Source organism: Hibiscus syriacus, unplaced genomic scaffold (assembly GCF_006381635.1).
Source record: "Hibiscus syriacus cultivar Baekdansim isolate YM2019G1 unplaced genomic scaffold, ASM638163v2 tig00111132_pilon, whole genome shotgun sequence".
Lineage (NCBI taxonomy): Eukaryota > Viridiplantae > Streptophyta > Magnoliopsida > Malvales > Malvaceae > Hibiscus > Hibiscus syriacus.
In genome coordinates, this window is record NW_024062992.1 from 543603 (window position 1) to 615691 (window position 72089).

General features: G+C 34.9%; 1 protein-coding gene and 1 long non-coding RNA gene across 2 annotated transcripts; both read right to left on the reverse strand.

The window, feature by feature from the left end:
• Positions 1 to 21129: 21129 nt before the first annotated feature.
• Positions 21130 to 27171, reverse strand: LOC120154585 (pleiotropic drug resistance protein 2-like). Its single transcript, XM_039166285.1, has 17 exons — positions 26650 to 27171; positions 26482 to 26570; positions 26022 to 26397; positions 25782 to 25872; positions 24799 to 25699; positions 24542 to 24702; positions 24279 to 24382; positions 24034 to 24184; positions 23696 to 23949; positions 23275 to 23607; positions 22880 to 23170; positions 22719 to 22802; positions 22505 to 22638; positions 22197 to 22424; positions 21931 to 22102; positions 21596 to 21850; positions 21130 to 21509 (listed from the first exon to the last, which is right to left on the reverse strand). The coding sequence occupies exons 1-17, from the start codon at positions 27169 to 27171 to the stop codon at positions 21240 to 21242; spliced, it is 4416 nt and encodes a 1471-aa protein (XP_039022216.1). The 3' UTR covers positions 21130 to 21239.
• Positions 27172 to 34184: 7013 nt separating this feature from the next.
• Positions 34185 to 58484, reverse strand: LOC120154566. Its single transcript, XR_005518888.1, has 4 exons — positions 58474 to 58484; positions 56990 to 56994; positions 52316 to 52619; positions 34185 to 34196 (listed from the first exon to the last, which is right to left on the reverse strand). It is a non-coding gene; the product is annotated as an uncharacterized LOC120154566 (long non-coding RNA).
• Between the last annotated feature and the right edge of the window lie 13605 nt (positions 58485 to 72089).

Sequence of the window (72089 nt, forward strand, 5' to 3'; positions counted from 1 at the left end):
AATAATATTGGTACATCTTTCAAGAAAATCATTTTGCGATCAAATTTAAGTTTTATGGAGTTTGAATTATTATTGAAAACTTTGAATAAATTCAATTTAGTCAAAAAAAAATTTACCCTTAAAATTGTTATATCAAAATAGGTTCAACAATGATGTTCTTGCACAATTAGATCTCGAAAATGCAATAGAAGGATTTAATAAAAAGTCATTAACACAATAGATTAATAAAGAAAAGTGTAAGAATCATATAGCTTTTTCATAGATTCATTTACACATATCAAATCAAATTTCGCAAGATGTCTTGAAGGAGTAGACAACCGCTTCCTTATGGATGAAGTTAAAACAACTATGCATGTAGAAATCGTTGACCAAAAAGTTACACTTAAAGCAATATATTTATTTGCTTAAGTTGGCAGAATGTTCATTTCTTAAAGAGCACCTAACCGTATTCAAGGAAACTATATCTGATCTAGAGACTTTAAAAGTGAAGTATGATCAAGAAGACTTAGGACTGATCTTCTAATGTTAACTGTCGCCTTTTGACTTATTTTATAGAGACACAATTTTGTATAGTCATAAAACACTAACTCTAAAAAAGGTGTACAATGCCCTGCACCCATTCGACAAGATGAAGTATTTTGTTTCTGGTTTTGGGCCCCAAGAAGAGGGTCTTGTGGTGCATGGATGGACTAGCCTAGACCATGAAAGAAAATGTGATTCTTCTTCTGGTAGTAAAGGAATAAGCAGGTCAAAATCTTCTAATAAAGGTAAAACTTTTCACTTTTGTCAAAAGAAATGCCATATTAAGTAGAGCGTTACAATTTGTAGATAAGATAAAGAGAGATACTGAAGAATAATTTACAGAGAGATCTGGTGTTACGGACATTGCAGAAGATGTTGAGTGCGAACTCCTAATGGCTTATGACGGTAATACAAAGGTGAGTGATGAGGAGTGGATCCTTGAATTTAGGTGCACCTATCACATGTGTCCCAACTACGAATGGTTTGCGACCTATAAAGTTGTGTCAGCATGTTTTTTACTAATGGGTAATACTACATCTTGTAAGATTATATGTATTGGCAGTGTCAAAGTCAAGATGCATGATGACATTGACAAAACCCTGAGTGATGTTTGCCACAGTCTAGATTTGAAGCATAACCTAATCTTTCTAAGTACTCTCAACACAAAAGGGCTGTTGAAGGTGGAGTTTTGAAGGTTAACAAAGGTTCACTTGTTGTGATGATCAAGGTGAAAAGAAATAACAAAATATTTAATGTTCTCTAAGAGTCTACGGTTACCGGTGATACTATTGTTGCATCATTTGTACTGTTAGAAGAAGATGTAACCAGACTTTGACATATGCATCTGGGGCATATTAACAAACTTGGCATGATATAGTTAAGCAGAAGAGGTCTCCTTGATGGTCAAGGAATTTGTAAACTAACATTATGCGAACATTGTGTGTTTGGAAAATAGATGAGTGTTTGCTCTCTCAAAAGAATCCACAATACGAAGGGTACGCTAGACTACATTCATTTTTATCTATGAGGTCCGTCTAGAGTATCATCTCATGGAAATACAAACTATATGCTAACAATCATTGATGACTATTCCAGAAAAGTTTGGTTGTTCTTCTTAAAGAAAAAAAGTGATGTGATAACCATATTCAAGAATGGGAAAACAATGATTGTTAAATAGATTGGAATAAAAGTTAAACACCTTTACATTGATAATGGTTTAAAGTTGTATTTTGATGAATTTAATAAGTTGTGCATGAAAGAAGGGATTGCGAGACACTTGACAGTTCGTCACACACCATAAAAAATGGTGTTACTGAGCAGATGAATAGAATGATAATGAAGAGGGTTTATTGCATGCATTCTAATTCTGTTCTACCGAAATCATTTTGGACTGAAGCTGCTTCGTTAGATTGTTTTCTGATTAATGTCTCAATCCATGGCTATTGACAAAAAGACTCTGTTGAAAACATTTTGATATTTTGATATAACAAATTAAGTTAAATGAATTTTAAGATTTTCCAAAAAGATTTTCTAAGTATATTCGATATAATTATTCTAATATCAAAATATTACTCCAAATCTTTCAAATGTCATTTTTAATCCTTACTCAAAGTGTAAAATTAAGTTTTAATATTAAAATAATTTCAAAACGATTTTACAAAATATTTCGAACCATCTCAAAGCCAAATATTCCAGATTGCTCAGAGGGAACCGATTCCCCCCCAAGGGGGAACCGATTCCCCCCCAAGGGGGAACCGATTCCCCCCCAAGGGGGTACCGATTCCCCCCTGAATGGTTTGGCTCGGAGAATTCCAGTATGCTCGGAGGGAATCGATTCCCCCCAGGGGGTACCGATTCCCCCCACTGTTCAATGGTCGAAATATTTGAATTTTACACTTAGGGAACCGATTCCCCTTATAGGGTACCGATTCCCCCCACGCTCCAAGCTGTTTTATTAATTGATTTCACACTAAAACGACTATATTATCTTCACCAATCATCCCCAAAGTTCAGAAGTGATTCAAGGTGTATTTAAGCAAGCTTAGAAGCCATTGATAAAAAACAAGAAACATCAAGCAACTAGAATCAAAGAGAAAACATCAAACCTCAAGTTTGAGCATTTTAAGCCTATTTTTCATTCAATATTCATTTTGCTTTCAAGAACACTTATTGTGCTCAATTGTATTCATTCTTGAGTGTTCTTTTCTTTGTTCTAAAATTGTGCAAACAATCTACCTTGTGAGGATTTCCTTGTAAGTTTGCATATTTGTATTGTTCTCTTTAGGAGAGAGTGTTCTCAAGAATTTGGGGTATAATTCTTGAGGGTTTGTAAGGTTACTCTTTGTCCTCAAAAGAAAGACAAATTAGTGAATTTGTGGAAAATCCTTAGTGTGGATAGCTAAGGTAGTGGACGTAGACTTTGGTTGAGAAAGTCGAACCACTTTAAATCACTGTGTAAATTTCTTTCAATTTTCTGCAAAAGCTTCTACCAAAATTTTAATTGCCAATTCACCCCCCTCTTGGTCATATTCGTCAATCGATTAACTTAACAATTGGTATCAGAGCCTAACTCATTTGAAGGTTTAATCGCCTCTTGAGTCGATTCGGGAAGAGTTACATCGATAATCAAAGTCATCAATGGCCTCTACTTAAAACTTCGACTCCGGTCTCGATTCGATGCCCGTCAACAAGCCTCCTTTCTTCAATAGGGCTAACTATGCCTATTGAAAAAATAGGATGATGTACTTCATCCAAGCAAGTGATATGTGAGCATGGAAAGTCGTAGAAGAAGGATACATCAAGCCTCTCACTCATCCAAGATTATGGAGTGAAGGAGAGACAAAAATGTTCCAGCTCAACTCTAAATCCATCCATATCATATTTTGTGCTCTTGGACCAGATGAATACATAAGAGTTTCATCTTGTACAATCGCCAAAGAAATATGGGACAAACTTCAAGTCACTCATGAAGGTACCGATAAGGTAAAGAAATCTAAAATTAGTATTCTAACGCATAGCTATGAAAATTTCATGATGAAACCAAATGAAGATATCAAAGCTATGCCGGATAGATTTTCAACGATTATCAATGGTCTCAAATCATATGGAGAGATCATTTCAAATGAAAAGCTTGTGAGGAAGTTAGTCTACTCCCTTCCAAAATCGTGGCAATCAAAGAAGATGGCAATCATCGAGTCTAAGGATCTAACGTTCTTAACTCTTGAAGAGCTAATCGGTTTACTCCTCACTCATGAAATGATGCTTGAAGATGAGGTGGACCTTGATAAGATTGAAGAGACACCAAAGGAGAAAGAGAAGAAAAAAAACATTGGAGTTGCTCTCAAATCCACAAAAGATGAGAGTGATTCAGATGAATATGACGATGAAGAGGAAATGACATTGTTTGCCAAACGATTCAGAAAAATGATGAGACCTTACCGAGGAAGAAAATTCAAACGAAATGAAGACCTCAAAAATGAACCAAAAGAGAAGGACCCGATCATTTCCTATGAATGCAAAAAGCCGGGGCATGTCAAATATGATTTCCCACAATTGAAGAGAAATGGTCAATCAAAGAATAAGCACAAGGCTCATGTGGCTACATGGAGTGATGAAGAAGGTTCCGATGAAAAGGAACAAGAAGTAGCAAACTTGTGCTTGATGGCATTCGGGGAAGATTCTAAGGTAACCTCTAACTCATCTGATTTTGATGATATATCCTATGATGAGCTATTAGAGGAATATAATGGGTTGGCTTCGGATTATGAGAAATTGTTTTTAAAATATAAAAATGATGTTTCAAAATTGAAAAATGAAAATAAAGTCATATCCAAAACCAACAACGATCTTGAAAGTAAAATCAAAGATTTGCAAATCAAACTAAAAGAGTTTGAAAAGGAAAATTTGGATTTGCAAAATTTACTTTCAAAGGTCAATGATGATCATCAAAAGAAAATTGATGATCTTAAAGCTTCTTTTAATAAAGTTGGAACAAAACGTTTTGAAAATGGAGAAAATTCAAAATCCAACTTTGTTAGAAAAAGTTTTAACTACAATCATAGAGGTCCCCAAAGAACCTCTAATGAAAAAATCGTTAGAAGTATATGGGTTCCTAAAGAGCTCATTACTACTAAAGATAAGGATATCCTACACAAATGGATACCTAAGGGGACTAGGATTTTGGAAACTAATGAATATGGACCCAAAAGAATTTGGGTACCAAAAATTAGAAATTAATCTATGTTTGTAGGAAAAGGAGCATTGCTACAAGGCACGGGAAACAAATCCAAATTCATGGTACCTTGATAGTGGATGCTCAAGACACATGACCGGAAACAAAAACCGGTTCATTGAGCTTAATGCCAAAAATGGAGGAGAAGTGACTTTTGATGATGATTCAAAAGGTCACATTGAAGGTATTGGTACTATTGGTAATACCTCTTCCATACAAATTAAGAATGTTTTATATGTGAATGGATTAAAGCATAATATATTGAGTATTAGTCAATTTTGTGATAAGGGATTCAATGTTATGTTTGATATTAATGGTTGTAAAGTCATTGACATTGCATCTAATCAGATTATGCTTGTTGGTCATAGAATAGGAAACATATACATGGTGCATTTAGATTATATTGATATGACTAATTTGTGCCTAGTTGCTAAGGATGAACATGATAGTTGGTTATGACATAGGAGACTAGGACATGCTAGTATGAGTGTTTTGCAACGGCTAATTCAAGGTGATTTAGTTCGAGGGTTGCCTAAGCTTAAATTTGATAATGATAAAATCTGTGATGCTTGTGCTAAAGGAAAACAAAAGCAAGTTTCTTTTAAATCCATTAATGACGTATCAACTAGTAGAGTATTACAATTGATCCATATGGATCTTTTTGGACCAACTAGGACTACTAGCTTGGGTGGAAAACAATATGCATTTGTCTTGGTAGATGACTATTCTAGATATACTTGGGTTCTATTCTTAAGTACTAAAGATGAAGCATTAGAAAATTCATCACATTTTCAAAAGTAATCCAAAACGAAAAAGGTTACTCTATCACTAGTGTTAGAAGTGATCATGGCACTGAATTTGAAAATCTTGGATTTAATGAGTTTTGTAATTCTAATGGTATTAGCCATAATTTTTCAGCACCTATAACCCCTCAATAAAATGGAGTTGTTGAGAGGAAAAATCGAACTTTAGAAGAAATGGCTAGAACCATGCTTTGTGAAAATAATTTGCCAAAATATTTTTGGGCGAAAGCCACAAATACCGCTTGTTATATTTTAAATCGAGTAATGATTAGGCCAATTTTAAAGAAAGCTCCATATGAAATTTTCAAAAATAAAAAGCCTAACATTAGTTATTTTCATCCTTTTGGATGTAAATGTTTTGTTTTAAATAACAGTAAAGAAAACCTTGGCAAATTTGATGCTAAAAGTGATGAAGGAATTTTTCTGGGTTATTCCTTAAATTATAAAGCTTATCGAGTATTTAATAAAAGAACTTTAGTTGTAGAAGAGTCTATACATGTTGTTTTCGATGATAATCCCCTTCCGAGGAAGGATTCTTGTGTGAATGATGATGTAGGTATTATAAATACAAATGAAGTTAGACATGACGTTGAAGAACCATCATCAAAGGAAGAAACAAAAGATTAGGTAACTCATGATCCTCTTGAGAATCCAACCATTGAAGAAAGGGAAGTATCTTATCCAAGAGAGTACAACTATGTCAAGGATGGTGAGATTATAGGTGATCCATCCAAAGGGGTAACAACTCGATCTTCTCTTAGAAATATTTGTAATTATGTTGCATTTATTTCATGCATAGAGCCTAAGAATATTAAAGAAGCATTAAATGATGAACATTGGATTATGGCTATGCAAGAAGAATTAAATCAATTTGAGAGAAGTAAAGTATGGACATTAGTTGAAAGGCCTAGTAATAAATCTACTGTAGGTACTAGATGGGTATTTAGGAATAAGCTTGATGAGGGTGATAATATAGTGACAAACAAGGCTAGACTTGTTTCTCAAGGGTATACTCAAGAAGAGGGCATAGACTATGATGAAACATACGCTCCCGTAGCTAGGATGGAAGCAATTAGAATGTTATTAGCATTTGTATGTTTTCATGAATTTAAATTATATCAAATGGATGTTAAAAGTGCATTTTTAAATGGTTTTATAAAGGAAGAAGTGTATGTGGAACAACCTCCAGGTTTTGAAGATTCAAAATTTCCGGATCATGTTCTTAAATTGACAAAAGCGCTTTATGGTTTAAAACAAGCTGCTAGAGCTTGGTATGAAAGATTGTCAAATTTTTTAATTGAAAAAGGTTTTTCAAAAGGGAAGGTTGACACTACATTGTTTTTAAAGCATAAAGGTAAAGATTTATTAGTAGTTCAAATTTATGTTGATGATATAATATTTGGTTCTACTAATAATGTTCTTTGCCAAGAATTTTCTAAGCTAATGCAAAGTAAGTTTGAGATGAGCATGATGGGGGAGCTCTCATTTTTCTTGGGACTCCAAATCAAGCAAAGAAAAGATGGCATCTTCATCAATCAAGCTAAGTATGTCAAAGATATGCTCAAGAAGTTTGGACTGGAAAATGGCAAACCTCATAACACTCCAATGAGCTCTTCAACAAAGCTTGACTTAGATGAAGGAGGTAAATGTGTAGATGTTAAATTATATAGGTCAATGATTGGCTCTTTGCTTTATCTAACTGCAAGTAGACTGGACATTATGTTTAGTGTTTACTTATGTGCTAGATTTCAATCATGTCCTAAGGAATCACATTTACTAGCTGTTAAGAGAATCTTTAGATACCTTAAGGACACTCCTAGTTTAGGACTTTGGTATCCTAGAGACTCTAGTTTTAGCTTGCATGCCTTTTCTGATGCGGATTATGGAGGATGCAAATTAGATAGGAAAAGCACCTCCGGTACTTGCCAATTCCTTGGAAATATGATGATTTCTTGGTTTTCAAAGAAACAAAATTGTGTTGCATTATCTACCACTGAATTCGAATACATTTCAGCTGGTAGATGTTGTGCACAAGTTTTATGGATGAAACAATAACTTTTTGATTATGGAATTGAAGTAGGTACCATTCCTATCAAGTGTGACAATACTAGTGCTATTTGTCTCACTAAAAATCTCATCCAACACTCTAGAACTAAGCACATTGAAATAAGACATCACTTCATTAGAGACCATGTCACTAAGGAAGATGTAGTTCTAGAATTTGTTGATACTTTGCACCAATTAGCGGATATCTTTACAAAACCTTTAGATAAGGAAAAATTTTGGACACTCAGGAGAGAATTAGGTTTGACAACCTATCTTCACTTAGTGTTTAAAATAATTTTAGCACCTTTAAGACTAAATGAAAAATGCTTAGAATAGTAATTTTTGATTGCATTCATTGCTATTAGTTAGGGGGAGTTTATGATTCTTGATGAAAATTAACTTTATGTTCAAATATAGTTTAAAGATTAATTTGGTTGTTTGAACGTGATTAATTTTCAATATATGAGTTGCCAATACCACTAGAGAAAATTAATTTAGTATTTTGTGTGTTTAAAATCAGATTTTAGCATTTTGGTGCAGAGGGAATCGATACCCCCATGAGAGAACTGATTCCCCCTTTGAAGGGGAACCGATTCCCCCTAGGGGAATCGATACCCCCCTGGGGTTTTGGATTTTAACACGGGCAGAACACCCAAAAATCCTAAACCCTCTTCTTCTTCCTTACCGCCATTTCCCCTCTCTACTCTCCCTATCTCAATTCTTGCCTCAAATCAATGTTTTTAATCGGAATTCACTTCAAATATCATCTTCTAAACCTGCCAGCATCATTAAAATCGTGCAAACAACTTCAAAATCCACTCAATCTCATATTTCAAGGTAAATTTTTCTAAACTCTCTATTTCATTAATTTTGAACATAGGACTAGTTTTAAATAGAAATAGTGATCGGGCATTGCTTATTAGTATTTAGAAACTAATTTCATCAAAAACACAAGATTTTTCCAAAATTTTTGAAATTTTCGAAATAAAAAAATTGTGTTTTGATTGAATTAGTTGTTATTATAAAAATTATACATATATTGATTTTCAAAACCTTATTTTTCAATAAGTTTTTCGAAAACTTTGCCCATTAGGATTGGTTTAGAGAACCTTGAAATATTGCGAACTCAATTGAGTTTTGGGATTGATTGAATTGCATACATGTGTTTTCTAAATTGCAGGTTATCCATTCTATTCCGACTTCCTAAACCATGTCCAATCCTAAACGTGCTAGGTCATCATCTAGTCGCTCACACCGTCAACCAAATCCACCTCCAAATCCTCCTCCTATTCCTAAAACTCCAATTCCTAATCCTAAACCTATTGATCCTAATATGACTATCCAAAACTCGTGCTTCAATCATCCTGGTCCTAGAAATCATCGTTTTTGGTATTATCAATATTTTGACTCTTACAAAATTAGAGAAGAACGTATCTCTTCTCGTCAAGCTATGTTAGATATCGATTTTAGATATCTTCCTCTTTTACAAGAGTGGAGATTTGATAAACTTTGTGACCTTGAACCTATAGTTTACCATCAACTTGTTCGCATCTTTTACTCTAATGCCGTTTGTGTCAAAAACCGAGCTCAAACTGAAACCATAGAAGTTCGTTCCTACCTCCTAGGACAATTCTTACATATTGACTCGGCTTACATATCCAAAGCATTAGGATTAGATAATGATGGTATATCAAATGAAAAACATGTTTTAGGTTCTCGTTATAAAAGAAGGGATAGTGCGAGTGTCTTAGACCTTCATGATCGTTTTCTTCATCTAATGATTTCTTGGTGGTTTCGACCATCCGGAGGTTGTTACTCTACTCTTCTTGCTTTAGATCTTAGGTGGTTACATTGTTTCCAAAACAGTATTAAAATAAACCTACCTCAGATTATTTTTGCTGAAATTGTTGAAACCATAAATCTTGTTCCTAACAAGAAACTCTGTTCATCTCTAGTTTACGGTTGCATTCTGAGTAATATTTTTTCTAAAGCCGGGCTTAGAGTAGGTCTAGATGCTGTCTTTCCTCTAAAGAAACAAATTAATCTTCTTTCCTTAATGAGAGCGGGATGGATAAAGGATAAGGAAATTGGTGAATGGGTTCGATCTTCTGAAAATACTCCGGGAGCTAGTTCTTCACGAGCTCCACCAGAAGCTGACGACGATCCCAAGCTTGAACAATTAATGCGAGACATCGATGAAGCCGAAGATGAGCCTGAGCAGCCCGAGGAGCAAGCACAACAAACGAATCAAATGCCTCTATATTTTCAATCTTTTATGAAGACATTCGATTTCCGATATGCTACCATAGATTCGCGCTTTACTTCTATAGAGTCTCATTTATCCACAATGAGAGCTCAACAATTGGAAATTCTTCGAGAGATGCGTTCAAACAATGAAGCAACCAACGCTCGTGCTCGTATCAATGAACTCACTCATGAAATGGCCGCTATGCGAGCTCGTTTTCCTCCTTCCGATCCTCCTACGGATGCTAGATTCTTTGTTTTGCTTTAGTACTTTGAACTTAAAGCTTATTGTTTCAACATTTTGAATATTTTGGAATGTTTGATTTTTGTGGATTGTTAAACTTTGGATTTGTTTGGATGTTTGAATATTTGGTTTAGTTAAATTTATTGCATCATTTACATCATTTTAGCAATATGACTAATTTGTCCATGTCACATTAATTATGAATATTGATTATGAAACTAATGTCTAACGTTTCTCTTGATTATGATCTTAGCAGCTTAAACTATATATAATCAATTGGTTAAATGATTTTAAAAACCTTGTTTAAAATCTTTTACGAGTCTTTTTGATTTAACAAAAAGGGGGAGAAATGTTATTAAAAGCTTTTTGAAGAGGAGAAGTGTTAGACTAAGGGGGAGTAATTTCAAAACTTGATTTCAAAATCTTAAAATTACTAAAATGTTTTGTTATATCAAAAAGGGGGAGATTGTTGAAAACATTTTGATATTTCGATATAACAAATTAAGTTAAATGAATTTTAAGATTTTTCAAAAAGACTTTCTAAGTATATTCGATATAATTATTCGAATATAAAAATATTACTCCAAATCTTTCAAATGTCATTTTTAATCCTTACTCAAAGTGTAAAATTAAGTTTTAATCTTAAAATAATTTCAAAACGATTTTACAAAATATTTCGAACCATCTCAAAGCCAAAAATTCCAGATTGCTCAGAGGGAACCGATTCTCCCCCAAGGGGATACCGATTCCCCCCCAAGGGGATACCGATTCCCCCTGAATGGTTTGGCTCTAAGAATTCCAGTATGCTCGGAGGGAACCGATTCCCCCCATTGTTCAATGGTCGAAATATTTGAATTTTACACTTAGGGAACCGATTCCCCTTATGGGGTACCGATCCCCCTACGCTCCAAGCTGTTTTATTAATTGATTTCACACTAAAACGGATATATTATCTTCACTAATCATCCCCAACATTCAGAAGTGATTCAAGGTGTATTTAAGCAAGCTTAGAAGCCATTGATCAAAAACAAGAAACATCAAGCAACTAGAATCAAGAGAGAATCAAAGAGAAAGCATCAAACCTCAAGTTTGAGCATTTCAAGCCTATTTTTCATTCAATATTCATTTTTCTTTTAAGAAAACTTATTGTGATCAATTGTATTCATTCTTGAGTGTTCTTTTCTTTGTTCTAGAATTGTGAAAACAATCTACCTTGTGAGGATTTCCTTGTAAGTTTGCAAATTTGTATTGTTCTCTTTGGGAGAGAGTGTTCTCAAGAATTTGGGGTATAATTCTTGAGGGTTTGTAAGGTTACTCTTTGTTCTCAAAGGAAAGACAAATTAGTGAATTTGTGGAAAATCCTTAGTGTGGATAGCTAAGGTAGTGGACGTAGATTTTGGTTGAGAAAGTCGAACCACTCTAAATTGCTGTGCAAATTTCTTTCAATTTTCTGTAAAAGCTTCCACCAAAATTTTAATTGCCAATTCACCCCCCTCTTGGCCATATTCGTCAATCGATTAACTCAACAGACTCTGCAAGAGATATGGTTTGGCAAGCCTACATATTACTCTAATTTAAAGATATTTGGTTGTCCTGTGTAAGTTCATGTAAATAATGGTAAATTAGAGCCTAAATCCGTAAAGTGCATATTCATAAGATATAAATCAAGAGTAAAATTTTATAAGTTGTGGTGTCCCAAAACTATAAATGTATTATTAACAGAGATGTGATATTTGATGAATCAACTATGTTGTGAGGATCAACCCTCAGTGAAACTATCAAAGATTAATAGGAACTAGAGTCTACACAGAAAAAGGTGGAGTGTTAATGTGAAACAAGATCTGCATCTGACATATACGTAGAGAATAAAACTCCTATGCAATAGCCTAATCTGCCGCCATCTATTGCACAAAATAGATCAGAAGACAAATTAAGCGTTCATAAAGGTACACAAACACTGATCTAGTTGCATATGCTTTGAGTGTTGCCAGTCATCATACTATTTAGAGGTAGTTATTTGCAAAGACTCAGACAAGTGGATGATCACAATGCATGAGGAAATATAGTTACTTCAGAAGAATGACACTTGGAATCTAGTGAAACTTCCAGTGAAAAGCAAGTTATTTAGTGTAAGTGGGTGTACAAAAAGAATGAAGGAATTTTAGAGTTGAAAAGCCTAGATACAAGGTAAAAATAATTGCAAAGGGATTCAACCAAATCCTAGGAATTGACTTTAATGACGTATTTTCTCTGGTGGTAAAACATAGTTCTATTAGAGCTTTGCTTGGAATAGTTTCTATGTGAGATCTTGAGCTTGAGCAGCTAGATGTGAAAATGAAGTTCTTGCATGGTGAACTTGAATAAGACATTTACATGAAGCAGCCAGAGGGTTTTATGGTCTCAGGAAAGGAGGATCATGTCTGTTTACTAAAGAAATCTTTTTATGGATTTAAACAGTTGCCTAGACAATGTTATAAGAGGTTTGATTCTCTTATGGTTTCTCTTGAATTTAAGCGAAGTAATTTTGATAGTTGTGTTTACATTAAAAAAGGTCACGATCGTTTACCTATATATACGCTTCTTTATGTTGATGATATGTTAATAGCTACGAACTATAAAAAAGAGATTAGACAATTGAAGACTCAGCTTAATAAATAATTTGTGATGAAAGATTTGGGTTCTACGAAATAGATCCTTGGAATAGAGATTAGAAGAGACAAAAAACAGATAAATTGTACCTAAGTCAGAAAGGTACATTGAAAAGGTTTTTCATAGGTTTAATATGCAGTGTACAAAGTCTGTGAGCACTCTACTGACAGCTTATTTTAGACTTTAATCGAATTGTTCAACAAATTAGAAAAGGAGGTATAGTACATATCAAATGTTTCATATTCTAGTGTAGTGGGATCTCTAATGTATGTTATAGTTTGTACGCTTCCAGATTTAGCTTACGCTATCAGTTCAATGAGTAGATACATGGCGAATCCTGGTAAAGAACGTTGAAAAACTATCCAATGAATTTTCAAGTATCTTCGCGGTACTAGTGATGTTTGCTTGCAGTTTAGGCGAACTAGAGATGAAGCTGTGTGGTTTGTTGATTAAGATTTTATAGGAGATCTTGATAAGAGGAGATCACTTACGGGGTCTATCTTCACAATTAGAGGATGTGCAATTAATTGGAAAGCAACTCTCCAGAACATGATAGCCTTATCAACTACAAAAGCGGAGTACATGACGATCGCTAAAGAATGTAAGGAAGCAATCTAGTTGAAGGGACTGTTTGGTGGACTTAGTGAAGACCTTCAAATTAGTACAATATTATGTGATAGTTAGAGAGCTATATTCTTAACGAAAGATCAAATGTTTCATGAGCGAACATATTGATATCTGTTATCACTTTGCACGTGGTGTTATTGCTCGAGGTAACATTGTTGCCTTGTTAGGAATTTGTAAGCGGAAAAAATAACCAAAGCGATATCAACATAAAATAAAACATGCACAAGAGATGAGATTTAACATGGCTCGGTCTTGCCTACCTCCACGAGCAAGATGAATAATAATCTGCTATAAACATAGAGAACATGAAGAGTACAAATACATGATATCACAATATTTATACCAAAACCCGATATATATACCAAAATCCGATATAACCCAAAACACTATTCAAACATCCCTACAAAACTATCTCTGCAACATAAACCCTAAAAGTTATAGAGATCTTAAAAAGTATTACATCTTCAAAATAATTCTCACTCACATTATCTTAAAGGTTAAGATATAATCTCTATTTAAAGAGACAAATACTTGGTGACCAAGAATTATTTTTCTATAAGAATTATTGCCTAAAACAAATATTTATTTTTAAATAAGTCTAATTACCAAGTAATCTTTTATCATTAGAATTACAATAAAATCCAACTTAATTACCAATTATAATTTAGGTGAAAATATAACATTATAATTCCGTTTTATTATAAAATAAAATTATAAAATATTTTAAAGATTTAATTTTAAAAAATAGCACATGATATGCGTATCTTTTGTGAGGCGCCTACGATAAGCATGCTATGCATGCATATTCTGTTATTATATTTTTATGTTCATCGGATGTCTATTCTACTAATTATATTACAAAATCTGAAATATATGTACCGATGTACGTAATGCTTGTTCTTATGTTGAATGATCTATGTTTTGCTTACATGGTTGATTACTTATTTAAGATCACATTAAACATTGTAATTTATCCTCTTCAGTTGTCCCTATGTTCGGACAATTCATGTTGTTAGGCACTTGGTTCGTAATACAAAGGATCATGATCACAAATTTTGATATTTGCGTGAAAACTCCCTTATCTATTATGATATTTTAAATAAATTCTGACATGGAATACCAATTTAGATTTATTTATTTTGGATAATTTAACTTAATTAATTTTATTATCTTTCATAACTTAGAACGGTATAAAATATTTTCCCATCTTAAAGTGTTGTCATTTTCTTTTCTGAATATCATCTTATCCAAAGATCCGTTCGGCATAAAGTCATAAACAAGAGCTTCTTTCGATCCCTCCACAAAAAACCCTACAAGATTCGCCACATCATGATGAATCCTTCCAATACTAGCCACTTCTGCAATGAAATCTTGCCCGTTAGCTTTCGAGCCGTCCAATAATTTTACTGCTACAAGATGGCCTCTACGAAGCTTTCCTTTAAATATCGAGCCAAAACCAGAAGGCTCTGGTCATTTTTTTTTATTTCATAATAAGAATAACTGATGGGCATTAAATTGTTTTGATTCTGAAGAAACTCTTTGATTGTATCATCTGCACTTAAATGTCTCCTCCTCAATTTGTATGTGACAAGAGCAATCAATATAGATATTCCCAGCAGGAATCTTGATAAGATTATTCCTCCGGTTGTCCAAAGGCAAATAATATGCTTTCCTGTAGGAAAAAAATTTACGTATCATTAGTATTTTCAACACAGGGAAGTAGAAGGCAAACCTAACGGAGAGACAAGTGATGAACTCTTGGGGAAGCATACTTTTCAAATAAGCCGCATAATGAGTATATCCAAAGGTTAGAGGGGCGTGATGGAAGATATGAAGCAAATTAAGAATTGCAGAAAACAAACTAACAGAAACAAGGAAGAGAGGCATTTTCTTTATTGATATGACTTCCGTTTCTTCACCTTTACACTTGACATTTATAGCTCAATTATAACAACCTCTTAACAAACTAACCACCCTAAACCGTTTCCTAACAGCTTCCCTATGATGGCTAGCTACATGCATGACCATTTACATGCATGACATGCACGAGTATTCTAGATTATTCTAGCTCACGTGCACACACAGCTTATACCTATCTCAACATTCTCTCCACTTCTTTCTTCTCCTCTTCTTTAACAAGATAATACTTGTAATTTGCCACGAAACTGCTCAAATGAAGCCTTGGTGAGAGGTTTGGTTAATCCATCCGCTACTTGAAACTCAGCAGGGACATAATTAACGCGAAGAGCACCAGCTGCAATCTTCTCACGAATGAAATGCACATCGAGTTCAACATGTTTAGACCGAGCATGACAAACCGGGTTCACACTCAAGGCTACAGCACTCGTGTTGTCGCACCAAATGACAGGTGTCTCCTGTAGAGACAACCCAAGGTCACACAGCAACGCCGTAAGCCAGGTCACCTCTGCAGCAGACTCAGCAACGCTCCGATATTCTGCCTCCATGGTTGATCGAGAGACAGTTTTCTGCTTCTTGGAGTTCCATGCAACCAAACACTCTCCAAGGTAGACACAATATCCAGACATGGATCGACGATCACTGGCATCACCAGCCCAGTCAGCGTCAGAAAATGCTTTGACACACAGCCGAGCATCTCCTTTTGAGAACACCAACCCATGATCAAGAGAACCTGCTAGGTAACGTAGAATTCGCTTAACTGCTGCAAGGTGACTCGTTCGCGGAGACTGCATGAACTGAGCTGCTTTGTTAACTGCAAACGCAATATCTGGTCTTGTGTGACAAACATACAGAAGAGCGCCCACAATACTCCTATATTCGCGAGCATTAGACATTAGATCACTCGGTTGACCATCAATCTTCGTGGCCACCATGGGGGTACACACAGATGTGGCTTGACTCATGTTGGTTTTCTTCAGTAATTCACATATGTAGGCACGTTGACTTAACAGCAGTCCAACACCAACCTTCTTGACCTCTATTCCCAGAAAATATGAGAGTTCACCAAGGTCCTTAAGTGAGAACCGTAGGCTAAGCAACTGAACGACCTGATCAATAGCTGAACCCGACATCCCGGTGATGATGATATCATCTACATACACCAAAGCATAAGTACTGCAATCGTCCTGGACTCGAACAAACAGAGAGACATCAGCCTTCGATTCCACAAACCCAAGCTCTAAGAAGCAAGCTTTAAGCTTGTCATTCCAGTTCCGAGGAGCTTGTCGAAGGCCATAGAGGGCCTTCTGCAGCTTACAAACCAGTGGAGTTCCATCTTCAGCACATCTCTCAAATCCAGGTGGTTGATGCATGTATACCACTTCGCTCAAGTCACCATTCAAGAATGCATTGTTGACATCCACCTGTCTCAACGCCCAGCCTCTTGCAACTGCCAAGGCGAGAAGAACATAGACTGTGGAGAACTTTACAACAGGGCTGAACGTGTTTGTGAAATCGAACCTTGGAACTTGAGTGAACCCTTTTGCCACCAACCGCGCCTTGTATCTATGCATAGTGCCATCTGGATTTCTTTTAATCTTAAACAACCATTTACAACCGACCACACTTCTATCAGCATGCAGAGGAACAAGGCTCCATGTGTCATTCTTAATCAACGCAGAATATTCATCTTGCACCGCTTCAGACCACGGGCCAGACTGAAGTGCTTCTTCAATCGTTGCTGGAACAATATCATCAAAAAACGTGGTGTATATTTTTGGTCTAAACACACCACACTTACTTCTAGTCAACATAGGGTGCCCAGTACCAACCACATCACTCGTTCTTTCATCTATCGATGGTTGCACTTCCAGGTTGACTTCACCAGCACCAGGTCCGACAGATGTAGCAGTAGACTCATGGACATCACTCGACTGTGCAGAACCGTGCCCAGAAGCATCTGCAGACAAGTCAGCAAGTCCCGACTGTCGAGCAGAAGTAGCACACAATTTGCTAGCATCAGCTACTATGTCAATGGCTTGGCTCAGCTGCGAACGAACTCCCAACCGTTCAGTAGAACTGTGCTGAGCAAATGGGAAGCACCACTCATCAAATTTCACGTATCGAGACACTACAACTCGTTTATTAGGTGTGAGACATAAGTAACCCCTGTGTTGAGGACTTGGCCCCAAAAACGTGCACGGTTGCGACCGAAAGTCAAGCTTATGACTGTTGAACGGTCTTAGGTGGGGGAAGCATTGACATCCAAATACTTTAAGCGAGCCATATTCAGGCGTCTTGTTGAACAAACACTCGAAGGGGGACTTTCTAGCTAAAACCCTCGTAGGCAACCCGTTAATTAAGTGAACTGATGTTACCACAGCATAGGACCAATAGCTGATCGGCATGGACGCCTGCGCAAGTAGTACTAAAGCCAGTTCAACCACATGGCGGTGTTTGCGCTCCACGACACCATTCTTCTCTGACGTGTGTGGGCAGGTAACACGATGAGATACACCAGCTTCTGCAAGCACACGCGACAGCCGACGATATTCACCGCCCCAATCGCTTTGTACTGCCAGGACTTTCAACCCAAATTGCGTTGCAACGAACTGCTGAAATAGGAGGAAGGCCTGTGTAGCCTGAGACTTATCCTTAAGCAAATACAACCACGTGTGTCGAGTGAAAGCATCAACAAAACTGACATAATACCTAAACCCGTTTGAAATAACAGGCGATGGTCCCCAAAGATCAGAAAAAATAAGCTAAAAAGGAAAGTCATACTTAGTAGTTGAATCCGTGAAGGGGAGTTTGTGACTTTTTCCCATATGACAAGCAATACAACTCTCATTAATCTTTTGTTCACAGTTTACATCAATGAGCTTGCAAATTTGCTCGAGAGTGGCATGAGCAGGGTTCCCAAGACGCCTATGCCACAAGTCATACAAATGATTGGAGGAATCGACTTTATTTGCTACAAAATAAGTACTCTTATTACAACTATCATCAACTTGAAACAGATACAAACCATCATTCTCCTTTCCATGCAGCAATACATCACCAGTAGCTTCATCACGAACACAGCAGCGTGATGCATGGAATTCAAAGTACACCGCGTTATCCTTAGCAAGCTTCGAGACGGATAGAAGATTTTTAGTTACCTTAGGTACATGAAGAAGATCATTTAATTGTAAAGCTCGAGTAGAAGAGCACAAAACAGATTTACCAGTAGCTTGAATTGGCAGTAAACTACCATTACCAACCAGCAATTTACCTGGTCCTGAGAACTCTTTTGAGTTGAAGACCTTGGTTGAATCAGCAGTCACGTGGTGCGTAGCTCCAGAGTCTAGCACCCAGTGATCCCTCGTGCTAGAAGCGATATGACTTTGCGGCTGTGACGAGTAAGCGCATTCATCAAGAGTAGACGGTTCTAGGCTGGTGCAGTTCACTGAACCCGAACCACCACGGCTTACAGCTCTCTCAGCCGACCGACCAGTAAATGACTGATCGAACCTGTACCAGCAGTCAACGACAAGATGCCCATTTTCCCCACATAATTGACATTGAACACGAGGTCGACCACGGCCCCGACCTCCAGTCCGACCTCCAGCGCTGGTTCCAGACCTGCCAGAAGCCCGATCATGATACACGTGACTTGCAGTCTTCAAGCTAGAGTCAGACTGAACAACGTGAGCACTCATTGGCAGAAGTTCTTCTTGAGCGTCAAAGCCCGCAAGCTGTGTTTCTGCATCGATCAACATCGAGCAGACCCTATCGAGGGATAAGGCGTCTTTCATAGTGGTGATGAAGGCAATATACGGGTGGTACTCTCGGGGAAGACCTTTGAGAATACTTGCAACCTGTTCGGCCGGAGGAATCGCACTGTCACAGGAATCTAAAGCATCGCACACCTCTTTGATGCGAGTGAGGTACATTCGCATGCTGTCACTGCCTTTCTTGAGTGACTGAAGCTTGTAATGCAGGCTGATGACCGCCGTGGTTGACCGGTTCGCGAAGAACTGCAACACCTTGCTCCAGACCGCCGCTGCCGTCTTCGCTCCAACAAACTGGGACAGCAAGTGTGGGCTGATCGTGGACAATAACCAGGAAGCAAGCGTACTATCTTGTGCAACAAACTCCTCATGCAACTCATTCACCACCGTATCACCATTCTCAGCCTCAATTGTCTCAGGAGGAGAACGTGCCACGCCTGTTAGTAACCGCTCCAGCCTATGGCTGCGCACAGTCAGCAAGATTTGCTGTTTCCAGAGTAGGAAATTAGCTTCATCGAGAATTATGTTAACTTTTTGTTTGTGAAGGTCTTTGCAACAGAAGTCTCCATGATCACGAGCTTAGCACAGCAAGCAAGAATCCTCAGAAACGTCCGGCTCTGATACCATATGAAGCAAATTAAGAATTGCAGAAAACAAACTAACATAAACAAGGAAGAGAGGCATTTTCTTTATTGATATGACTTCCGTTTCTTCACCTTTACACTTGACATTTATAGCTCAATTATAACAACCTCTTAACAAACTAACCACCCTAAACCGTTTCCTAACAGCTTCCCTATGATGGCTAGCTACATGCATGACCATTTACATGCATGACATGCACGAGTATTCTAGATTATTCTAGCTCACGTGCACACACAGCTTATACCTATCTCAACAGAAGATGTAAGACACAAAGCTGTTGATAAAGTCTAGGAAGATATCCCTCAATGCTTCTAATCTTTGATGGAACAATTCCATCAATACATTCCATCGGTGTGTGTTTTTTAGTAGAAAGATTAGTGCAACTCAATAAAAAATGAAATGAAATGAAGAGATTATTCGAATTTCGAAATGAAATTTGCTCGAAAATTCTTACATGCTATGGTTGGTGTCCAAATTGATGCAAATGGAGTATCCCCAAGACAATCCAAATCCCATTGATAGCTTTTGATACATCTCCAAAGTAGGCAAGCCGGTGATGTTGTGGAGTATAACTGGGACATGAGCTGTGACTGTGCGAAATGGACTGAAATCGAGTGGCATCGTTCCTTCATTTAAAAAGTAGAGATACGAAGAAGGTGGATCATGGGCGGAAGAGCTCTTGGAACAGTGAGAGGCGCCGACATATTGCGATCGGCATTGTGCAGTTGACACAAGATACATATATAATGCTGAAAGGATAATCTTTATAGTATCCGGCATACGACATCAGGCATGGATGGAGCACATCGGAAGGGCTTCCAGGAAGCGAGCAGCTACCACTTGCCAGATTCGCATCAACAAGTTGGATTGTCGTAAGCTATGTCTTGAACAAGGAAGTTTCCATTTATCAACCTCAAAATCGTACGGTTATCTTTCTCATCACAGTCCAGTTGGAAGATGGCGTTGCCGCAGTTTGGGGGGGGGGGGTTGAGTTTTTAAACGAAAAGGGTAGCGGATGCTAATGTTTCCGCACGTTGTAAGGGCGCAATCGTTGGTTGTGGCCCTACCTGCACTTGCTTGTGGGTTTACAAGTAAAGCAATGGCGGCCAAGAGGCTAAACATCGGAAGATGGGGTTTTGGTTCATGCATTCTGAAAGCACAAGAAATGAATGAAACAGACTAGTTTTTATAGGAAAGGGAATATGGGCTGAACAAGTTGGCCATAATTATCATTTCAAGATTCAAAGTCAATAGGGAACACTTTCTTCTGACTGAAACTGAAACTTGGTTATATACAAGTATTACATTCTCTTTACGCTATGTCCTAGCCGCTTCCAGTCTGTATTTATCATGACAATAATTCAAAAGAGGGAACACAAAGAACTGGTAAACAATAATTAATACAGCACTTTTATTTGAAACGGAGATCAAAGAACAACATATTACGATGCGAATGTATATAAAAGAAGAACAAATTAGAATGGTTAAATCCCTTGACAATTATTCATGCAAACAAAGAGAAATTGGGGGCATTTTCCTCATCTCCTTTGGAAGTTAAGGAACTTGATTCCATATGCAAAGACAAATAAGAACAGAAGCACCCATCCAATATGAGCTGCAATAATGGCTGGAAGGAAATCATACTTGAACCCCAAGTGTGTCTCAAGGTAAGCCTTCACTGTCATTTGTGTTTCTTCTGTTATCACAACAGGATCAACTTTATCACCCACTTGGGATGTCACAAGTCCATTGATTGTCCATGCCACTGGTGAAGCCCAATAATACCACCTCCACCATATTGGAATTTCCTGCAAATATTCGATTCGTCCACTTCATTTTCATGTATTTTTTATAATCTTAAGACGTGGTATCGATTTGATCTTATGGTACGTACGGTTCGGGGGATGAGGAAACCAGAGAAGAGGTTCCAAAAGCTTAGGAAGAAGGACATGACAATGGCAGCAAATTGATGGTTAGGTGTAAGAGCTACAAGCATCATCCCATACAGTGTGAAGTACATGAAGCACATCAATATGAAGTAGTAGAACAAGAAGAACTTCCCCATGTTCATCTGGAATCCGATCATCGAGTAAAGTAATAAGCTGTACATCAATGTCTGGATCGAAACATAGATTGCCTCTATTGCTACCTGAAAACCATATGAACTTGAGTCATGATTTTCTCTGTTGAATTTGTTTTATATTGAGAGGTTTCGGTTTCTCTTTTTACCTGAGCAAAAGCATAAGGCAATGGTGAATACATTCCGGCTGCTCTTTCGCGATAAAAGACTGTTCTTTCGATTGCCACGATGGATTGCACAGCTGAAGTGTTGGTGGCTCCTAGGAAAAGGACAGCAGAGTACATAGCTCCCAACAGGTTCATTAGATCTTGCTCCTTGTGTCTATTTAAAAAATGGTTTACAAAATTGATTCCATATGCAAAGACAATTAAGAAAACTACCAAAATGATAAGTAAATACAAATTTTTGGACTCACATCTTATCTCCTTTGTCCCAAAAAATCATTCCGAATATGATACCGACGAAAAACGTCATGAAGAATCGAATGGCATTGTATTGTGGGTTCCTCCAATACGAATTGTACTGCTTCCAGAAGCAGGCTTTGCATTGAGTAAAGAAGTCTTGAGAGTATGTAGTGGGGAAGTGAAGGTCCTTAGTTCCAGGGACAGGGGTGCTTAAATCTTTGATAAGTTCCTCATTTTTCCTGATACATTACCAACATTTCATATTTGGTAGAAATAAAAATGGAGGTGAAAATTATGTAGTATTTTCAGTTCCCGTTACCTATAAAGCTCAGATTTGAAATAAATCTCACTAAAATCGACATCGAGTTGAGCCTCGACAGCAGTGGAACTAATTTCCAGCATCCATGTTGCAGGGTTGTAACCTTCTTTGATCTTGGGAACTCCAGCAACAGCCTACAGAAAGTTTTTAGACATAAGTTACAGTCGAAACCTCCAAGAATTCTAACACAATGCGGTTCAAGATTGATTTTTACTTCGAAATATTCGACAAGTTTGTGAGAATGGCGACCAAGAGGTCCAGCATAAATGACTTGTCCACCCCTTTTCATCAGGAATAGCTGCAATAAAAACGGGAATCCATTAAGCAAATACATTAGGATCTGAAGGTTTTCCGAGGCCGAAAATATAAGAATACCTCATCAAAGGCTTCAAAAATGTCTATGCTAGGTTGGTGAATGGTGCAGACCACAGTTCTTCCTGTATCCACTGTATTTCTCACTGTACGCATGACAATAGCAGCTGCTCTGGCATCGAGGCCAGATGTTGGCTCATCCATGAAGATGATTGATGGATTAGCAACTAATTCTACAGCTATTGTGAGCCTTTTCCTTTGTTCAGTCGAGAGGCCATCGACTCCGGGAAGGCCAACGAGAGAGTTCTTGAGAGGATTTAGCTCTACTAACTCCATTACTTCTTCAACAAACATCTGTTGCGCAAATGAATACAGCACTAATGTTTCTTTCGTTTTAAGATGCAGCTAGACATAGTATATGAAATTTAGTAATAAAGATCCGGATTAAAAGAACATGCCTTTTGCGTGTCTGCATTAACATCCTTGGCAAGACGAAGCCAGGCAGAGTACACGAGAGATTCGTAGACAGTAACATGTGGAGAATGGATATCATTCTGTTCACAGTAACCGGTAACCCGAGCAAAAGTTTGTTGGTTCTTTGGGTAACCAGAAATGCTGATACTTCCTTCGATATAGCCACCGGTTTTTCTTCCTGCTAAAACATCCATCAAGGTGGTCTTTCCTGCTCCACTAACCCCAACCAATGCTGTTAGCACACCAGGCCTAAAAGCACCACTTACGTCTCGTAATAATTGAAGACGATTCTCTTCGATTCCTTGGCTCTTCATTTCCTGTGTAGGAAACCAAAGTTTACCACCAATTTATATTCATATTCTTTTATCTTTCGGTAAAGGGTAAAAATTTGGATAAGGGACTCACAGCAGGCATGTCAACATAATAATTCACATGGTCAAATGCAAGTGACAAGGGTTGGAAAGGTAACACCATTCCTCTCTTTGAAGGTGCTTGGTTTGCAGCACTAAGAACCGAGTTGTCGAGATTATTATTCAGTGCCATATCGGTCAATGGTGAACTCATTTCTATGGACTTTAAGTTAGGCTGTGCATCGGAAGACGACTGCTTCTTGCTCTCATCGTCTTCTTCCATAGTAACAGCTTTGGAATCTCCCAGAGCTGCATTTGGTGTCGAAAAGTACTTTTAAAACTGGAAACCAACACTTTGGTAATGGATATCAGCATGAGCTTTTAGTAGCTTACGGTTCAAGTAGGTCAATGCGGCAATAAAACAGAGATTAAAAAGCAGAGAAAATCCAAGTAGTGCTGCAACACAAATCCAATACCAAAACTCTTCTGTATACATGCCTCTGGATTTGAGAAGAACCTTCCCTACGGTGCTGGAGTATAATGGCTGAAATGGAAATGTAAGGGAAAAATATCAAGATAAGCCAATAACATCTATGCAATAATAGAGACACTTTGTGCATGTTCTTAGGAAATCTTACAGCACTCCATCTTTTATCAAGAAACTCGGTAATGACAATGGCATTTTGTCCATAGGACATCGGGGAGATGTAGTATCCCCATATCATCCATGGCTTGATGTCATCTGCAAAAGGAGATTAATAATATCAGAAATGATAAACAGAACCGGAGTATTGGTATCTTTCGTTATCATTCATGGAACCATAAACAAATGCTTTGGATAAGCGAACCATTCATTTCTGCTGGAGAGAAGTGAAACAAAATTAAATACAGAAGTGATAACCTTTGGCAACAACAAATCCGCCGAGTACAAAAACCACCAGCAGAGTAAATGTTCCGAGTGTGTTTGCCACAACCTGTGTTCTACCGACTGCAGCGATGAATCGAAAGAGAGAGAGGGCCATTTGGTGAATGCCGAAGAACGCCAAGAATTGCCGAAAGAACCTGAAACGTTGTTGATGTGCAAATGAATAGGATTGTAGATTGACATAGCTCATAAGTAGGAAAATGGAAACTACAATTCTATTGCATTTTCCATACCTGCTAGCAGATGGGGCAAAACCAATGGTGTAATATGTGAGGATGATCCATATCCCAGACTCTACCAAAGAGAGGGGGATCCTAAGGACCCAAATCGGCAATGCGAAGGCCCATGCCGGATAGAACAAGAAATCCCTTTGCTTGAAGAAAACTGGAAGCCTAAATATGGTAAGTGCAAGCTCCGCCATCCCATTGAACATGACATTAATGAGACTAAAGAAGAGTGCACCATAAAATTTTGTTCCATTTGTTATATGACCAGCTTCCATTTTGGTCCTGAAGAACACTGTGAAAGCAATGACAGACATAATGGTAATCTGTGTGGTCTTGAATATGTATACGAAAGAGTTGCGCTTCATCAGTAGCCATTCTCTCGCAAAACAAGCCTTGAAAAGTTCCAAGTTTGAGATTCCATACTTTTCTTTCACCAATGCAGCTTGATGAGCTCCGGACTTATCATAAGGTATCCGGAGTTCATCATCGAGCTTTCGACCTACATGGAAAGAATTGAAATGTTCCACGAACTTTGGTACTGATACGTACCGGTAAGGTTCGTTTTCTCTACACCAATACTGCTGCTGGTCTTTCCTGGAAGTCACCTCTTGTAAGAAATCTGCAATTCCTTTCCTGTTGGGGCATTTGAATCCCACGCTTTCGAAGAACTCGAGAACATGTTCTCGAGGTCCTTGATACACTATCTTACCCTCAGAAAGCAAGATAATGTCATCAAAAAGGTCATAGGTTTCGGGTGCAGGTTGCAAAAGAGAGATTACCATAGTTACATCCATGATATGAACCATCTGCTTCATAAACCTTACAATCTGAAAAGTTGTGGAACTATCCAAACCGGTTGAAATCTCATCCATGAAAAGAGCTTTGGCCGGTCCGACCAACATTTCCCCTGCATTTTGTACAACAATTTCATTTTAGGCCTTTCTTTCCAATTGAAATGCAAACAACAAGAACTTTTACACATGATATACCTGTGGTCACACGTTTCTTTTGTCCACCAGATATGCCCCTTCTCATGTCATCACCCACCATAATATCAGAACAGATATCCAGTCCAAGAATCTATCATCACATCATAGAATTAAAAAGTTAAATCTTTAGAACTTTGTTGCTCGGAATTGAAGTATTTGTGTCCGACACTCTGTCTCAAGTCCGAGAAACACGCACGACGGGGACTAAACGACTAGAAAGCAGTAAAAGAGTGTACAAACCTTGAGCACATAATCGGTAACCAGGCTAGTGTTTTGGCCAGCCATGGCAGTAGCTTTCATGAAAGCATCAATCTCAGGGTCCGGTTTAATGCCGGCCTGTTTTTCTCGCCTTGATAACTCAGCCAAGAGTTCGTATCGTGTCCCAACTCCCAAGCACCGTCCTGAGAAATCTAATGTTTCCCTTACAGTCATCTCACCATGGTGAAGATCATGCTGGCTTATATAAGCACTTGTTCTTTGAGGGATGAATTCTTGAAATTCATGGCCGCAATATGTTATTTTTCCTGATACCCTTAAATCGGTATCGGTTTTCCCTGCAAGTGCCTGCAATAGTGTAGTTTTTCCAGACCCCGGAGGTCCTAAAAGCAGCGTCATCCTATGTGAAAGAAAGAGAAAAAAAAAGTTGAATTGCCGAGAAAATGCGAGAAAATAAACATGCTCATGGTCAAGCAACATATACCTGGATGGTTTCACTATTCCACTGACATCACGAAGTATATTAACCACTCTTTTCTTAGAGGGGAAAAGCTTGATTAATCCAAGAACTCCCTGTTTTGTTTTACCATAATGTTAATTCAAAACTAAGAACTTGAAACATATATGCAATTAAGGAAGAATTTTGAATCACCTCAATAGTGTTTAACGTGGAATTCAGCAAAGTTGGGAGAGCCCTTGTTCCAAGATAAGCATCTCCTTCTATGGATAAATGCTCGAATCGAACATCAATTTTTGGAACATCAATTCCCACCCTATCAGTTCTCTCTCGAAGTCTTAGAAGAAACCTCTCGTTATCTTCTTCGGCAACTCTAAGTACACTTTCCATGATGTTCTTCTTGTTGTTCATGTCGAGATTCGTGATGTCGACTTGTTCGTATCCGATCTTTCCTTCGTCCAGAACATTCTTCAGTATCGCTTGTCGGATACGATCGTAGGTCGGAAGCCTTTCGATGGCGGCCCATTTGAGCTCCTCTTCGTCTTCTTCCCTCCCGCTTCGTTGGAAAACATCAGTTTGATTGTTCCATGCCTCTCGGATACTACCCGAGGCCCAACCTCTTTTGCTTGCGGATGCCAAACTCATGTTCCTCCGGCTCATCGATCGGGCATTGCTCATCGACCGGACTAGGTCGTCTCCTGCCAATGCCGAGGCCATGATCGTTGCCTTTCTTCTTTGCTGCTATGTGATTAACGTTTGACAAATCAAACATCCAAAAGAAGTAAAGATGCAGGGTGGATTGTGAGGTGGTACAACGCATGGTTTATGTAGCTGAAGATCGTTACAAGGAGAGTGTTGCGCTGACAGAAAATGGCATCCCAGAGTTCCAAGATAGATGAAATTTTTTACATGTATTTATTCCGATTTTTGTTATCTTTCTCTTTCAGTATTCAGAAACCATGGAATTTCATGATTGTATCACCAAATCATCCACGTCACTACTTTAATTAAATTATTTTAAATTATTAATGTGTAATTATTAACTTTTATGCCTTGAATATATATGGTTATAAACTATATTCTCATCGGATAAATATATTAGATTAATTCCATTATTTAAGTGTATAAAAGATAAAATTGGTAAATTCACGTTTAATTTATTAAAATCTTGATGGTATAAAAAATTATATTAAAATTAATGTGATTTCACTCAAGTCTAAATATATTATAGTATGAGGTTGTCTAATAAGACAGACAACGAGTTAGGTTGGATCAAGTTTTTAATCAATTCGATCTTATTGGAAAACCATCTGAATTTGATCATACTCGAAAAATATATACACTCCACCTGACTCAACTTAATATAAAATAAGAATTTAATTAAAAAAACAATAAAGAGAGGGCATTATAGTAATTATCCATAAATGTATTAAAGAAATTATACTATTATCTCCCGATCATATCAATATTTTTTCACTGTCCATCCTGTCAAGCATTGCAGGAAATACAAAGCTTAGAAATCAAAGGAAGAAAAAAAGAAAGCATCTTATTGAATTAACTTGCTTTACACATCACCTATGCCTATTACTTATAGCTCACTTACAACAACCTCTAACAACTTAACAACCTTTAACTAACTACATCCATCATCATCCTCTCAATTCACATGCATGAAATGCATGAAATGCTTTAACCCACGTGCATGTGCTACCTAAGGTATCTCAACATTCTCTCCACTTCTTTTTCTTCTCTTCTCTAACAAGGCAACACTTGCAGTTTTTCTCGAAACTACTCAAACGCTGGCTTGGTTAGACCATCGGCCACCTGGAACCCAGCAGGAACATATCTAACTCGAAGCGCACCAGCTGCAATCTTCTCACGAGCAAAGTGTACATCCAGTTCAATATGCTTATGCTTGGGTCGAGCATGACACACCGGATTCACGCTCAAGGCAACAACACTCGTGTTGTCACACCAAATAACATGTGTATCCTGCAAAGACAAACCAAGATCACAAAGTAACGCAATAAGCCAAGTAACTTATGCAGCAAAGTCAGGAACACTCCTGTACTCAACTTCCATTGTTGAACGAGAAATAGTTTTATGCTTCTTTGAATTCCACACAACCAAACATTCTCCAAGGAAAACACAATACCCAAACATAGACCTGCGATCACTAGCATCACCAGCCCAGTCAGCATTCGGGAAGGCTTTGACACATAACCTGGCATCACCTTTTGAAAACACTAACCCATAATCAAGTGAACCTGCCAAGTAATACAGGATACGTTTGACTTCCACAAAATGAACTGTTCGTGGAGATTGCATGAACTGAGCCGCTTTATTAACTGCAAACGCTATATTTAGTCGAGTATGAAAAACATATAAGAGAGCCCCCACAACACCGCGATACTCTTGAGCATTTTTCATTAGATCACTAGCCAGGTCAGTAACTTTTGCAGTAACCATCAGAGTGCACACATGCGTTGCTTGACTCATGTTAGTCTTCTTCAACAGCTCGCATATGTAAGTATGATGACTCAACATCAAACCAGTACCAATCCTCTTAACTTCAATTCCCAGAAAATATGACAGCTCACCTAGATCTTTAAGTGAAAACTGAGTACTAAGCATATGAATGACCTGATCAACAGATGTAACCGAGGTTCCTGTGATGATAATGTCATCTATATACATTAAAACATATATACAGAATTCGTCTTGAACTCTAACGAACAACAACACATATGCTTTTGACTCAACAAACCCTAGCTCCAAAAAATTGGCTTTAAGCTTTTCATTCCAGTTACGTGGTGCTTGGCGAAGGCCATAGAGTGCCTTCTGTAGCTTACACACTAGTGGAGTACTATTTGCAACACAACGTTCGAACCCAGGAGACTGCTGCATATACACCTCTTCGCTCAAATCACCATTTAAGAATACATTGTTGACATCAACCTGTCTCAAGACTAGTCACTTGTAACAACCATGGTTAAAAGCACATACACGGTTGAAAACTTTACAACTAGGCTAAAGTGTTCTTGAAATCAAGCCCAGAAACTTGTGTGAACCCTTTTGCAACCAGTCGAGCCTTGTACCTATGCACATACCCGTCCAGATTTTGTTTAAGTTTAAGCAGCCACTTACATCCCAGCACATTCCTGTCAGCAGGTAGGGGAACAAGAACCCACGTGTCATTTTGAATTAACGTTGAATATTCAGCATGAATTGCATCAGTCCATGGAATTGACTGAAGAGCTTCTTCAACAGTTGATGGCACAACATCATCAAAAAATGTAGTGTAAACTTTTGGTTTAAACACTCCACACTTACTCCTAGTCAACATAGGGTGACTATTAGCAACTGCAGTCCCTGTCCTGTCATCAGGTAGTGGTTGCGTCTCCATAGCAACCTCAGGAACATCAGGCACAACAACAGACCCATTATCTAAACCAGATCGTGCAGAGCATTGTTTAGGAGTATCTACAAACAGGTCAGTATCATCTGGCTCTTGAACAACACCAGTATGCAGCTTGTTAACATCCACCACTATGTCAAGAGACCTGTTCAACTGCGAAACAATTCCCGATTGTCTAACAGACTTATCACCAGCAAATGGGAAACACCATTCATCAAACTTCACATGACGAGAAATTATTACAAGTTTATCAAGTGTTAGATAGAGAAACCCTTTGTGTTGAGGGCTAGTACCCAAGAACGTGCATGGCTGATATCCAAAATCGAGCTTATGACTGTTGAACGATCATAGATGAGGAAAGCATCGACACCCAAACACCTTAAGTGTGCCATAATCAGGTTTCTTACTGAACATACACTCAAAAGGAGGCTTCCAGCTAGTACCTTCGAGGGTAATTTTTTGATCAAATGAATAGCCATAACCATTGCGTTTGACCAGTAGTTGATTGGCATGGAGGCCTGTGCGAGCAGAACTAAAGCAAGCTCAACTACATGCCTGTGTTTATGTTCCACTACACCATTTTGTTCTGACGTATGTGGACATGTAACACGATGAGAAATACCAGCTTCAGTGAGCATACGAAACAACCAACGATACTCACCTCCCTAGTCACTTTGAACAACCAAAATTTTCAGCCCAAATTGTGTTATCACAAATTGCTGAAAAAGTTGAAATGCCTGAGTAGCTTGAGACTTATCTTTAAGTAGATACATCCATGTATGTCGAGTGCAAGCATCTACAAAGCTAACATAATATTTATAGCCATTTGAAACAACAGGAGATGACCCCCATAGATCAGTAAAAACAAGCTGGAAATGTGACTTATACATAGTAGTTGAATCAAAGAAGGGAAATTTATGACTCTTTCCCATACGAAAAGCAACACAAATTTCATTAACCTTTTGTTCAACATTTACATCAATTAGTTTGCATATTTGCTCAAGGGTTCCATGAGCATGATGCCCAAGGCGCCTATGTTATAGGTCATACAAACGATGTGAAGCAACAACACTATTAGCTTCAAAACAAACACTCTTATTATTATTATCAACGACTTGAAACAAGTATAGCCCATACTTCTCATGTCCTTACAGCAACACCTCACCAATGTCTTTATCACGAACACAGCAGCGCAATGCATGAAATTCAAATACACCTCATTGTCCCTAGCAAGCTTCGAGATCGAGAGAATATTTTTAGTTATCTTAAGTACATGAAGAAGGTGATTCAACATCAATGCTCGAGAATAATAACATAAAACAGATTTTCCAATGGATCTAATAGGGAGTAAACCTCCATTACTAACAACGAGTTTACCTAGTCCTTAGAAATCCTTTTGATTAATATTCTTAGCTGAATCAGATGTTACATGATGTGTAGCCCCAGAATCAACCACCCAGTGATCCCTCGTGCTAGTGGCAATATGGCTCTACGGCTATGAAGAATAGCAGACCTGAAACTCAGCACGAGCTTTTGTACAACACGTGCAATCATCCATATCAGCAGGGGCTGACTCCAAACTAGAGTAGTTTACAAATCCTGAATCACCACAAGTTACAGCACGATTAGTCTATCTACCAGTAAACGCTTGATTGAACTTGTACCAACAATCAACAGCCAGATGCCCATTTTTCCCACACAACTGGACCTCCAACTCGACCTCCAGCACTAGATCCTGACGGCCCAGAGGAACGATCATGAAAGCCATAACCTGAAGTCTTTAAACTAGGACCAGACTGAGCCATATGAGCACTCATTGGAAGAGAATCTTCTAGGGAATCAAACCCATCAAGTTGAGTTTCTGCATCGATCAACATCAAACAGATCTTATCAAGAGATAAACCATCTTTCATGGTGGTTATGAACTCTATATAAGGTTGATACTTTCGGGGAAGACCTTTTAATATGCTTGCAACATGCTCGGCCTGAGGAATTGCACTGTCACACGGGTGTAACTCATAACAAACTTCTTTGATGCGAGTAAAATACGTACGCATGTTATCACTTCTTTTCTTGAGAGACTGAAGTTTGTAGTGAAGGCTGATAACCATTGTGGTAGATCGGTTCGCAAAGAATTGCAACACCGTACTCCAGACCGCCGATGCCGTCTCTGCTCCAACAATCTGGGACAACAAATGATGGTTGATCGTGGATAGTAACCAAGTAGCCAGTGTACTGTCTTGTGCAACAAACTCTTCATGCAATTCATTTGCCACCGTGTCACCATTCTCATCCTCCACTGTTGTAGGAGGGGGACAAGCAGCTCCGGTTAGCAACCGTTCCAGTTGATGACTTCGAACAGTCAGTAGGACTTGCTTCTTCCAAAGTAGAAAGTTAGACTCATCAAGAATGATGTTAACCTTCTTGTTTGTGAAGGTCTTGCCCGCAAAAAACTCCATGAACAAGAGTATAGCACAGCACATAGGAGAGACCTCTGGAACATCCAGCGAATGATACCATGTCAAGCATTGTAGGAAATGCAAAGCTTAGAAATCACAGGAAGAAAACAAGAAAGCATCTTATTGAATTAACTTGCTTTACACATCACTTATGCCTATTACGTATAGCTCACTTACAACAACCTATAACAACCTTTAAATTGTTTCCTAACAACCTTCACATGCTGACTAAATACATCCATCATCAGCATCTCAACTCACATGCATGAAATGCTTTAACCCACGCGCATGAGCTACCTAAGGTATCTCAACACATCCAAACTCTACTCAACTTGAGTGAACTCGAAACTTTTTCCTAAAAAAATTAATTTTATCAAATTAAATCAAATTAAAATCCGTCAGTTTTGAATTAAAAAACCGTCATGAGGCCTAGCAGGATAGCCAGAAATGGAAATTTCTTCCTAGGATTAGATTCGAAGCTTATTGAATGCCATGTTTTAACGGTTATTCCAGGAGATATTTGTTGTCTTTTTGTCTACAACCGGCAGGGACACTATTATTTGGATTATTATCAAATAGCCCCCAAAAAAGGTAGCATTAATATGCAAAGAAAATTATTATTATTTAAAACATTATATTTTTTCACAAATAATTTTAATCCAATTTCAGTAAATATTGATTTAAATACTAATTAAAATAGGTAGAAAAAATATCTATCATTAGTGTATCAAATGACTTTTTGACAAAAATATTTAACATGATTCTAATATGAATTTTTTTATAAAATACCAAATAATAATACCTATTATTTATGAAGTTAAACTTTGAGCTGTTGTAGGATTCAAAAGAACAACAAAGCATTCCATATTTTCTACAAGTATTTCTTAGGTTGATTGCTTAATTTATTAACTCGTTGAATATTTTTGATCGGAAAAATTATTAAATAGATTTGACTCATTATGTCATCTATGGTCTCAACTAATAACATTTTTTATCTCATTTTTTTCAAGATGAATATTCATCTCTTTCTCACGTGTAAATAAAAAACGAACAATTATTTAGAAATTATTTTAAAATTGATTGGCGTGATTCACTAAAATTATGAATGATATAGTGAATCAAGACCTTAAAATAATTTTTCGATTTGATATGCATTGTACAAATAGAAAAAAGAACATTAATAAAAATCTATAACATTAATTAAAGCAATCTTCAATGTACAATTATTAATATAACAAATCCAACATTTTATACGTTGCTTGAGTCATCTCGTAAGTTTAAACAATCCAAACACTTTATATATATTGTTGTTTTAATTATAGTGATATATGCTAATCTTGGGTTGGATTAGGGTAAAATAAAATAAAAATTTATTGTAATTTCACATAAGAATCTTTAATAGGGTTTGTTCATAAACTTTCTTTCGCTCAATATTTTAAAGTAATTTAAGATTTTTTACTTTAACTTATATGCATGATCAATTTTTTTTTATATAAATATCATCATAGTCCAAATGACATGTTAACATAGATAATATGTTTTCTATTTTTAAAGTAAATTACTTTAAAGAACACTAAAAATAAATATAATATTTATTTAAAAGTGAGAGAGTGCATGAATAGAGGCGGAAACACAGGGAACCAATAAAAAGAAAGAAAATAACTTCAGTGACCGAAAATGCCTTATAATATACGATTTTAACCAACTTTTTTTGGATTTGCGAAAATGAACAACAAATTCGCAACGCGAACTTCAATTTCGCAACTCAGTTTCCAAATTCGCAACGCGAATCTGTAAATCGCAACGAGAATCTGTAAATCGCGTTGCGATTTCCAAATTCTCAACACTGAATTTCAAATTCGTAACTCGATTTCTGAATTCGAAACGTGAATTTTGTTGTAGCAACTCGATTTTCTAATTCGCAACACGAATTTTAATTTCGCAACAGGTTTTAGTTTTGCAACACAAATGTTTTGGGTATATAACAACGCAACAGTAGCAACTCATAACCTAAATCCCTAAATCGCAACTCATTCCATCTTCATCTATCACTCTTTCCGGCGACATCCGTTCCTATATCCAACGACATCCTTTCCTATATCCAACGACATCATTCCCCATCTCTAATTTTTTTTACATAATGTTATTTATATATAATTTTTCAATGATTTCTCTCCCAAATTATCAACTATCAACTTAATAAAGGTATGTTTTTGTCTAAGTTAGTGATGATATGTAGTTTATAGCTCGTTTGTTTAGTAAATTAATTTACAATTTGTAGAATGAAATCATCTAATGTTGATCATGTTTGGATAGATTTGTGTTTTGGAGGGTCATGGGAGAATGTTCATGGTGTTTTACAATATATGTCTTTACCCATGAATCTTCAACTAAAACTGTCATTAAAAAATTTAACTTATGAAACTCTAATGTTACTTGTTTCAAAGAAATTGAATTTAGAGCCTCTAAGTGGATTTAGGCTATCTTATCAGAGAAAAGGTAAAGTTTATTTGTTAACCGACAATGAAGATGTTGAACGATTCATTGCTTACATTAGTGTTTCACAAGAAGATGATGTTACATTGTATGTTGTTGAACCTAGAAGTAGTGAAGTTGGGTCAATAGCGGGTAGTAATTAACTAAGTTCTTCAACCCCAGTTTATGGTGCTCACAATGTACAATGTTGTTATCAACCTCAAAATTTAATGGTTCCACCACAATTTCATCACCAAAAAAATTTTGTTTCACCATATTTCCAATACCAAACACAATCTCAAAACCCGCAACCTTTTCTTAATCCAAATCCCAATCAACTTTCAGCACCAAATTCAGGTTTTCGTATTGACCAATTAGACGATTATGAGCCAACAAAAAAATTGTGAGTACTAGTCAGTATTCGAAATTTGATCTTGGTCAATACCCAGACTTTGATCTTGGTCAATACTCAAATTTTGATGATGTTTCAGAAGAAGAAACAGACCCTGCGTCTTATGATTTTGATATTGGTCAATACCCGAATTTTTATGATGAAACAGCCTTTGCCGATGAAGATGTTGTTGATAATAATGAGGAGGAAGTTATGACTGTGAATGAACATGTTGAACATCCATTGTGTAATTCATATAACCCTGAAGAAGAAAAATAAGAAGAAGAAGTCCCCGACGAAAAGAAAAAGAAGAAAATGCCACGGGAGTATAACCGGAATATGCCAGAATTACTTCAGATACCGGAAGAAGAATTGGTAAAGATTGCAGTTGATTGTTACACAAAAGTTATTCGTATCAAGAAAGATGATTGTTTTGATACAAATGAAGACTTGAAGATAGCTTTGTATACGAAATGTGTGGAAGATGGCTATCAACTAAAAGTTAACAAATCAAGCAAAGATCGTTTCGAAACAAAGTGTATGATTGAAAAAAATTGTACGTGGCGTATGATTGCAAAGAGGATAAAAGATTGCGAAATGTTTCAAGTTAGGACTTTTATTGATAAACATACATGTTCAAGAACCCAAGTTTTTCCTCACCATAGACAGGCAAACAAAAAGGTGTTGGGTGGTTTTTTGGCTGAGTTAATTTTTTTGAATGACAGGGTATATCGGGGACATGAAATTATGACTGACATGAATGCTCAGTTTAAGATTAGTATCTCATATTCTCAAGGTTGAAGAGCAAAATGTTATGCCTTGGAATTGTTGAGGGGGTCTCCAGAAGCATCGTTTGCCCAACTGCCGGCTTATTGTAACAATTTAAAGCTGAAAAATCATGGTTCGATAACTCATATCAAAATAGATAGAGATGGACGCTTTGAGTTGCTGTTTATCGCCATTAGTGCTGCGGTTAGTAAATCAATATAATTTTGTTGACTCGTTTTTGTTAGTTACATGCATTTCACATTTAAATGATTATGTTTTGTGTATATTATTTTGTAGATTCGTTCGTTTATTACTTACATGCGCCCAGTTATTATAGTTGATGGAGCACATTTGAAAGGTTGATACCTTGGAGTAAACTTATTAGTAGTAGCCATGGATGCTAACAATTAGATACTAACAATGGAGTAAACAAAGGTCTGAAACCTCTGATTCATGGACATGGTTTATGGGACATCTTAGGGATTGCATAGGTCCTATTAGCAATCTGACAATCATATCCGATAGGGAAAACTCAATTGACAACGTTGTTAGAAGGTGTTTCCCAGATGCTTTTCATGGACTTTGTGGTGTTCAGATGCTTATCGGGCCGCTAAAAATAAATTAATACATAAATCAGTAAATAAATAAATAAATAATGCCAAAAAAAGTTATTTTCATTTTTAGTATAGTATTAAACAAACTTACCTCATTGTATAGAGTATGAACCTCATTCTGCAACGATGCAATAATCTCACGTAGAGCGGCTACCTCATCATGTAAAGTAGATACCTCACCACGTAAAGCACCATTGTCATCGCGTAAAACCTCTACCTCACCACGTAAAGACCGTACCTCATCACGCCATGTACCATTGTCTTCACGTAAAATACCGACCTCCTCACGCAAAGTATTGACCTCATCACGTAACTCCCCTAACTCATCCCGTGGAGGTGGAGAACATGGAGATAAATGTCGTGGCATCTTTGCTGGTCGCCTATCATGAGGTGATGGTGGAGAAGAGGCTCGATGATGTATTGAATAGGTGACGGCTCTCGTTGTGGAGGTGTATAATCGGCTCGATCAGGTGATGGCTCTGGGTGAGGTGATGGCTCTCGAAGTGGGGACTGCTCATCATCCGTGCCATCAAAAAAACGCTTACTAGCTTGCCACCAATCAGTGGCAAACTCAGCCTCTGTGGGTATCAGCCTCTGAAATGGATAGTTGGCCTCCTAACAATATAAAAGCTCAAACAAAGTTAAACGTCTACTAGTAATAACTTGTTTATATATGGTAGTATTTGTGTTAACTTACATCATTCATCATCTTATATGGTAGTAACTCTTCCCAATCCAACAGTCGGGTCCTCCTCCAGGAAATAGCCCTAGGAATATCATTTGAAGTTTTAATTGCATATGTCCGCATGCTAGGAAAAGCCTCAAATATCCAAATCTACAAACAATATAATACACAAACATTAGTAATTGTTAAATAATTAATTATAATTTTGGAAACATTATATAGAAATTCTTACCTTAAAGGCCCAAATAAAGTCTGCCAAAGTGTATTTGGAACCATGGCCATGCAAACTTTTTCGGTCCTCAAAGGCAGACGAAAACTTTTTCCAGGTAGCTTTCCATAGATATGAACCCCACAGAAACAGGTTCCATGAATTTAGGTCATCTACCAATAATATTAGGTCCTCAGAAATAGGCTGTCTGGCCTCTTTGCCTAAAAAGTCGGCATGCAAAAGTAATAAATGGCATACTCGGACAACATCGAGGTCATCCATCCGAGTAAAACCATCTTTAACAAATAATCTCTTCAAGTCGTCGACGTGTAAACTCGGCTTCGCCTTTACCAGCTCAGGAAAAACCCGAGATAACCATGATGGGCAGGCGATATGACTAGTGTACCGACCTACATCATCGTGTCCGAAGCGTAGACCAGTGATTAAGCAAAACTCCTCCCGCCCAAAACAAGTATACGCAGGAGGAAAATGAAACCATATCTCTTCATCACCACGTTGTATCCTCTCGGGTAGATCGTTAGTCATGGTCTGAAGAAACAAATGGGTCAACATAGCATCTCCACTCGGATGTTGTACTTTCAGCCATGACCCGAAGCAAGTATCCTCAAACAATTTTCTTTGTACAGATGTAAGTGTCGATGCAATTGTAGTGGCTAGGCTTAATTTATTCCTTAAAGTTAATGAAGCCGAAAAAAATTTCTACAAAAACAATAAATATACCAAGTTAGATATACCAAAAACTACAAATTATACACTATAAACAGACATGATATTAAATAGTGAAAACAAAGCCAAATATGTTTCAAACTTGCACGGTATTCACCCAAGTCATTATTCTATCATAGTTCACAAAATGCATCAGATAACATTGTGAAGTTAGTATTTGTCTTTGTTTTTTGGTTGAAGTAATGCAATTCATTAAAGTTTCAATTTACAGAAGAAGAATAGTTTCTGAAACTTAAAATCGCAATGCGATTTTCAGTTTTGCGTTGCGATTTTCATTTTCGTGTTGCGAATTTAAGTTTCAAATAGTCTTCTGCAAATTGAAACTTGAATGAATTGCATTACTTCAACCAAAAGACAAAACAAAGACAAATACTAACTTCACAGGGTTAAAGACTAAACAGTTTAGCAGTATTGGCAGCAACCGAATGAATTTACTAAGCAATCTAAGTGAAATGGTTAATCTATTACTGAAATTACCAGTAAATTTATCATCAATTTAAATATGAAAAATCTAATAATAATACAAAACTTTAAAAATAAAAATAATTGAAAAACTAACCCTCGGTGGTTGATTTTTCATTTCTGACCGTGAACGGTTGCGAGGGTGGCTCTGAGAGATGGAGATAGACGGATTTCGCCGGAGATGGGGACGGATTTCGTCGGAGATGGGGACAGATGTCGCCGTAAAGAGTGAGAGATGGAGATGGGACTGAGTTGTGATTTAGGGTTTTAGGTTATGATTTACGATTATACTGTTTAAATTTGTGTTGCGAAATAAATATTGTGTTTCGAATTCGAAAATAAAATTTGCGTTGCGAAAATAAACGCGCTTTGCGAATTTGACTTATGTGTTGCGATTTACATATTCGCGTTGCGAATTTGGAAAATCGCAACGCGAATTTGGAAAATCGCAACGCGAATTTGGAAAATCGTTTTACAAATTCGCGTTGCGAATTTGGAAACTGAGTTGTGAAATTGGAGTTCGCGTTACGAATTTATTGGTTATTTTCGTAAATCCAAAAAAAATTAGTTAAAATCGTATATTATAAGGCATTTTCGGTCACTGAAGTTATTTTATCTAAAAAGAAAAAGGCAGCTGAGCAACTTGAGGAAGAAGCTCGCACGAAAGATCTTCGGGGCTGGCCTCCTTAAATGGAAAAATTATAGTTTGGTCCCTTTAAAGTTTTATTGTTAGAATTTAATACAATAAATTCCATTTTAACTCCTCTTAAATTGATAAAAACGTAGTTTGGTCCTAAAAATTACAAAGATACGAGTCAAAACAATGATAAAAATTATATTTCAACAACAATCATGTTTCATCTGATGCACCCATCTTCGGCCATATCCGTATGCTTCCCCAGTAGTGTCTGTATTCCTCTCGGTGAAAACATATGCGTCGAACCTAACAAATACACAAATACTGATATCATATTTACCGTCGTCGCAGATACTAATGGTACGACGGAACATATCGATAAACAAGAGCGGGAACGATGAATTCATCGTTTACTTGAAGTTATATATACCTGTCTTCCTTTGAACTTTGTGTTATTTTGGGCCGGAAAGTTTCCGGACAAGAAAGATGGCGGCGTATTGTCGCCGATGGCTTGAATTGGGAACTGGGAACGGATCCTGTTGGGGTTGGAAACAAGAGCATCAAATAGGCGAAAGAAGATGGCAGTTAATCCAAGCAACACCACTGTGAGAATCATCTTCACGAGAAGCCATGGAGGATCGATGATGGTAGCTTAATTTCAACTTATTATTTCAACTTATTATTTCAACATTTATATACAGAGAGTGGCCGGGAAATGTTTTGACTTTACATGGAGGATGATTTGAAGATGATAACAAAATTAATGATTAAGTCTAAATGAAAATACTATTGTTATCTATTTTTGGGAAGATTTTTAAAATTATTTCTAATCAATCTATGTTATAATTTATATTAAACTTAAACTAAAAAAAATACTTAAATTATACTTTTTATTTTGCTTTAAGTACTTAAACTTTTTTAATTAAAATAAGTCCTTAAATTATTAGATTTAATCACTTTAAGTACTTCAACTATTTTTTATTCAAAATAAGTCCCTAAATTGTACCTTTTTTCTTTAAGCACCTAAAAGTTTTTTTTTGTCAAAGCAAGTACCTGATTTTATGTGATGTGTCAACATCTTATTGATAAAAAATAATTTTCTTATTGATAAAAAATAATTTTCTAATTGAAAAAATATTATGACTTAAAATAATTAAATATAATAGTTTAAGTATCTAGTTTGACCAAAAAAATAGTTTAGGTACCTAAAGCAACAAAAGCGCATAATTTAGGTACTTATTTTCACTTTCAGTCTTTATATTATAATATATTAATTAATAGGTAAATTGTACAAATGGTCCCTAAATATAGGATAATACTTTGTCGAGTATTCCGACTATTAAAAGTTACAAAATATTCTCCGAACTTTAGGATAATGCTTTGTTGAGTATCTCTGTCATTAAAAGTTACAAAATGATCACCCGACTATTCATATGTTCCAAACTCATTCTTTTTCCATTAATAAATTAACGATCATTTAAGATGGCGTTAACTTGTTGACTATGATATGATAATATTTGATCCTAGAATTGTTGAATTGTATAGTCCTTTGAGATTATAGGATCAAATTTTATTATATCATAAACAACAAGTTAACGTCCAACTCAGAAGAATGTCAAATTTTTAACGAAAAATGACAAAGTTGAAACATATGAATAGTTGGGTGACCATTTTGTAACTTTTAATATTTGAGAGACTCAACAAATCATCACCCTATAATTGAAGGATAATTTTATAACTTTTAATAGTTAGAGAACTCGTCAAAGTATTATCTTATAAAAAGGGACTATTAGTATAATTTACAGTATTTAATATTGTAGACACTAGCCACTAACCAACAACCCTAGCCATCTTCTTCATGAATGAACCATCATCCATCGCTCGCTCACCATCCCATCGTACCACCTATCTACCCTTGGTCGAACCTCAACCATCACTACTAGAACCCAAAACCCACAATGATAATTAAAGATCTGTTATACTGACACACCGTCTCCTTTTACACTAAAACGGTACATCACAAACCAACAGCTACGGATGCCAAAACCCCGTACAAGGAATTCCTAAAAAAAAATATGTCCAAAGAACTCTCGAATTTAACGAATTTTGATTTGACCAATTTTGATATAATCAGATTTTTTGAGAAAGAAAAATTAAATTCTGATTGGATTGGATCAGATTTTATAAGAAGTGAGATTAAATTCGAGTGAAAGATTAAATTTTTTTGATTTATTTATTTTATATCGAGTCGGATGAGATTAAATTAACCAAAAATTCAATCCTAATCCGACTCGTTGTCATCCTGATCGGAACGACCAACACAAGGATTATCATATTATAAAACCAGCTCCGAAGGTTGACATCTTATATCAAAGCCAGAGAAGTCAAAGAGTTTTCGTCTAATTCAAAGAACTCAAAAAAAATCTATAAAAAAGTCAGATTCAAAATCAAGGGTTGAAAAGAGTTGGTCGAGAAAACTTAGACCCAAACGATCATCATCGACGGCGATAATTTATGATTTCGACGACAGGGCGAGGATTGGACTTTTAGAGAGGCAGAAAAGATAGAAAAATAAAAAAATCTGAAAAAAATGAGGTATTTAAAGAGTACAATTTATTAGTCTCCTAATATATTTGAAATATTTCATTTTCAATCAAAAAATATGTTTACAAAATAAAAATTGTCAATGGACTAACATTAATATTTTTACTAATAAAATAAATTCACTTAAAATAAAATATTGGTGTAACGTTATTATAAATACTCAATTAACGTAAATACATCACATCAACTTTTTAATTATTTTTTTATTAATATGTGGTAAGTACAAGATAATATATGTTCTAAGATAATTCTCAACCTTTGACATTAAACGTTCACACCCTGACATCTATGGTGCTCAAACCCAAGTCCTCAGGGAATAATAACAATTCCTTTATCACAAAGACCACTTGGTTCGTGCTCAACACTTACAACAATGATGATATTGACTCCTAATATTTAGGGCATTATTAGTTTAAAAAAACCCTAAAAATTCATTAGTTAGAAAAATACCCCATCAACCATTATTTAGAAAAATACTCCCCAAACTGCACACGTAAGACTACCTCGTGTCCTACAAAACACGTTTAAAGGTCTCGCGTTTTATATAGTGCGAGTCTCTTCCAACGTGGAAACACTTTTTAGAGAACAATATTTAATATTTTAATAAATGACCTCGCACTCTACACAATGTGTGTAACACTCTAAACCCGAATGGGCCTAAAGTGTCACATTGGGCCATCGAGACAACCCCCTTTCTTCAAAACCTATTTATTTTCTATTAAACATATTATATGGTATCAATGATAAACATAAATATCATTTATAAAACATTTTATAAATTGGAGTTGTAAAACTTCAGAATTTGGTGACTAAAGTAGAATAATTGAATAGTTCAATGAATTATATGGAAATATTATGTAGGATTGAATTGCAAAGAAGAAAGAAATGAAGGAAAAAATGGTCTTTTGGTAAAGAAATAATTAAATGTTGTTGTGGAATTATATTAACCCACGTAGAAGAGGAAAGGAAGGCAAAGTTGGTTCCAGAGTTCTCTTCTTCTCCTTTCTTCTTCATACGTAAGAGCTCAAGGCAAAGGTAAGATTTCTTAGTAGTTGATTATTAGCTGAAATTTAAGTTGGGTTTTTTATCATTAGGTGATACTTAAGCTTAAGGAAAGCTTAAGTTGTCTTAAAACAATAAGATGGAGAGAATAGAAAGGATTAAAGATTAGGGTGTTTAAATAAAATCTTTGTAGAGGGTCAATAATTAGATTTGAAGACTAAATTTGGCTTGTCATTAGTGGAATTAAGGAATATGAAGTGTTAGAATTGGATTATGAACATGATGAAAATTGAGTTTAATTCTTGAATTCCATGTGGTGGATAAGATTTTGAGGTTTAAGATGTGATAAATGGGTATTAATGGGTTTAAGCATGTTTATGTGAGTTAAGAATATGAAAGGGGATGAAATAAGAAGCATTTGAGCCGAAATGAAGTAATTTTTGTGCTTAAAAGTGATTTCTGGGCAAAGGGGTATCGGTACCTATTCAACAGGTACCGATACTTTAAGAGTAAATAGGGAAGATCTTCAAAGGGTATCGGTACTTGGGGCAGGTGGTATTGGTACCCTAGTATGAGGGTATCGATACTAGTTTAAGGGTATCAATACCATCCAATTTTGAACTTAATATAGGTATCGATACCGAGGAAGGGTATCGGTACCCTATAGTAGAGGTATCAGTACCCTATAGTAGAGGTATCGGTACTGTGCCTGTAGTACCGATACCCTGAAGTTGGAAAAGTTGATATTAGCTTTTTAGTCAGTTTAAGTTAGTATGAATTATTGTTGAGCATTTTAAATTCCGGTATTCATTAGATTATATTCGTGTAGATACTGAGCATAAACAAGTTCTGGAACGGTTACGGGATCGATCCAAAGAGAGAATTATAAGTGAATTTGGGATTAAGCAAGATTAAGGTGAGTGCATATTAGTGATGTATGATGAATGGAAATAAGACTCGCGATGAGTCTATTTCCTATAGTTGTATACATGAATCATGAATATGTGCATGTGATTGATATGAGGATATGTGATTATATATTATACATGATTGTGTGAACATATTTTAATGGATGAAATCTATGTGACATGATAAATGACAATAGAGACATAAGGAATTGTATGAATGAGTGATATGTGACTTTATAGACTAAATGGTAGATGATAACATAAGAGGACAAATTATAAACTATATGATAGGATATAAGTAACTTCCTAATAATAAAATCTAATTTAGGAAATATTAATATAGAAAAGTATATGAGTAAGTCAGATAAATCATATAGGGAGTTCTTTATGTTAAAGGGAATCATGTTTTAAAATATGTAGGGTTCTTACGTGATATAAAATATAGTACAAAAGATATAGGAAACCATATGAGAAGTTTATAAGAATTGAGCAATACAAATAAGTTATAAGAATAAGTGAAAAAAATAAGATAAGATAAAGGACATAGTCGTAAATTATATTATGGATCAGTGATATAAGAATAGGATATAACTTGTGCCATAAGAACTTATGTGTTATATGATATGAGATAATATATATATAGTTACATAAGACGTGATATAAGATATTAAATGACTATGTGAATGTGAATGTGAATCATATGAAAATGCTCTATATGGAAATCAACCATAAGTCACTATGAGTATGTGGAAATAAATGATATGATTACATGATGTACAAAATATAAAGCATGTTAAAGAGACATGTGGTTACATGAAAGTATGATATGAGTTATGTAATGTGAATAGATGAATATGTGAATATGTGAAATGATAAAAGATAGTGCCCATGATATGATTTATGAGAGCTATAGGTATAGTTGGCATGCCAAGAGTCGAGAGTTACCTATGTCCTTTAGGACATTTGGACAGTATTACCTATGCCCTTCGGGACATATGGACAGTTACCTATGTTCTTCGGAACATATGGATAGGTCCTTCGGACATAGATTTCACATGGCACTCAGTGGACCCTTATACGAGCTGTGGTGACATCATATGTGTGCACAACCTCAAAGTACTCGCATACCTTAAGTTCTCACAGGTGTACATGGGCTAATAAAGAGGTTTAACAAAGATATTGTATGAAATATGTATATGTAATTTGTAATATGAAATGGATTATATGATTTGTGTAATGTTATGTATTGCTTGGTTAATGTATGATATGGTGAATATGAATGTTATGTATAAGATCATATCAGTATAAGGACTAATTTATAAGATTGGTAATAATAGAAGTGATTATATAAAAGTAAGCAGACATTAGTATATGATTTGATGTGATGTATAATATTGTTTATATTGATTAATATGTGATATTATAGATTTACGATAAGTATAATTATCATTAGATAGTTGATTGCATGTTTGTATTTGTAGAAATTGATTATTATATGTTTATGTCTCACTAAGTCTATGACTTAGCGTGTAAGTGTTTTACACGCAGGTTTGGGAAAACAATAGGATCATTATTAGAATCAACAGAGCATCATATCCTCACTCAGAGATTAGATCAGAAGTACTTTACACAATATGTTTCGGTGATGTAATAAATATGTTGGTATGTAAATAGAGTCATAAAGTACGCATGCTCTGACAAATTTTGTAATGGTTTGAACTTCAGTATGTAAATACAAGTTCTATGTTAATGAAAAGTTTTAAAATTTCCTATATTTTTATAAATGTATATGTTTGAAAAGTCAATGTGACATCTCAGATGTGTATCCGGGTTAGATACGGGTTGGGGGTGTTACATAGAGCTCCATGAAAAATAGTTTAAATCAAATAATACAACATTTTTCTCATAAATCTAAATACATGAGTAAGGTTCTATGAATACATATGTCCACTAAGCTATGGTACAATACTCTGAAGGAGATGCTAGAAGTTCTAATGTGACGGTGCTCCAGGAAATGCTCAAGATATTGATATGCCAATTGGAAATATCCGAAGGGTGAGCTTACAAAGCCCAATACTATAATCACTAATCTAGAGCAGCATTAAGAGTTTTATAAACACATACATGCATAAGAAATGATACTAAGCAGTAGATACATGCATGATCTAGATCAAGTGCTACCGACTTAAAGCTTAACTTCTCTATCACTGAAGTAGGATGTCATGCTTCCCTTAATCTTATGCTAAGGGCTTTGCGATGAGTACACCTTTAAAGGGTCACTAACCTTAATTATTATCTCTACTGTGCATGTTCTAAATGCAATACTAATGCTCATATGCACTATCTGAATGCAATGATGACTCTATTGTTCATTATCTGAATGCAACACTAAACCTGATGTGCCATATACTAGCCGAGGTAGACATTATGATGTGGTTGAGCGGCTGCATCTCAGAGCACACATCATTCTAGCCCACCACTAACACAACTATGTGACACATCACAACAAACACACAAGTTGTGGAGGGCGTCATGGTACAACTAAGGGAACCTGCATCTCGAAGCTCATGCACCCATCTAGCCCGCCTGAATACTCGAAGGTACTATGAGGTGAGATCTGAAATTCTACATCGTAAACGTATACCCGGCTAACTTACTCTGTCGAGTCTTGGGGCATCTGCGCCCAGTTGGAAAGAGAAGTGCCTTGGCACTGACTGTTATATACCTGGACATCGTAGCAAGCAAGACAATCGTCTTACTGCTAAAGTAACTCGGGTGTCCTGACTGTTCCTGGGTGTCATGCAAAGGCTAGTTTTATGACCTCCTAATTGTTACTATTTCTAACTGTTCTGAGTTATTATTGATCTTGTTTACTGGTTTCCTAGATGTTATCTTACATCGTTCCCTCATCTATAACCTTATGTAATGGTTTATTAGTCTGTTATTACTGATAGTCTACTATAATATGGTAGTTCTCTTCTTAAGAGCATTTGATCCACTTCTCTAACTTTAGAGAAGTCTTTACGTGTTTCGTGACTTCACGGTGACTACTGTATTCGTTGTTTATTAGCTGCGATACTGGTTGTCCTGATACCTGATTCGGGTTTATTTTTGGGTGGCGATACTCTATTTCTCTTACTAAGCTTCCCTTAACTCACTCTTGAATTTAGGGATAACTATACATCCATCACTCTCTGCGTTCTTGCGGTACACGAATCTACTATTTCATAATCTGATTATTCAGTCATACTGCTTCCCGGTACACCCTATATAATGGTTCTTCATCCGTATATACTTACTACCTGTCTAATTGAATATTTATTGGACGCTTTATGCCTGCTATGGTTACTCTGGTTGTAACCCACTCCCACAAGTGTTTCTAGGTTTCTTTGGCCATTTACGTCCCCCACAGACTATGTTCCACCATTACAGACCTTCCTTAGCTCTTACGGACCTTAACTGGGTCGAAACTGATCATCCAAGGTGAGTAGTATTGATACTCTACTTGTAGTATCGATACCCTATGGTAAAGTATCGATACCCCTCTGAGTATTGGTACAAAAATGCATTTTACTACTGAAATTGAGGCCCAATCTTGAGACCATCACCTTTGGTATTGAGACTGAAGGGGAAGTATCGATACTCTCACAACAGTATCGATGCTCCCTACCTGAAATTCATAATTTTTGCCCTAATTCATCCAGTATCGATACTCAGACCCAAAAATAGTTTACTTAGGCTCTGGAAAATGCCTAAAATCACTCATAAGGCCATAATTTGGTTTTTAATCATGTGCTGAAGCTTCAGGGAGCTAATTAGGGTCATTAATTGTCTTAAAAACACATGGTTTGCATTAAATTCATCATCTATGGCTTAAATTAAGTTTAAAACCCTAAAAGTTCAAATACTCAAATCCTAGCAAATCATCATGTTTATGAAAGCCTTCAAACTCTAAAGGATTAGAAATACACTACCTTGATGTTTAAATCCCGAAATGAAGCTTCTTTCTTAGCGACACTCCTTCCCTTTGTGATTTGGAAGAAAACTCCTTTTTTCTTCTTCTTGCAAACAAGGAACCCATGCCTTGATTCATTAAATGATGTTGCTAGAGGGATTTAGAACGAAAATAAAGTAGCAAAGAGGCAAGAAATGGCTCAAAAGACTTACTTTTGATTTATGGAGCTTGGAGAGAAAATGTAAGAAAGGCCTGTAATACTAAACTAGGACCATTTTGTTTTTCTTAGTTTAATTTTATCAATATTTATGCCTGAGTAGAATATATATATATATATATATATATATATATATATATATATATATATATATATATATATATATATGTTTTAAATGATTTATGAAAACACACTAAATTGTCTAATCACTATTTGATGAATGGATTTATTTACTATAAATAAAACATTAATTTATAATTTTTAGGATATTAAGAAAATAGTTTAAGTTAAAATAAGAGTGTTTTAAAATGAAACAAAATTTTAAGTATTTCAATTCAATGAATGTTTGTTAAGTTGATGTGACATCTATGGTTTGTATTTCGAGATGTATACGGGCTGTAGATATTACACATTTTGAACACGATTTTGACCTCACATACAATGTCTCGTATGTGCCGATATTGCCTTAAATTTAAAGATAAGTTACAATATTACGCCTCTCATCTTATAAATTATGAAAAGTTTCAGATTAACTACCCGAAAAACTGCTCGAATATGTCTATCAAAGCATTTTAGCATATTCTTCGTGCACAAAACAAGCTTTGGAACTATTTTCAACGTGATTTTTAACATGCTTACAATATCTCGTATGTATCGATATTGACCTCAACTTAAAGATAAATTTCAATATTATGCCTTTAATCTTATAAATTATGAATTTTTTATTGACTACCCAAAAACACCTCTCGAACGTGCCTATAAACACTTGCGATCCGGGCTGAAAATCTATATAACTCGCATTCTATAGAACACGGGGTATGTTAAATACCACACGCGATAAATTGTCAAAATGTTTCAATATCTCGAGCATTTCACGTTGTGTAGAGCGCAAGATCGTTTATTAAAATATTAAATTATATTCTTTTAAAAGTGTTTCCACATTGGAGAAGACTGAGCCTTATAAAAATGCGAGGCTTTTAAACAAATTTTATAAAATGTGAGGTATTCATATGTGCCCAATTGAGGGTATTTTTCCAAATAATGACTGATGGGATATTTTTCTAACTAGTGAATTTTTGGATTTCTTTAAACTAATAACGCCAATATATTTAGATGGGCGACCAACCGAACTCAACCACCGCCCACTTTGTATAGGTTTAAACATGTGTCTTATGTGTGAGCACTTAACAACGGCAAAAAGAAAAGAAAATTACTCCTATATTTTAACTTTTCTAAAAAAAATTATATTTTTTCCCAAGATAAAATTTGACTTAGTCTTGAACTAAAAGCTAAAAATGTAATACTATTTGTCTTTGTAAATATCACATGTTATCCACGTAAATAATATAGTGTAAATTTATTTTTTTTAAGATTTTAATTTATTATAAGGTAATATATGTGTTTAATTTTAATCAAATATATGTTTAATTTTAAATATAAAAATTACTTATATCAACAGACAATTATTTGAACTTGAATAATTTGAGTAATAATATTTTTTTATGATTGATATTATTTCTTGAATTTATTACATTTATTTATATCCTTTCAATACTTGATACATTAGCTGAACAAACCTAATATTTAGGTTACTCCAAATAATTTTGAAAATAAAGAACCAATAGAAAAAGGACAGCTGAACTAGGAATATTAAGCTTCCACTGTAGCATCACCTTCATCTTTCCAGAAATTTGATCAACATTATTGACACTTACAGACTCCATGGATAAACAAAACCCAATTCATCCAGCTCGTAATAATTATAATCTGTTCTCTGATATTGTACCAATTTTCGGCCATATCCGAATGCTTCCCCTGCAAAATCTGCACTCCCCTCGGTGAAGACATATGCGATGAACCTAACCAATCCAAAAATATACCGCGTTTATCGTGGCTGTAGATATGTACGTTACTAGTAAAACAAGTAAAGATGATGAACAAGTTTTCACCTGTTTTCCTTTGGATTTTGTGTTGTTTCGGGACTGAAAGTTTAGGGGCAAGGACGTTGGCGGAGCATTTTCACCGGTAGCTTGAAGCAGGAGCTGGGAACGAATCCTTTTGGGCGTCAAAACAAGAGCATCAAATAGGCTAATGAACATGCCGGAAAGCCCAAGCAACACCAACGTGGCAATGATCACCAAAACAAGCATTAGCAATTCCATGGAGGATCTATGATGTTATCTTCTTGACTTTACATGGAGGATGATTTGAGGATTATATATATATACACATACACACATCAGTTTGGACTTATTAGAATATGGTATGACTACTTGGTAAGCGAAGTGGTAAAAGTGGTTGGGTTTCCCATTGTTGATCGAGTCCTTCATATTTTCCAACTTACTCAGATGTACGATAAAGAAGTTTATGGATTCGATATGATTTATAACTTAGTTTATTAACAAAAATATGTTCTTTTTGTTTATTTAAAAAATTATTATTAGACAGTAAATTAAAATTAAAGTAATTATAAGATAATATCTATTTAGAATTCTTTCATTTAATTGATAATGAATGTACAAATATCCCATTTAGCTACTAAGGTCATTTCATGGGTTTATAGATATTTCTTTTCTAAAATTAAGATTTCATTTTTTTAGGTATAACACGTATATTACCTTATAACCAATTAAAATCTTAAAAAAAATATAAAGTGGGGCTATGATAACAAATTTAATTAATAATATAAACAAGATTGTACACGAAATAAACATGAGAACTTTAACCGATAAAGAAGCAAATTCAAAGGCAGAGCATGAAAGTGTAAGTTCGGTACCAAACCCCTTACGAGTAAAACAGCTTCTATCCCTTGTCTTTACTACTTGCAATTTATTCTACATTGTAATTGTTTAAATTATGTGATACTCATTTCTTGATAAAAGAATGAACAATATTTCACGGAATAAAAAAAATTAAACTCAATTTTAAATTAATAAAATTAAGAAAATAATATTATTTAACAATATATTAGAACCTTAATTAATTTTAAAATTAAGATTTTATCATATCTAATGTTTATACATACACTTTGGAATATCTGTGTAAATTAATAAAGGATAAATGAAAATGTCATATTTTAACTGATATGGGCGACAGTACTGCAATTAGTAGGACATCTGGCTGAATTCTCGTGGCTTACAAAAATGATTGCTAATTTCAATAAAACAAATTGCTGCTCTGCAATATGCAGCGTTTTCATTCATTACGTTGGTGATACTGTGACCGTTGTAGTCAGATGTCGGAAATCATATCACTTAATACATATCACTTAATCTTTAAATTATTTTTTTGCTTTATTGTTCTTTCTTTTAATATTTAAACTATAAATTTATTTTAATTTTATAAAAAAATAATCAACAAATATATGATATATATATACCAATTTTTTAAAAGAAATTAGCAAGTGCATTCCTGCAAAATCAACCATATTGCAAGGTACCTGACATAGTGGCATTGTGTATTGTGCACAAATGTCACGCTTTTCTAGAAATTTAACAAATGAATTAGGACATTGTTTATTTTCATTGTACATACCATAATATTTACCATCTTTGTCGTACCTAATAATCCTCACCCTTTATCCAATTGCCTTTTAATCTCGTTAGTGAAATTTTTATAAACATATAAAACTTGAAAATTTACCAATAAAAGTGATAAAATATTTTTCTCCTTCAAAAGTTGAAACATCAAAAGACTCGCATATATCCATGTGTATAAATTTATAGTGGCTTTCTTGATTGTGTTTGATATTTTTCTCTTAGTAGAGTCTACAAATATTTCAAAGTTAGTAAGACTGTCGAGAAGTTCTTAATTTGAATCTAATTAAAAAATGTAGATATAACTCTTTAAATCTAATATCTTAAAAGAGAATAATACTCACAACCATTGAGATTACTCAATAAATTCATATAAATAATATATTTACAATCCAAACAATCTAAATATGATAATAAACAATAAAAAGATTAAGGAAACAATGAAAATGTTGCAAATGAGTCAATAATAGAGCAATTTCACCACCAAATTAATACTTGGAAGGTGAGTCTTTATTTTTAATCAAAGTGAAAGAGTATTATATGTAGAAGCTAAGGCGAATGGTTATACTGTTATGAAAGATTGCATAAATGGCAACTCATGGTTATACTGTTATGAAAGATTGCATAAATGGCAACTCCATGGCACTTCATGTGAGCAAAAGAGGAGGTCATGATGACCACCAACAAAAGAAAAGGGCACCCAACATCCGACGAAAATAGATAAAACAATCCATGCAAACATGAATTTTATCTTATGTTTGAACATACTCAATACCCAAACTTCCTTATCTTCCTACCAAAGATAGAAAATCATGAAATTTTATTTATGATGATAGACAAAGTACAAGCAGCAGCAAATATAAGCATTAGGTACACAGAAGATTATAAGGTCTCGGTTTAGTATAACTCCTAAGTTCAGAATGCGATAAAACAAAATTCGAGAATCATACATATTGAGAGTCATCCACAGTGGGAGCCTGTACGTCTTCATCGGGTGATTCCTTCTTGGATCCCATCTCCTTTTCTTTCCATCTTGCCCAAATCCATTTCAGTAAAAAGATATCACCAATGGCATATACCTGACCAAATCAACTCATTTGATAAGACAAACACCTAACCAACTAAAATGGTATTGGGAATGGAAGATAAAAACAATGCATTCAAGCTTAATATACACCATCAACAGCAATTTATTTACTATAATCGATAAAAAAAACACCATGCCAAAACGAACGTCATAAGCTACAGGAGGCTACCGTCGTTAGGATCCATTGGGGTTTCACCAAGACCCGAACGGACAAAATCCACTTAATTTGCAGTCTAAAAGATATGGGATTTTGGGAAGGATTCCTCCTTTGAACCAATGAAAGCGCAAGCCAACTATTATACTAGTCACCAGAGACTTATATATTTCTCCCATGTCCGAGATATATAAAAGAACTTACAAAAATTGAACGTACTTGTATTAAACACACACCTATTGCCGACAAATAAATCCGATTCCATACAACATAGCTTATAAAAAACATATCTATGTATCACTACAAAGAAAATATACCTTTAATGACACACGAACGATGACACACGCTAATTTATGACTTGCAAAAAATGTGTGCCATAAAAAATGTAATGTTTTTTAAAATCTGAACGATTTATGACTTACAATAATGTGTGTCATATTTAATAGTCATAATCCAAAAAATTTGTAAAAACATGGAGTACAGTTTTAATTGTGTGTCATCTGTAAAAGTCGTATTTTAATTTTCCCCCCATTATTTTCATCCTTTTCCATCTTCTTCCCCCTCGATAACAAAATTCACGTCGCATGCTTCCCCCATTTTTCTCTTCCACTTCATGTTCCAGGAATTGGGTCTATCAAAGGTTCCCATTCTTAATCCCAATATCCTCTCTTTTTGCCATTTTCTTTGGGAACGGAGGGTATGTGTAACATCCTCAATACCGGGTTAGTGACCAAATTGTAAAGTTTCAGAATTTGGTGACTAAAGTAGAAGAATGAAATAATTCAATGATTATTTGAATATATAATGAAGGTTATTTAGTAATTATTAAAGGAAATTAAGGGTATTATGGTCTTTTCCTTTAAAAGATATTCTTTCCCCTTTTATAAGAGTGAAAAACGTGGGAAATTTGAGAAACATCCAGAGTTCTCTTCTCCTTTCTTCTTCATACGTGGGAGAGCAAGGCAAAGGTAAGTTTAATTTCAGTTGGTTAATTCTTGAGTTTTAAGCTTAGTTTTGATTCTTTGGGTATTAAATAAGCTTAAGGAAAGCTTATATGGGATTTAAACAATAAGATAAAGGAATTATGAAGGAATTTGCAATATGAGTTTGAAGATGAAATTTTGATATGGTATGGTTGTTGAAGTTTTATGGATGAATTTGACTTGTCATCAATCTAATTAAGAAGTATGAAGTGTTAGAATTGGAATTAGAACACATTGAAAATTTGGTATGATTCTTGAATCTCATATGGAAGATAGGATTTTAAGGTTTAAGATGAAATAAATGAATATAGATTGGTTTAAGTATGTGTACTAGAGTTAAGAATGAAAAGGGGATGATATATGAAGTGTTTGAGAGGAAATGAAGTAATTTTCGGGTTGAAAATATGATTTCTGGGCAAGGGGAATCGGTACTCATTCAAGGGGAACCGATACCCCTTCAAACGAACAAAATTTCCAGAATGTCATGAGGGAATCGATACCCCCTTAGTAGGGAACCGATTCCCCCTAAAGGAAAAATGGGAATATTGGTTTAATAAGTTCGTTTAAGTTGCTAGTATCCAATTACAAGGTGTAGGTATCTAATAATTGTCTCAAAATGTACATTTATGTAGATTCTGCGCGTAAAGCAATTCCGGAACATTTGGCAAGTAAGATCGATCAAGGGAAGATAAGAGATTGGAATGGACTAGTGAGGCAAGGTGAGTGCATACTAGTGATATGTAGTGTTTAATGGAAATAAGACTTGCGATGAGTCTATTTCCTAGAGTAATATGCATGAAGTCATGGACATGATTATGTGTGGTTATAATTATATGTGATTATCTGTATTACATTGATTGTATGTATGCATGACTAAAGATAATGATATGCTTTGTATATGCTATATGATGTATGTAAGACTTTAATATGTAATAATGGAAGAACATGAGATAAGTTATATGATAGAGTCATAAGAAATGAAATGAACATGAGAGAATAAGATAATCAAGTATAAGTTATAGGATATGGTATAAGTGATTATACGAGAAATGTTAGGAGACTCTAAGAGAATAGTATGAATTCGAGGGCATAAATAAGGATACATAAGTAATATAGGGAAGATTGATAAATTAAAGGAAACTATGGTTTATGTATTATAGTGAAGAGCTAAAAAGTTTTATTAAAGAGTATTGTGGAAGTCATGAGAAATTGAACTAAATAAATAGATGGTTTATGTGAATAAAAAGGGAAAATGATATAAAATAAGTTATGAAATTATAGGAATATAGAAGATAAGTCGAGAGATGTAGAGAAATAGAAATATATGTTTATTAAGGGTCATAGGAGAACAAGTATATGTAATATGATAATGAAATATAAGACTATGTGGATACATGGTTATGAGATAAAATATGTAATAATAGGAAAATATGATGAAAGTGAGTTTATAAGAAGTGATATGAACTAGGTAAACATGGGTAACAGTATATGCATAATGGAAACATGAGTTGGACAAGTACCTAGTGGTATGATTTATTATGAGAATTAGTATAATGGAGCTATATGAAAAGATTATAATGAATATATGAAATTGAATTAAGTAAAGAGATTAAATTAGTACCTAAATAAAAATACTAAGATAATGATATAGGTTTAGAAATACAGCATAATTTATCATCTAAGGGAATACAAAGAAATAGAGCATGAGGTAGATAATATGATATCCGTTATTATATATCTATATGATATATGTCATCAGGTAATATGAAAGAACTCTGAAAATTGATATAAGCTAGGAGAAAGTGTTCTATGTGTTATATGAAGCATATATGATCATATGTGAACAAGACATGATATGTATGTTTATATGAATATCTGAGAAATGATCTAATCTATATGATATGATATGTGTGATTATGTGCACTTTGTGATATATGTTATATGATATGGATCTATGTAACTACGTGAGAAAGTATATAAGCTATGTGACATGTAAATGTGACTCATATGAAAATGTTCTATGAGTAATTGAACTATGTGTTATGTGAAATGATAAGTATAAAAGAAAATTCCCATGTTATGTGTCTTGAGAGCTAGGGGTATAGTTGGCATGCCAAGAGTAGAGGGTCTACGCGGTCCTTCGGGACAATATTCTACGCGGTCCTTCGGGACAATATTCTACGCGGTCCTTCGGGATATATATATATTCTTTGGAACATGTGTGAAGTCTGGTGAGACACATATATGATCCCTAGCATATGTATATGATTCTTAAGGAATTCTATGTGGTCCTTATGGACATCATTATATGGCACTACGGTGCAATTCTAGGCGGCACTTCAGTGCATTTATACGAGCTGTGGTGACAGCATAGTGCACAACCTCACAATACTCAGATACCTTAGGTTCTCAATATGGTATCATGGGCCAATAAACTCATTAATACAAATTCATGAATGCTAAAGCAATATGCTTACAGGTATGGATATTGGTGATATGAGAACAATGTATGTGATATATGTATATGATTTGTGATATGATGTGTGCATGACATGATATATCTGTGATAGGGGTAATGGTATCTGTTACATAATATGCACGAATATATGTTGATGTATATGTAAAAGAGTTGTAGAATTTGATAGCATAAAACAGTCATGCATGATTAGTGGGTATGAATTCCATTAGATGTGTTTTCTTTATGCCTCACTAAGTCTTCAACTTAGCGTGTGATTGTTTCACACGTAGGTTTCGAGAAGAGTAAAGAGTAATGTGGAGCAAGACAGGTCAGTTCTCCTTACCAAATGTCAGATCAGAAAATATATGTACTGTATATAGAGTGTAGTTGGCATGTAGTCTAAAGACATAAATTGTATGAACTCTGATATATATTTTGTAAACGTTTTGAATAAGTTAAATGTTATCAAAGTTTTTTTAAATTACTCACTATTTTATACGAATAAATGTTTGAAAAGTCAATGTGACACTTCGGACTCGTATCCGGATCGAATACGGGTTGGGGTGTTACATTTAATTGTATCAGAGCTATCCAAAGTGTCATAAAAGATGTACATGCCAACATAGATTGAAAAATTCCTGATCTGATAGTGTAAGGAATATGTTGCCTTGCTAATAGAATAAGAATAGTTTAATACAGTAGAAATCCGATTGTGATAATTTCGAAGTAAGTGAAAGGTGATATTCCTGATTGTGATAGCTATTCACCTGCCCTGGCCAGGCAGGATGAAGAGCGGACACCTCAGGAAATGCCTAGTAAGATCAAAAGTTGATTTCAGAAAGCTGAAATCATATCTGAATAGTGATAGAAAGTTTTCATCGTTTGGAATCGGAAACACGATATAGAGTAGTTTTGTTATTATGTGGATAAGATAGAATATGGTGAACAGGTGTCACCATAAGAATGTTAAAAAGATCTAAGGACGTGATGAGTACGTATAGAAGAACTCAAGGATAAGTGCATCAGTGACAAGTGTATAAGATGTATAAAGTCAGAGCTTATGAGTTTGAAACGAAGTGATAGTATTGCGCATAAACAAGAGTATGTTTATGATAAGGGTTTGCAGTCAAGATGGAAAGAGTTAGCATTGGCTAACTAGAGTATGTGATAAAAATGTACTGGAATTATAAGATTATACGATATTGTCAGGATATGATAACCAGATCTGCAATGGATCTGGATATAGTTGCATATTTGGATCATAGTAATGTGTTATAGTAAAGGAAAATGAAGTAAGAATTTGTATATTTAAGTAAAGCTGAGGATTGATAAGAAGAGTTTGAGAATGTGTATATCGATGATCAGATTATAGGACATAGGAAGTCAGAATGTTGAGTTTGAGCAAAAGAAATTTCAGGATGTATGAGAATAGAGGTGAAATTGATAAGTTGAGTAAGCGAATTTTGAGATCATTTAGATTGGAAAGGATGTATATGATTGGTATAATAGGGATTGTGCCTTAGATTGAACAAAGGTTATTATCTAGCTATCAGAGTAAAGGTGCTAGAGTTATAAGATTGGAGGAAAGATATAGTGGAGTTAATTGATTATGATGTGAATTTGAATATAGTTGTATATTCTGAGCAGATAGATATGATGTAGAAACAGAGATAAGTATTTGCATGGAACCTTCAGGAAGGAAAATACAAGTATAAGAAATGATAAAGAATGAAGTTATGTATAAGAAATGGGTTATCAGAGTAATGAGGATGCAATGAAGATTGGTACATAAAGATGAGTATAAGTGATAAGACAAGAGTATGTGAACATGAAAGGAAATATATAATTAATGTATAAGGAATAAAGAAATGAAAGGGATTGATTTAAAAGAATCAGATACGATAAATATGGAAGTATAGAGGACAATTTTGATATAGAAATAAGACAAGTGTGCAAGATGATGTGAAAATATTGTTTGACTCCTTAAAGTATATGTTTAATCACATTGAAGAAGATTTAAAGTTGTGTTTTGGTCAAATGATGACAAAATACAAGTTTGGTATGGTTATAAGGTAATTAGAGAGTTATGAAGAAATAGATGGATTTATGATATAGAGATGGATGTTACTGTCAACGTGATGAGTGACATTATATTGAATTTTAGAAAGGTCAAAGGAAAGATGCATAATCGAATAAGAGAAAAGACAACAATGGATTGGTATTACTGGTTATTGTTTATATGATAAGCAACAGAGGATGAATGTATAAAAGAAAAAGATAGTCGGAAAACTAAAGGATTAAAAAGTAAGTTTCTGATGATGACAAGAAAGAATAAGTCAGGGAAGCAACATAAGAACATTAGAAGATATGTTCTTATTAAGATGTGCAGTGAAAATTCGAGAATGAATTTTCTTATAAGGAGGGGAGATTTGTAACATCCTCAATACCGGGTTAGTGACCAAATTGTAAAGTTTCAGAATTTGGTGACTAAAGTAGAAGAATGAAATAATTCAATGATTATTTAAATATATAATGAAGGTTATTTAGTAATTATTAAAGGAAATTAAGGGTATTATGGTCTTTTCCTTTAAAAGATATTCTTTCCCCTTTTATAAGAGTGAAAAACGTGGGAAATTTGAGAAACATCCAGAGTTCTCTTCTCCTTTCTTCTTCATACGTGGGAGAGCAAGGCAAAGGTAAGTTTAATTTCAGTTGGTTAATTCTTGAGTTTTAAGCTTAGTTTTGATTCTTTGGGTATTAAATAAGCTTAAGGAAAGCTTATATGGGATTTAAACAATAAGATAAAGGAATTATGAAGGAATTTGCAATATGAGTTTTAAGATGAAATTTTGATATGGTATGGTTGTTGAAGTTTTATGGATGAATTTGACTTGTCATCAATCTAATTAAGAAGTATGAAGTGTTAGAATTGGAATTAGAACACATTGAAAATTTGGTATGATTCTTGAATCTCATATGGAAGATAGGATTTTAAGGTTTAAGGTGAAATAAATGAATATAGATTGGTTTAAGTATGTGTACTAGAGTTAAGAATGAAAAGGGGATGATATATGAAGTGTTTGAGAGGAAATGAAGTAATTTTCGGGTTGAAAATATGATTTCTGGGCAAGGGGAATCGGTACCCATTCAAGGGGAACCGATACCCCTTCAAACGAACAAAATTTCCAGAATGTCATGAGGGAATCGATACCCCCTTAGTAGGGAACCGATTCCCCCTAAAGGAAAATGGGAATATTGGTTTAATAAGTTCGTTTAAGTTGCTAGTATCCAATTACAAGGTGTAGGTATCTAATAATTGTCTCAAAATGTACATTTATGTAGATTCTGCGCGTAAAGCAATTCCGGAACATTTGGCAAGTAAGATCGATCAAGGGAAGATAAGAGATTGGAATGGACTAGTGAGGCAAGGTGAGTGCATACTAGTGATATGTAGTGTTTAATGGAAATAAGACTTGCGATAAGTCTATTTCCTAGAGTAATATGCATGAAGTCATGGACATGATTATGTGTGGTTATAATTATATGTGATTATCTGTATTACATTGATTGTATGTATGCATGACTAAAGATAATGATATGCTTTGTATATGCTATATGATGTATGTAAGACTTTAATATGTAATAATGGAAGAACATGAGATAAGTTATATGATAGAGTCATAAGAAATGAAATGAACATGAGAGAATAAGATAATCAAGTATAAGTTATAGGATATGGTATAAGTGATTATACGAGAAATATTAGGAGACTCCAAGAGAATAGTATGAATTCGAGGGCATAAATAAGGATACATAAGTAATATAGGGAAGATTGATAAATTAAAGGAAACTATGGTTTATGTATTATAGTGAAGAGCTACAAAGTTTTATTAAAGAGTATTGTGGAAGTCATGAGAAATTGAACTAAATAAATAGATGGTTTATGTGAATAAAAAGGGAAAATGATATAAAATAAGTTATGAAATTATAGGAATATAGAAGATAAGTCGAGAGATGTAGGGAAATAGAAATATATGTTTATTAAGGGTCATAGGAGAACAAGTATATGTAATATGATAATGAAATATAAGACTATGTGGATACATGGTTATGAGATAAAATATGTAATAATAGGAAAATATGATGAAAGTGAGTTTATAAGAAGTGATATGAACTAGGTAAACATGGGTAACAGTATATGCATAATGGAAACATGAGTTGGACAAGTACCTAGTGGTATGATTTATTATGAGAATTAGTATAATGGATCTATATGAAAAGATTATAATGAATATATGAAATTGAATTAAGTAAAGAGATTAAATTAGTACCTAAATAAAAATACTAAGATAATGATATAGGTTTAGAAATACAGCATAATTTATCATCTAAGGGAATACAAAGAAATAGAGCATGAGGTAGATAATATGATATCCGTTATTATATATCTATATGATATATGTCATCAGGTAATATGAAAGAACTCTGAAAATTGATATAAGCTAGGAGAAAGTGTTCTATGTGTTATATGAAGCATATATGATCATATGTGAACAAGATATGATATGTATGTTTATATGAATATCTGAGAAATGATCTAAGCTATATGATATGATATGTGTGATTATGTGCACTTTGTGATATATGTTATATGATATGGATCTATGTAACTACGTGAGAAAGTATATAAGCTATGTGACATGTAAATGTGACTCATATGAAAATGTTCTATGAGTAATTGAACTATGTGTTATGTGAAATGATAAGTATAAAAGAAAATGCCCATGTTATGTGTCTTGAGAGCTAGGGGTATAGTTGGCATTGCAAGAGTAGAGGGTCTACGCGGTCCTTCGGGACAATATTCTACGCGGTCCTTCGGGATATATATATATTCTTTGGAACATGTGTGAAGTCTGGTGAGACACATATATGATCCCTAGCATATGTATATGATTCTTAAGGAATTCTATGTGGTCCTTATGGACATCATTATATGGCACTACGGTGCAATTCTACGCGGCACTTCAGTGCATTTATACGAGCTGTGGTGACAGCATAGTGCACAACCTCACAATACTCAAATACCTTAGGTTCTCAATATGATATCATGGGCCAATAAACTCATTAATACAAATTCATGAATGCTAAAGCAATATGCTTACAGGTATGGATATTGGTGATATGAGAACAATGTATGTGATATATGTATATGATTTGTGATATGATGTGTGCATGACATGATATATCTGTGATAGGGGTGATGGTATCTGTTACATAATATGCACGAATATATGTTGATGTATATGTAAAAGAGTTGTAGAATTTGATAGCATAAAACAGGCATGCATGATTAGTGGGTATGAATTCCATTAGATGTGTTTTCTTTATACCTCACTATGTCTTCGATTTAGCGTGTGATTGTTTCACACGTAGGTTTCGAGAAGAGTAAAGAGTAATGTGGAGCAAGACAGGTCAGTTCTCCTTACCAAATGTCAGATCAGAAAATATATGTATTGTATATAGAGTGTAGTTGGCATGTAGTCTAAAGACATAAATTGTATGAACTCTGATATATATTTTGTAAACGTTTTGAATAAGTTAAATGTTATCAAAGTTTTTTAAATTACTCACTATTTTATACGAATAAATGTTTGAAAAGTCAATGTGACACTTCGGACTCGTATCCGGATTGGATACGGGTTGGGGGTGTTACATTATGGCTTCCCCACTATTGCTTTTGGTTACTTCTTTCTTGTTTCTCGCCACGGTTCACCCAAAGGTATTTCCGATCTTTCTTTCGTTTGCATTCGATTTTTCTTTCATTTTTCTGGGTTATATATGTGTGTGTAGATTTGATATTGTTTTTGACTTCAATAAATGGTAATGATATATAAGAATAGTTTTCAGTATTTTAGTTTGAAACTCTTAAATCGGTGACATTTTTGAGATGATAGTGGTGAAAAGCCGATTGTTCCTTTTATTAGTTAACCATGTGTTCGATGAAAGGATATAAACTATTTCAGTATAAACTGAAAACAAAAATGGTTTTCTTTGGGAGAATTCAGGTGAGCTTATTCGTTGCTGGTAGTTTTGTTTTTTATGTATATTTGCCAATTATGGCTTTGTTGGCTAATAAACTATTTGATTAGATTATCGTTCAGTCCCCAAAGTTGGAATTTGGACTTAGTTGATACTGTATTGTCAGCAGGTGATTGGTGTGGAACAACTTTCAGAAGTCAAGTTTAACTCTCAGATCCTTCAGGTATTATCTCAATTTGAAGTGTTGAAGGAGGGGAAAATGGTTTCAATTTTTTAATAGAGTGCGATTGATTCATTACTCTGACTATTATCATGTAGGATTCAATTGGAGGAACGACAAAGTTTTCGAAAAAAGTAATAGTAAAATCGTCTTTCAATTCGTTTAGGGTTTCAAACTTTAATCTCATGTAAACTTTCTTTAATCTCTTTTCATTTCCGTTAAGAGTTTTCCTTCTGTTTTTTATGTTTGGTTCTCGAGAAATGTAGGTAGGAAAAATAGAGAGAGAGAAAGAAGACGTAGTTGTTTAATGATTCACATTTATAATTCTTGAACCTCAAATTATTTAAAATTAGTAAATACTGAAGCTCGGTTAGATTACATTGCTTAATTTGATTAAATTTCTATGTTTTCGCCTTCTTTTCATGGAAATAGAGAGCAGGCCAGCCCGAGATAGTTTATTTCCAGTTCAATTTTCTTTTGGTTTTTTATTTGATTTCCTAGTTGCATAAAAAAAAATTTTCCCACTGAATTTGATGATTTTAAGGTGTTTATATGATAATTTTATGTTAATTTGGAAGATGACGCTGGTTTATTACACTGAAACCCAAACTCTGGGGTGAAATGCTTTGCAAACTAGGGTTTTTTGAATGGTAGAAATGGGTCTTGAGGAGGGGACAAGAAATGGTGAAGGAACAGAGAGTGGGGAGGAAATTAAGTCCTCCAAGAGTAAACCAGTGGATAATGGGTTTGGATACGAATGTATGAATGATTCTGGTGTTGGATGTTCAGGAGCAAGTGAGAGTTTTCGAACATATAAGAGACGCAAACAGTTAAGTTTGACTTCAAAGGTCAAAGTGCTAGATGGTGGGAAAGCATTGGCAAACCAGGTAGCTTTTGATAAACATGTTTGAATATGTATGTTTGCAGTTGTAGCTGTTAACTTTCTTTTGTTATTGTAATGTATAATGTTGAATAGGCATGGGCTTATTTCGGTACTTTTCACCTAGTTATAAGAGCTTACAGATTGTGCATTTGGGTGTTGAGAAAAAGATTAACTTGTTTGCAATCAGAATGAAAGCTCTAATTTGAGACTATTCTATGGATACGAGGAGAAGATTTGACTGGGTTGTTGGGTACTTCAAAGAAAAATTCAAGCTATTGTATTAGGTTTATAAGTTTATAGTTATCGTGCATAGTATGTCATAAATATGTGAGCTTGTAATGCCTAGAAATTCTCAATAATGGGTTTGTTGGTTGAATGAAGGTGGTTTATAAGTTTATAGCTATTTTGGAACTCATGTGGTTTTTGGGTGGCTTTGTTGGTTGAATGAAGGTGGTTCTTTTACAAATATTATTTCTCGTGCAATGAGTTTCGATATTGTTTGCAATTGAGTTGATTCTACAAATATTCCTAAAAGTTGTCCTTAGCCCTCCAGCATTTTCTCTAAGGTTTCATCAAGATGTGTGTTGCACTTGAAGCTGTGAATGGGCATGGGATGTAAAAATATCAAATTTTCTTTTATGGCAACTTCAGTGTATTTCTTTCATGTTGATCAGATGAATAGGGGCTGATGTATTTGAGAATTTTAATCCTGTTATCCTGTATCACATTGTAATCGAAAGTGATAATTGTTTTTACTAGTTTCGTGATTCTATTTCTTAAATTTCCTACATCTTTAATGAATAAAATCATTTTAGCATTACATATAAAGCCACATAAATAGATTCATGCATTATGGTTGTTAGCTAACTTTTGGTAAATAAGGAAGCAAAAGCTTCTGAAGTTAGTGAGGCAAGCTATGATACTGTATGCCACCCTTTTGTAGAACGCATGGACGATAAAAGTGGAAAAGTTTTGAATTATCTACAACAAGATTTTATAATTTGGCCCTATGTTATTGAGATATATGAATTTTCTGTGTTCTTTTTTCGTGAATACCCGATATTCCTTTTGAGCTGACAAGTTCTTGTCTTTTTGTTCTTTTAAACAAAGATATTTGGATTTTGAGACTACAAAGTACACTTTGACATGCTAAATGATTATACTTACTGTATCCTTAATTGTATCCCTGCAACTAGGGGAAGTTAATGTCTACAAGCATTAAGAAAGCAGCTTGGAACCTTCAGCTTTTTCTTTTCTAAATAACTTCACGTTGTATTGCAGATTGATTCTTGGAGTTCTTCAGATACCTGCAAACTCAAACTTGATGGTTGATGAAACACAACTAGAATCAGGAAACCTCAACTCCATTGGAATTCAGAATACAAAGTTGCTTAAAAATCTGATAGAGTTTCAAAAAGTAAGCTGTCACTTGATTTGTTGAAACATGAGTGCATGTTTGTACGTAAATATACTGGACCAAGGAAGGTGTTTTCAGAAGTTTAATGTGCATATTAGGAATGTGTTTGTTCTATATATTGCAACTAGTTTTAGCTGTTACAATTATTTTCAATTATTTCTTGTGTACACGCTCGGATGACGAGGGAATATTAGTAGAACTTTATTATGTCATGATATTTTGTATCGACATATGATTATAATATTTTTGATAACTTAATGTGACTATATTGTATGCAAATAGATTGCTTATATATAATATGATATATATATATATTTAGTATTATGAAGTATTAAATGTGATTTAGTTTGATTATTTGTCAATCTACAATATATATATATTACGAAATACAATCACGACACACAAATGTGTGTCATGTTTTTTAATGACGTGTGCTTCAATGACACGCAATGTAAGTCATACACGTGTGTCATATATTTATGACACACAAATGTGTGTCATCTTAATTTATGACGGGGGCTTCAATGGCGTTCAATGAACGTCATAAATGTGTGTCATAAATGTGTGTTATAAATGTACATCATAGATTTATTACACAATTACGTGTCATCTGAAATTCATGTCGGTGGCTTTAACGATAGACATTTGTTTGTCATCCGCACCCATAGATGACGCGCAATGCGCGTCATTAAAGGGGTTTTTTCTTGTAGTGTATAGAATCAATACATCATATTAATTTAGGGTTCAAATAGGATTAAATTAAACTATCAAAGGTTACTAATTTCTGACAAACATTTATACTTTTACGCAGTTTTTTGGTTTGTGACCCCAAGTATGAAAAGCAAAGAATCCTGAAAAATGTTGGAAGACACAGAAATATCTGATAAAAGAAAATAAAAACAAAAAAAAGGGGCACGAAGAAAGAAAAATAAAAAAGCATTTAAATATAAGAAAAGGATAGAAAATCAATTTCAGAAGCATAATTTGTACCTCAAGATAAAGCCAAGAATGCTAAACCAAAAAAGGAAGATCAACTTCTATATTGCAAACCTATAAGATTATGGTAAAAGGTAAAGACGACCAGAACTGCAACCTGAGTTGTAAAAATAACCCATTCCGACTCTTCATTTTTCTCGAAGAACTATTATTTGACACTCCTATCCGACACTAAATTAGATGCATATCTGGACATTTATATGGGGATATGACATACTGAGAATCCCCAAATACACGAAAAACTTTTTAAAAATCAAATATATCCATGCTTTCCATATACCGTAATCCGAAATTCCCGCCTAAGTCTGAATAATATTGTTACACCGTACACCAGTACGACACACAATCAACCGATTTAAAGTGTTACACAGAACAACTGAAGTGGCTGACTAACTTTTTCTTACTTTCTTTATGTATAAAACAACCATAAAATAAACTGAAGAATTAATAAAATCTTTACACTGAGGAGCTCCAAATTAAAATATTTACACTTTACAAAAATAATACAAACCACTCTACTGAAACTACGACTCAACTGGACAATAAAGTTTACAAATATACATGCCCTTTAAAAAATGCTGAGACGTACTCTAAATCTGCACTGGTCTGAAGTGGGTTTTGATCTATCTACTGCTCCTCATCTACTGAATCTACTAACCTGATCACGTAAACAATTCGACACACTAATAGCTAAAACAAAGTAATTGCATATCACTGTAAGGCTAGCTATCAAGTCTATTGATATGATCTTCTTAGTAAATACCCTTGCAATATTCGCTCTCTATGCTACTGTAAACATCATAGTGCGGTTGAGGGATTAGTGCATCTTGAAGCTCACACACCCCTGTAGTCTACTGAGATATGACCCCCCTCAGAATTGTGCATCAGACACTATATCCCTAACTAACTCACCCCTTGCGAGTGTCAGACCTCGACCTTAGTTAGTTTTAAAGGTCTTGCGGCCTACATAAGGATATACCCGGACTACATCTATACTTTCAACTCCACTAGTTTTCTAAAGGAACTAGGGTGTCCGAATCATTTCTCGAACATCAAACAAGGCTAGTTTATGTGACTCTAATTATTTGGTTTCTACATTTGTTTTACTGTTAATATTGTTTCGCTTGTAGTCTCATTTGATGATATAATGAAGTGTTGAGGTACCTCGAGTCTAAATTCATCAAAAATGAACTTTTTGACTCAAAACAGATTGAAAGTATCGATACTCCTTCAAAGGTTTCGATACTTTACATAAGTAATGATACTTTTAAACATTACCGATACTTTTAAACATCATGTTCTGCCTAGTTTCGATATTTTTTGAGAGTTTCAAAACTATGACCCAAAGTTTTGATACTCTTGAAAGAGTTTCGATACTCTTGCCTAGAAAACATGATTTTACCAGAAAAAAGTATCAATATTAATCATATAGTATCAATACACTACTTGTAGAAGTCATAAAACAAGCACAATAAACTCTATTTTTCAATTCCAAAGACCCTAGTGAGGTCCCCAAACATTTTTAAAGTCTTATGTGATATTAAGGGAGTATAACTAAGGCTTAGAAACATACTAAAAACATTAAACATAAAATATACCATGGAAGGCTAATAAACATACTCATACTCAACTTTTAAGCTAAAATCCTTTCTAATGATCCTACAACTAGTATGGAAAAGCAAATAGTGTGTTACCTGGATTCTTTGGATATTATAACCTCTCTAAAACAACTAGGAATCCATCTTTCTTTTACCCTTGTTTTTTAAAATCTCTTCAACCTCTTTCACTAACAAGGTATTTGAAATGAGTTATTTACTCAACTAGAGGCTGAATAAAACTTCATACATTCCCCATATGTGAAATTGTTTCTTAAAATGGCTTGAATCATTAAATTTATTAAAACCTGTAAAAACCCATTTTTGAAAATCATAATATTAAGGCTCTAATGGAAGTTTATGAGATAAAGAATAGGTATCTTAATTTGGTTTCTTCAATCTAGGCTTGAAATCTCAAGGGCTCTCACCTCTTTGTTTAATCGTGGGGGAAGAAAGGAAGAAGAGAATATGAGATATTTTTAGGCTGATTATTTTCGTCAAATTTTCTAGAGAAGAAGGGGTTTAAATATCCCTTGAAACAACTATAAGTAAACTACACTTCTAGTCTTTCTTCCTTTAACACACCTTTAAAAACACCAATATCCTTAGCCTATTGGGCAAACCTAAGCCCAATATCATTAAGGATTGGTCTAGTTTAAATTGGAAAATATAATGAGCTCTATTGACAGGTTTCGAGTTTATCGAAACTACTAACCCAGAAATTAGGGCATTACAATTATTCCCTCATAATAGGAAATTTCATCCCTTTTAGCAGTGAGATAATGTACTCCAATATTCCCTCGGGATTAAGATGTAGTTGACGAAGGGTTCTAAGGGTTTTCCTTAACCACTGGTCGGCTATGATTAGATCATCATCCCCTAACCCAAATAATTCAATGGTTGGGTACTTTTGGAGCCTCTCTATTGGGGTTTCCTGAGGTGATACAACTGGAGGAACAAGTTGGACTGGCTGAACAGATGGGGTAGCAGGTGCCTGAGGAATAGCTCTAACAATCCGCTCTAAGGTGAAGGTTAGATTCCTAAAGAATGCAGCCTCATTAACTCATGCATCTCCAAGCTTTCTATGCCCGGAATTTGGGACGAACTCATCTCTTAAATCCTCTACTAGCAAAACTCTTCTCTCATCTATACGCTATGTACTACAGTATGGGCTTCTATCTATATCTAAATTTGAGATTAAGAAGAAACAATAAATTACTACTACTATTGCAGATATAAAAGTACGGCATAACTCTTTAGGGGCATGTATACTTATAAACTCTTTACTGACACTGATTGACATTAACCACCACCGACCCGCAGAATCTATTATCCTGCCTACGGAAACAATCTTAAGGCTCAAGTAACTAGCTCAGTAATACACTAATAGTTAAAACATACTAACTGCATATCACTAAAAGGCTAGCTATGAAGTCTACTGATATGACTTGCTTAGTGAATATCCATGCTATATTTCTGTCTCTACGCTACTGTAGACATCATGGTGCAGATAAGAGATTATTGCATCTCGGAGCTCACGCACCCCTCTAGTCTACTGGGATATGGCCCTCGGAATTTTGCATCAGACACCATATCCTTGACTAACCCACCCCTTGCGAGTGTCAGAACTCAACCTTAGTTAGTCAGTTTTAAGGGCCTTACGCCCTACCTAAGGATATATCCTGATTGCATCTATACTTTCGACTCCACTAGCTTTTCTAAAGGAACTCGGGTGTCCTAATCATTTTTCGAGCATCAAACAAGACTAGTTTTATGTCACCCTAATCCCTAGTTTCAATGTTTTCTGGGAATTTCGAAACTATAACCCAAAGTTTTGATACTCTTCAAAGAGTTTTGATACTCTTGCCTAGAAAACACGATTTTACCAGAAACAAAGAATAAGTATTGATACTAACCCTATAGTATCAATACTCTACCTACAGAAATCATAAAACAAGCACGAGAAACTCTATTTTTCAATTCCAAAGACCCTAGTGAGGTCCCAAACATTTTTAAAGTCTTATGTGATAGATAGATTAAATTAGCTTAGTAGTATTTGAGGTTCTTAAGTATAATTAAATAAATTGATAAGACATTTTTTTAAAAATTGTATTAATTGTTGTCTTTAATAATATAACTTGTTTCTCTAATGAAATCCAACGTTGATTACTATAATCGTACATGATATTAATTTTTGATACTTCTACCAAGCTATTTGGTGTGCCATTTGTTGAAGAAGACAAGCCATCTGCAGGTATAGCTAGAAGGGTTTCAAATCGCGGTTGTGGTCGCTTTTTCGGTCATTTCGTGTTTATCGTGATTGTGGCCGTCACGGGTACTATTGGACACTATTGCGGGTGTAGCGGGTAATTCAGACAGCGACGGGAGCTATCACGTTTTTCAGACCGTATTTTGAAACGATGATTGCTAGTATAAGATAGTAAAGTGGGCAATGGCTAATAAGGCTGATTCGAGTGGTTTGAAGGATGGGCAAGTTTACTTGATTGTTGTGTTGCGAAAGCCTGATTGAAGGTGATAGATTGGGAAGTAAGGCTCGAGGATTCTTTGAATATTTAGGTAAGCTTATGATACTTTCACACTTGCATATGACTGCATTTTTACTACATTTCTGGGTTTAGGTTCTTGTTTGAACTGAGGTGATGATGAGGTACTATATTAGAGGCATTTTGAAAGACTCTAAGTGAATTGTTGTGGTTGTTTATTAAGGTCAATTTTTTAATGAACGAATGAAACCGTTGGTTATTTGATATGCCAGAATTTGAGTTTATGTATAAGCTGTCGTAAACGATTTTTGTTCGGGCACGAATTTTTACTTGGCGGGAAAAATAAAATGAATAAATAAATGATTTTGATTTTAAAAATGTTTTGGGAGTCGCTATTGACCTTTTTGGGTTAGGTAGGCCAAATACCTAAAAATAATCTTTTAAAATAGTTTTTAAGAAAACATAATTTAAAAGATAAATTGATCTGCGTATAACCAAAAATTCGTTCTTTTTAATAATAAAAAGGGATTCGTGGTCAGTTACGTTTAGGGAAGGATTAGCACCCCTATAACGCCCAAAATTGGTATCCATTAATTATAGATTGTCTCTATTATTGGAAATTTAAGAATCCAAAGATATATTTAATTCATAATCATTTGATTTCAAATTTATTACTATAATTTAAAGAAAAATATATTAATATAAATATATATATATATATATATATATATTTAATATATATTTTTTATATTTTTATAAATAAGATATTTATTTACTTAGAAATATCAGAAAATAACTTCTAGTTGCTTTAAGACATTCTCTTTCTTAATATTAAAAAATAAATAAATACTAAAACATGATTAGTTTAAATTAAATTAAATATATATATATATATATATATATATTATAAGCGTGATATTTATTATTTTTAAAATATCAGAATAGGACATCTAGTTATTTTAAGACTGTCATTTCTTAATATTTAAAAATAAATAAATATTAAAAATTAATCAAATAACAATATATATTAATATGATTAAAATAAAATAATAATAATAATTAAAATATTGAATTAAACATATAAAATTAAAATATAACTAAACAATGACTAAAATAAATATAATTAAAACTATAGTATTAAAATATAAAAAGTAATGAAAGTATTAGTGATTAAAATATAACATATTATAACTAAATGGCCTAATTCATAATTATTATTTAAAATTATAGGGGCTAAACATGGTTTTACCTTATTATTAATTTAGTGACTAAAATAAACATATATCAAATTCTAATATTAAATTAAAATAAATTAAAACATGCTTTCGAGATTAAAATTTTAATTATTAAAATTAAAAGTCTAAATATGTTATTTTACCTAAAATATATATATTTATGTTAATGATTAAATTATAATAAACTAAAATTCGAATACCAAATTATAATAAATAAAAACATACTTTAAGGATTAAATTGCAAAGTTATAAAATTACTGTAGCTGTGGGAATAGTTTAGCCAAGGGTAAAATTACACAAATGATCCCTCCCTTAAACGACGTCGTTCAAGGGAGGGTATAAATACCCTGTTATACCCGGCCTTAAGGCCAAATTTTTTTATTTCTCATTTCTCGTTCTCTCTCTAAAAAAAGAGAGAAATCTCTCTCTAAATTCCTTCAACCGGAGGAAGGCCGACCGCCGGCCCGCAACCGTGCTTCAGCGACGATCGCCGGCGGCGGCCATCGTACGTGGTGGTCGAAAATTTTCAAAATCCCCCAAATCGAAGCTTATTTGATCCTCAAACCGAATCCACCCTTATTTACCCCTAAAAATCTCTTAATAGCTCTAGATCTAGAATAAACCGAAGATTACCTTCGGTTACCGACAGTTTCCGGCGACATTTGGGCTCTCCGAGGGTAAGTTCTTATCTCCTTTTTTTCCTTTATTTCTGTTGTGTTGTTGGTTGTGCTTTCCGCCCTTTCTTTCCTTTACAGGTTCGGTGGTGGCTTTTATAGCCACCACAATGTCTTCCTCGGACCGGTTAAAGGAATGACCCTCGGTGAGTCACCGAACTATGGTGATGACTCACCATAGGGTAGCATTATGGACGACATCTTTGAGTCTTCTGGAGGCTTCAACTAGACGTGGTAGTAGCAACGGCGTCGACGTGGAGGTAGCTGGCTTCTGAAAAACTCTTTGAGGGTTGAGGCGTGGCAG

Bases quoted from the DNA above. Each gene is read 5' to 3' on its own strand.
- LOC120154585 (XM_039166285.1), bottom strand. From the start codon at position 27,171: ATGGCCTCGGCATTGGCAGGAGACGACCTAGTCCGGTCGATGAGCAAT. The intron at 25,700-25,781 runs GTATATCATGTG...TACAAAATGCAG, and splicing joins AAAGAAACGTGTGACCACAG to GGGAAATGTTGGTCGGACCG. The intron at 24,185-24,278 runs GTAAGATTTCCT...TTTCCATTTCAG, and splicing joins TTGATAAAAGATGGAGTGCT to CCATTATACTCCAGCACCGT.